This window comes from Lepus europaeus, chromosome 21, assembly GCF_033115175.1.
Source record: "Lepus europaeus isolate LE1 chromosome 21, mLepTim1.pri, whole genome shotgun sequence".
Taxonomy (NCBI): domain Eukaryota; kingdom Metazoa; phylum Chordata; class Mammalia; order Lagomorpha; family Leporidae; genus Lepus; species Lepus europaeus.
Window position 1 is genome coordinate 52,116,662 of NC_084847.1, and position 64,671 is coordinate 52,181,332.

The 64,671-nt window shown below is 55.7% G+C and overlaps 1 protein-coding gene and 1 long non-coding RNA gene across 2 annotated transcripts; one reads left to right on the top strand and one right to left on the bottom strand.

Annotated features, from left to right (window-relative positions):
- Window positions 1-11,403: 11,403 nt before the first annotated feature.
- On the bottom strand, window positions 11,404-39,535 carry YWHAG (tyrosine 3-monooxygenase/tryptophan 5-monooxygenase activation protein gamma). Its single transcript, XM_062180198.1, has 2 exons — window positions 39,297-39,535; window positions 11,404-14,690 (listed from the first exon to the last, which is right to left on the bottom strand). The coding sequence occupies exons 1-2, from the start codon at window positions 39,381-39,383 to the stop codon at window positions 14,034-14,036; spliced, it is 744 nt and encodes a 247-aa protein (XP_062036182.1). The 5' UTR covers window positions 39,384-39,535; the 3' UTR covers window positions 11,404-14,033.
- An 11,606-nt stretch (window positions 39,536-51,141) lies between these two features.
- LOC133750357 (uncharacterized) lies at window positions 51,142-54,231 on the top strand. The gene is made up of 2 exons (XR_009864703.1): window positions 51,142-51,629; window positions 52,988-54,231. It is a non-coding gene; the product is annotated as an uncharacterized LOC133750357 (long non-coding RNA).
- The last annotated feature ends 10,440 nt before the right edge of the window (window positions 54,232-64,671 follow it).

The window sequence follows — 64,671 nt, forward strand, 5'->3', positions numbered from 1 at the left end:
CCAGGCTGGGCCGCCCTGCGCTCACAGCTCAGCCTGGAGGATGTGGGGTCTTGGTTGAGAGCGTCTAGCACTGAGCGAGGCCTTGCTTGGTCTCCAGGGGCACTTCCGGCACTCCCCAGCCCGGCCTGGGTCTGTCCCTAAAGCCCTCTGATGTGCTTCCGGTCCGGGGACGGAGACGTTGACCTTGACCCATGACTCCATGAGTGGCAGCACCTCTCAGCCTAACAGCATCCACGGGGCAAAGCTCCATGCTCCTGGCTGATGGCAACGGCTGCCAAGTTCAGTCCCTGGAGCGGTGGCCCTCACTGGCTCTGGCTCCCCAAGGGTCTGGGGGTGCCCAACCCACCTGTCCCTTCCCCCATTGGCACCTCCTGTGGGCCCAGCACCCAGCCGGTCAGAGCAAGTCCCTCCTGGTGAGGGGGCGTGGAACGGCAGTGACAGAGGACCAGGGCCGGGAGACAGACAGGAGTGTGTGACCTCTGTGCTGGGTGGCTTCCCTTTGGGGGTTAGAAGCTCTTAGCAGAGGGTCCAGGCCAGATCCCTGCTTTAGAAAAACTCCCGGAACAGTGGCTGGGAGTGGGTGAGCAGAGAACTGGGGCTCCTGTGCTACCTGCCATGAGGAGGGGGGTTGCCAGGGCGGGTGCCAGTCTGCATGTAGGGCGGCGGGGGACAGGGGACGGAGTCTGCTCCCTCTGTCAAGTCACCGAGCCTTTGCCCATGGCGGGGCCGGGGGGCAGGGGAGGGGAGAGGCTGCTGACGTCACAACCTGCGAGCCAGGACAGACTGGGGAGCGGATGACTTCCAGGTCTCCTCGTCTCTCCTGCTATGGGACGGGCAGCTACAGTCCTCATTGGGGGAGCTCCAGAGGCCCCCGCCCCATGCTGGGCCCACAGGCACTACCGTAGGGTTGAAAAGTCCCAGACCCTCTAGTCTCTCGGCAGCCACCCTGGCAGAGCCGAGGGCAGGGCAGGCGCCAGGCTCGCGGGGAAGGGGGGAGCCTGTCTATGGCTTTCTCATAGACATCCCCCCATACCGTCCCACCCAGCCCACGCCCACAGGCACACACTGGCCCCCCACGGGCTGAGGTCAGGACCACCGCCCACCGCCCAAAGGGGCAGGAGGAAGCTGCAGGGTTGAGGGCAGTGGGGAGGCTGAGCTGGTCTTAGCCAGTGTGGCTCTGGCCCCAGGCAATTGGGGCTAGGCCCCGCCCTGTTGCTGCCTTCCCAGGGAAGTGGACCCCAGGAAGGTGGGGGACCTTTCTCTGGAAGCTCTTCTGAAGGGCACATCCGATTGGGGGGGGGGGCAGCAGCACAGGCAGCTTCCAGAGCCCTGCGCCGGTCATGTCCAGAGCGAACCAGAACAAGGCGCCCCCTCCGTGTCAAGGCCCAGGCCTTGGATCCCTTGGGAAGGTTCCATGCCCAGAATCCAGGTGACCCGATCTCAGCAAACCACGGCCCTGACAGGGACTGCACCTGCCCAGGGTCACTCAGCAGGTGAAGATGGATCAGGGCACCATGCGGCCCTGCAGCCCGGGATTGGAGTGAGTCTGACGTGTGTCAGCCTTGAGCAACACAGGGTCCCACGGCGGGGGAGACCCACGCGTGAGCAGTCACTCCGCCCCCAGCGCTGTGCTCTGAATGGCAGGCGCTGGTTTGTGCGTCCCCGCTTCTACCCAGCCGGCTGGACCCCACTGTGCCTCCCAAGGAGCAGCCGTATTCCCGTGGGCTTCTCGGAAGAGACACTCTCTCATCTGCCAGTCGGTGCAGAGAGAGCTGGCAGCATGAAAAATGTCAGGACTCCCAGGCTTGGCTCATGAGAGCCAGCTCTGGATCCTGGGCGGAAGGGCTGCCCGGCTTCAGGTCTGGGAACGCCTGCTTCCCTGGCCAGCATGGTACTCAGCCAGGCCTCGCAGCTCCCAGGCAGAGACAAAGACCCTGACTGAGGACCCTGGGGGAAGCAGACGCCAGTGCAAAACGCCCTGCCCCAAATAGATTTCTTTGGCGTATTCGGAATCGGTTTCTTGGAGAAACGGCAGATTTTTGCACACAGGAGCGGCTCTGAAAAGCTGTTCTTTTTTAAAAGGAGAAACCTCCATCCATCTGCGTGAGCAAACAGCAGGTGCGGGCCAGGCTTTCCTAGGCAATATCTTCCCACAGGAAACAGAGCTTGGGGATCTGACACCTGGCCCCAACAGAGGACGGGACAAGTGACTGTCACTGGGTGACTTCATCTACCTCACAAGACAGATCCTGTAGGTCCTGTTCCCTGGGCACCTCCTCTCCCCAGCCAGCCTTAGTCTTTGCCACCTCCCTTCCTCCGGCTCAAGCCCCTGTGCTGTGCTTAGCTATAGACAAGCTAACCTGTCCTGTCGGTCTTTGTTTTTTTAAGATTTTATTTATTTGAGAGGCAGTCACAGAGAGAGACACAGGGAGAGGTCTTCCATCTGCTGGTTCACTTCCCAGATGGCCACAACGGCCAGAGCTGGGCCGATCTGGAGCCAGGAGCCTCTTCCGGGTCTCCCACATGGGTGCAGGGGCCCAAGCATTTGGGCCATCTTCCTGTAGCTTTCCCAGGCACATAGCAAAGAGCTGGATCGGAAGAGGGGCAGCTGGGACTCGAAGCGGCACCCATATGGGATGTGGGTGCGGCAGGCAGAGGGTTAGCCCAGTACGCCACAGCACCGGCCCCTCTGGCCCATCTTTGAGTCCCATAGTGTGTGTGTGTGTGTGTGTGTGTAATTCGTGTGCTTATGCACGGAATACTTTATTTTTTTTTTCTGCCCAACTGTCCATTGTTAGTTTATTTCCTAGACTAAAATGACTGGCCCTTCGCAAGGAAAACAAGTGAACTTAAACCTTCTCTGCCAAGCGCCCATACCGGCCCCTCCTTGCCTTCCTTCCCATCCGGGACACCAGCCAACCTGGGACGCCTCCTGACCTGGGCCCCCGCCCTGCCAGCCCGAGGTAGCGGTGAGGGCAACACCAACATGCAGGAAGTCTGCCTCCCTGCCCCTCCCCACCCCCCTCAGGGCTGCACAAGGCACAGCCCACCAGGAAGGCACGGAGCAGGTTCAGGAAGCAGCCTTGGGGCAGGGCTTGGGGTCTGTCCAGTTTCCATCCTGAGGGGCCTGGTCGGCCTCCACCGGTCATCAGACCCAGCTGCAGGCTGGGTATCTGGGGGGCAGGGGGAGAATCCGGAAAGCTGGGCTTACCCAGGGCTCAGAACAACGGGAGGAAGTCCCAAGTCCCGGGGGGGCTGCTGGGAACAGGAGCGGGGCCCTGGGCAGGCGGCCCTCAGCCTGGCCCCTGACCCCCCAAGGCACTCGGGAACCCGTTTCTCCCTGCACAAGGAGAGTTCCCGCAGGTCCTCTTAGGGACGGCGGCAGTCTGGGGGACACGGGACAGCTGCGTCATTCCATCACTGGTCACTGGATCGGGGGGGTCCCTGAACCCTGGCCAAGCCCCCTCCACTCTCCCAGCACCCCCTCCTCACTCCCTATGGGCCTCAGACCCCTGGGGCCCCAGAGCAGGGTGGTCCTCCGGAAGCAGGTGGCCAAGTCCAGCAGGAGGCCTGGCTCCACCTGCACCAGGCACGGAGTGGTGCCCAGGCAAGCGCTAACACTGCCCCCTGCAGGATGTCATAGGACATTGCTTCTGCCCCGCCCTCCCAGGCTCAGACGGGACAGCGAGTGAGCGCCCCCGGGTGCTGTACCCAGGCCTCCAGGGAACCCCGATGCTGCCCGCCCCTTCTGGTATCTCTGCCCAAGCATGAGGTCCTGCCAAGCCACGAGTAGAAATGGGGACAAGAGACTCAGTCTTAGGGAAAACATTGAGAACCCCCTCCCCAACTCTGCACCTGCTTTGCCTCGGCCCAGTACTATGCCTGGGACCGTGCAGTCTCCAGGGCTCTCAAGCCGGCACGAGGACCCCAGCCCACTCCTTGGGTGCCAACTGGCGACCCTGCCACTGACCTGCCCTATGGCATCTGCTCACTGTCAATCACGTAGCTTATTAAAGTGTCCAGCAGCCCTCGGCCACAGGGAGGCAGTAGAGGGCTGTGGCTCTGCTTGTGGACACCCACGTGGAGCTGCCTGGGTTTCCAATCCCCACCAAGGTACTTTGTAGCTGGGTGACCTAGGGTGAAGCCAGTTCTGTGAATCACCATGGGACCAGTCTTCAGAACTGGGCCTGGCACCGCCGCTTGGCGCCAATCAGCGGTAGGCATTTGTGTAGAGCGGGCTGGGCCATTTCCATTTCACAGATGCAAAGCCACCACCTGCAGTGCCAGCATCCCACATGGGCACCGGTTCGAGTCCCGGCCGCTCCACTTCTGATCCAGCTCTCTGCTGTGGCCTGGGAAAGCAGTAGAAGATGGCGCAAGTCCTTGGGCCCCTGCACCCACGTGGGAGACCAGGAAGAAGCTCCTGGCTTCGGATCAGCACAGCTCTGGCCGTTGTGGCCATTTGGGGAGTGACCAGCGGATGGAAGACCTCTCTCTCTGCTTCCTTCTCTCTGTGTAACTCTTTCAAATAAATAAATCTTTAATAATAATAATAAAGTTAGGCCCAGGAGCCTGGAGGAAGGGGCATCCCAGCAGGGGGCCCCGGAGGCACAGGGAGACACCTGGGGCAGTCACCTGGGGCACGCTGGACAGGCAGGCTGGGGTCTGGCTGTGGAGGGCCTTGAATGCCAGACAGGCCCCAGGTCCCTTAGGGCCCAGGGGTCCCCCGCCTTGGGAGCCTCAACAGTGGCGCGGGTGGGGGCGCAAAGGGCACGGAGCCCCGGTTCCCGCCTCTGCGGCGTGGGAGTAACGCAGAAAACGGGCTCTGGCCATGGTTTGGAGGGGGCGGCGGCGGCCAAAGGGCCTCAGCCCTCCCGGGACCAGGCGTCCACAGGCCGTCCGGAGCGGACCACGGAGAAAGAGGAGACTGCGCGGGAAAACAGCTCCGCCGAGAGGAGAACGAATCCGGCGCCGGGGCAGCGTCCCAAGCCCTAGCAACAGGCCAGCCATTGGCTGCGAGGGGACAGACTGGCCTGTGATTGGTTCTCGCCGTGCGCGGCGGGGCGGGGCTGTGGAGAGCGGCGGCGGCCGCGCCCGGCTCACATCCGGGCCTCAGGACGGACCCCGGCTGCCCCGGGGCTGGGTCTCGGACGCCGGGGCCGAGAGGGGTGCCCACGCGCGTCAGAGCCCGCGGGACAGGGAATGAAGGCTGCAAACCCGTTTGCCCGGGGCCCAGGCGTTTGGGGCAGGGAGGGTAACGCGGAGACGAGCCCGTCCGCGGAGCTCCGAGATGGGCTGGGGTCTGCGCCCGGCCGTGTGACGTAGAAGGCTTGAGGGAAACCCAGTCCGCAGGCACACGGGGTCTGGGAGCGGGGAGGCGGCGGCGCCCGCCAGGGGACAGCAGGGGGCCTTACCGCTGGCGCCTGAGGGCCGGGGGCCGGAGCAGTGGTCGCAGCCCCGAGCCCAGATCCAGCACCTTGCACACCCGGGAGGGAGCACGTGGTGACAGGGTGGTGGGGTGGGCGGAGCGGTGGTCGCAGCCCCGCACCCAGCACCAGGACCTTGCACACCCGGGAGGAAGCACGTGGTGACGGGGGGTGGGGTGGGCGGAGCGGTGGTCGCAGCCCCGCGCCCAGCACCAGGAGCTTGCACACCTGGGAGGGAGCACGTGGTGACAGGGTGGGCGGAGCGGTGGTCACAGCCCCGCGCCCAGATCCAGAACCTTGCACACCCGGGAGGATGCGCGTGGTGACGGGGGGGGGGGGGGGGGTCGCAGGTGTGACCTCGGGTGCTGAAGCCGGGAGGGATGGGCTTGGGCTGTCGCCCACCTGCCCCTGCCCCTGCCCCTGCCCCCTCCCCAGCCCCTCCGAGCCATAAGGTCCCCAGGCAGGAGTGCTTAGAAGCAGCAGTTTGGACAAAACCTGAAGGGGAGTCTCAAATGGGCACACCGACTCTTTCGGACTTCCATGCAGGCGAGGTCTTCTTCCAAAACCCAGAACGTGGTTCTTGTGAAAGACGGGGAGCCCTGTCCCCCAGGAGGAGCAAGGAACTTAAGCCGCTCAGTTACACCCTGGCTGCGGGCGCGTGGGCGTTAGAGCCAAGAAACCTGCATATGGGATTTAGGGATCTATTGTTGCCTGGGGTTATATGGACTTTTGACGACGTCCTTATTTTGAGCAGAAATGAGATGGAACAGGGACCAGCGCTGTGGGCCCAGCAGGTCAAGGAGCTGCCTGCAGTGCCGACATCCCACATGGACGCCAGTTCAAGTCCCGGCTGCTCCACTTCCGACCCAGCTCCCTGCTAATGCGCCTGGGAAAGCAGCAGAGGACAGCCCCCGTGCTTGGGCCCCTGCCACCCACAGGGGAGACCTGGATGAAGCTCCTGGCTCTGGCCTGGCTCAGTCCTGGCCTTTGCAGCCATTTGGGAGTGAACCAGCAGCAGATGGAAGACCTCTCTCTCCCTCTGGCTGTAACTTGGACTTTCAAATAAATCTTAAGGGGAAAAAACAGGGTGACAGCACAGTGCGGATACCACCTTGTTACCCTTTCAATGGGGTTCAGTATCCTAATTCGAGAGGAACTTGGCCGGTGCCGTGGCTCAACAGGCTAATCCTCCACCTTGCGGCGCCGGCACACCAGGTTCTAGTCCCGGTCAGGGCACTGGATTCTGTCCCGGTTGCCCCTCTCCCAGGCCAGCTCTCTGCTGTGGCCCGGGAGTGCAGTGGAGGATATCCCAAGTCCTTGGGCCCTGCACCCCATGGGAGACCAGGAGAAGCACCTGGTTCCTGCCTTGGGATCAGCGCAGTGCGCCGGCCACAGTGGCCATTGGAGGGTGAACCAACGGCAAAGGAAGACCTTTCTCTGTCTCTCTCTCTCTCACTGTCCACTCTGCCTGTCCAAAAAAAATAATAAAAAAATATAGTGCCCTGTACTGATATACCATTAAAAAAAAAAAAAAAAAAAGAACTTGTTGGAGCTACTGACTTCATGTATGTGTGTTTAAAACCTCAAAACAAACTTCTGTGACTTCGTGAGCAGGAGCAGGGGTCAGACTTCCAAAAAGGGAGGAGGAATGGGTGGCCGGGTGACAGGCAGGATGGGCAATTAATTAACCAGGCCCCAGCAGCCCTGCAGCAAAGGTAAACACTTGAAGTTTGTTGGCCACATACTGCCCTAAAGTCCCACCACACTAAAGCTTTTTTTTTTTCTTTGTAAATTCTCTAGAAAGGGCTCAACTACTCTGCTTCCAATCCAGCTTCCTGCTAATGCCCACTCTGGGAGGCGGCAGATGACGACGGGGGGTCCCCGGCCACCTGCGTAGAAGGCCCAGATGGAGTTCCCGACTCCTGGCTTTGGCTTGGCTGGCCCGGGCTGTTGGGAGACCTTTGGGAAATGAGCCAGCAGATGGAAGGTTTCTCTGTTTCCCTGCCTTTCAAATAAAAATGGGTAAACATCAAAACACACACACACGTAACCAAAAAATCATGTTCCTCAAATCCCTGCTGACGCCCCTCTCCTACTATGGAGAGCTCAGGGCTGCTTCAGGGCCCTGTTTAACTGGGCCTCCCCCAGCCACCCCCTCACCTGGTTCCTCACTGACAGTGGCTCCTGAGAGGCGGGGCTCACGGCTCTTCAGATGGAACCAATTTATCCACGCCCTCACTGGAAGTGGGCACCAGCAGGCTTAAGAGCTGCGCCACCAATTTCTGGAACATTCCGCCAGGGCTGGTGCCCACAGAATGTCAGCTCGCAGAACCAGAGGACGGGGGTTACCCAGCTGGTCTTCAGGCCGCCCCTCCAAGCCTCGCTTCGGGAACCGAGCTGCCATCGTCAGCCACTCCGGTCACACCCTGTGTTGAGTCCACTTGCAGCTTCAGCTGACCAGGGCGGAGGCCAGGGCATGTGGTCATCACACAGAAATAGCACGGGGGACTACGCTCCCTCTGCACAGCAACCTAGCTGCGGCTACCAGCCCCCGGCCTGAGCGCACCTCTACTCCACCCCCACAGCTCTTGGAAGGGAGGACTCCGCTCCACGGATGCCCCCAGCTCTCAAAACCACTCCCCTCCCTGTTCGTCTGCCTGGAATTTCACTGCTTTCTGCTATCAGTTATTTTTGAACTTTTTATTTATTATTTGAAAGGCAGAGCAAGAGAGAGATCTTCCACCTACTGGCTCACTCTTCAAATGGCCACAACAGCCAGGGTTGGGCCAGGCCAAAGCCAGGAGCCCAGAACTGCCTCTGGGGTTCCCTCACAGGTACTCCACCCATCCCCTGCTGCCTCCCAAGGCTGTACATTAGCTTGAGGCTGGAATCCAAAACAGAGCTGGGACTCCCACATGGGATACATCCCAGACAGCGTTTAACACTGTGCCCCATGTCCAACCCCTGATTCCTAGCTCCTAAGTTGTTGCTGTTAAAGGCTGGCATAGCAGGTGAAGCTACTGCCTGCAGTGCCGGCATCCCATATGGGTGCCGGTTCAAGTCCCAGCTGCTCCACTTCCGACCCAGCTCTCTGCTGTGGCCTGGGAAAGCAGTAGAAGATGGTCCAAGTCCTTGGGCCCCTGCACCCGTGTGGGAGACCCAGAAGCAGCTCCTGGCTTCGGATCGGCACAGCTCCGGCTGTTGCGGCCATCTGGAGAGTGAACCAGTGGATGGAAGACCTCTCTCTCTACCTCTCCTCACTTTCAAATAAATAAATTAAAAAAAAAAGTTGGCCCCTTGCTAGGCTTGGTCCCGGTTTGAGTGAACAGAAGTTGATCAAGGAGAGGCAAGCAGAGGATCAGGATTCCGGTAAAGGGGAAGTGCACACTGCCGTGCAGGCGCAGGCACGCGGGAGAGAAGAGCTACAATCACTGCAGTGGTTCAGGGCTCGCCTTCTGCAGGGCGGGGCTTAACAGCTATTCAAAGTGAGGACCCCCCACCTCCTTGCCCTTCTATGGAAATCTCAGAAGGGTCATGGTGTCAGGTGCACGAGGGTAATCTCATTCTAAGAGCCTAAAAGGTCATCATCCCAGCGCACAGCCAGCAGCTGTACGATCTGTTGGCAGGCACTGGTTCTTAAAGGGGCCAACCTTCGGCCACAGCAGCCGCCCGCCCCGGCCCCTGCCCCTCCACTTACACACGAGCTCTTCTCGAGTCGTGCTAAGGGGTCCCAAGACCTGTTGGGGCGGACACTAGCGACAGTGCCCAGTCCTGAGGCACCCGATCTGCTTCTCTGACTGTAGGAGCTCCCGCGCTCAGGCTCAGCCACAGCTGTGGGCAGCACTCCCTGCCCTCGAGGGCAGACAGTGGGTTACGGGAGAGACACCTGGTTCTACACCACTCTGCTGCCTCAATGTCCTGAGTGACCAATCAGCTAACACCGGCGCGTGCGTCCACCCGTCCACACGGTGCCATCATTCCTGAAACGTGTCTTAAAACTTCTCAGAAAAGCGAAATGGTATCTCCCTCCCCCGTGCGAGCCGGTGCCCTGCCCCGGCCGCTGGAGCGGGCACAGGCTCACAGGAGGGTGGGCCCTCACCCTGGCACTGCTCCTGCACTCTCGCTCTGTGCTTAGGCACCCAGAATGCCGCCCCCGCCCAAGTGCCAGGGCTGCGATTCCCACCGGGAGCACGGTCTGGCCGTCAGCAGGCTGCTCAGAGCTCGGCCCACACCACTAAAGGTTGCCGGCCATGAGAAGGAAGCCAAGAGTTCACTTCTGAGTAGTTTTAAGTGCAAAGAACCACGGCATCTAAGACTTAGTGACACCTGCCACCACACTGGGCACATACGGAACAGGAACCTGACCCAGCTTTCATGTGAAGCTATAACCCTCTACCCAGGCCTAGAAACTGACTAACTAGGGGCCAGCATTGTGGCATGGTGAGCTAAGCTGCTGCCTGCAACACCAATACCCCACATCAGAGTGCTAGTTCAAGTCTTTAAAAAAAAAAAAAAATTTATATATATATATATGCATGCGTGTGTGTGTGTGTGTGTGTGTATATATATATATATTAAAAGTGAGCGCTATAGAGACAAGACAGGCAGAGATGTTCCATCCGATGGCTCATTCCCCAGATGCCCATAAAGGCCATGCCAGGCCAGGTCACAGAAGGAGCTTCACCCAGGTCTCTCCTGTGTGGGTAGCAGGACTGCACACACTTTGGCCATCCTCCATGTTTTCCCCAGCTCATCGGCAGAGAGCTGGACTGGAAGGGGAGCAGCCAGGACACACATATGGTGCCCACATGGGATGCAGGCGCTGCCAGCAGTGGCTTTACCCACTACGCCACAGTGCTGGCCCAAGCACCTGGGCCCCTGCCACCTATATGGGAGACTCAGCTGGATCTCCAAGCTCCTGGCTTTGGCCTGCACCAGCCCCAGCCATTGCAGTCATTTGGGGAGTGAACCAGCGGGTGGGAGGCCTCTATCCATACCTCGCTATTTTTTTTTTTTTTTTGACAGGCAGAGTGGACAGTGAGAGAGAGAGAGACAGACAGGTCTTCCTTTGCCATTGGTTTATCCTTAAATGCCGCCGCGGCCAGCGCGCTGCGGCCGGCACACCACGCTGATCCGAAGGCAGGAGCCAGGTGCTTCTCCTGGTCTCCCATGGGGTGTAGGGCCCAAGCACTTGGGCCATCCTCCACTGCACTCCCGGGCCACAGCAGAGAGCTGGCCTGGAAGAGGGGCAACCGGGACAGAATCCGGCGCCCTGACTGGGACTAGAACCCGGGGTGCCCGCGCCGCTAGGCGGCGGAGGATTAGCCTGTTGAGCCACGGCGCCAGCCCTATCACTTCTTTTTTTTTTTTTTTTTTTTAATTTTTTGACAGAGTGGACAGTGAGAGAGAGACAGAGAGAAAGGTCTTCCTTTGCCGATGGTTCACCCTCCAATGGCCACCGCGGCTGGCGCGCTACGGCCGGTGCACCGCGCTGATCCGAAGCCAGGAGCCAGGTGCTTCCTCCTGGTCTCCCATGGGGTGCAGGGCCCAAGCACTTGAGCCATCCTCCACTGCACTCCCTGGCCACAGCAGAGAGCTGGCCTGGAAGAGGGGCAGCCGGGACAGAACTGGCACCTCGACCAGGACTAGAACCCGGTGTGCCGGCGCCGCAAGGCGGAGGATTAGCCTAGTGAGCCGCGGCGCCGGCCACTCCGTTTTTAAAAAACAACTTGCCCAGGGATCAAGAGGAGCCATGCCTCCACTGTTCCCCAGAGCCGTCTTCTCCTGGGAGGGGCCTCAGAGACAGTGGAGCCCGAGGGACGCGGATTTTCCCAGGTCACCACGCCCAGGTCTGACTGCTCCCCCACCCAAGCTCACTCCCTGCGTGAGGGGCGGAGGGAGACGACCCTTGCCCCATCGAACCTTTGAAAGCAAAGGAGGAATTAAACCCGTCAAGGAAAACTGCGCGGCACGGGCGTCAGATCTGTAAGTTTATTTGCTCAATGTACGACAGCTACATAATGACTCACATTCATGATATTCCATCACTGAGGAAAACCGCTAAGAATGGTCCGTGTGGGAAATAATTCCTTAGAGAAACACGGAGTTGGAAAAATCATCACTGATTAGACCTTAAAAATAGTTCACTGCATAACAGGACAAAAAGCACAAAGGCTCATCCAGAGAACGTCCGCGCCGTTCTCCTACACTGCGATAATTAGAACTTCACCATGACGAACACCAGACACTGAGTTAAGCTAACACTGGTGTTTCTTTTGTCCCCCCCACCCCCCTTAAAAACAAAATATATAACTGCATGTCACTATAGCAACATCCAAAACAGATCAAGTGGTTACGGTCACTATTGGGTAGAGCAAACTTTACCCCCAAAAAAGGAAAAATTAAATTAAAAAAAAAAAAAAAACTTTAAAAAAATTTTGAAGACTTAATTTTCTTTTTGTCATAGGAATACATAACACCTACAGTATAAGTTAATAAATTTCAAGCTACTGTATAGAAATACAACACTAGCATGCACAATATTGTATCAAGAGAGTAATGGAGGAGTGATCATTTCACTGGAGAGACAGTATCATAGGCAAGTGCATTTCTTTAAAAATAAAGAAAAGGAAAGAAACCGTTCAAGCTGCTTACACATCCAGTCTCCCAGCCCCTCTTCGCTTCCAGCCCTCGGTGTGGTTTTGTCTCGCGTGAGTCTACAGAGCAGCCAGAGCCAAAGCTGAAACTTAAAGGCAGGACAGGTTCTGTAATTCCAGGACATCCTTCCCCATGCTGCAGGAGCCCCGCCTACGCCCCCTCCCCAGTCTGCGCGGAGGAGGGGCCGCGGGGGCGGTGCGCGCCATGCGGGAGTGTAGTGTTGGAGGGGTGTGCGCTAGCCTGTGAACAAGCGCCTCGCGGGGAGCTCAGCTCTGCTCCCCACGCAGGCACCCGCCAGCCTTCCCTCAGTCACCCTCAGCCCTCTCCTTGCCTAAGTCAGAGAACACGGCAGGTGTGGTGTCGCGTCACCTCTCTCGGGTTTGGAAACAAACACCACACACATGCGACAGCCGTGTTCACAGGCAGCTACCCAGGACCAGGGTGAGGGGCCTGACGCTAACAACCCAACTTCCGGAGAGAGCAATGATTTCCTTCACTTCCGCCACGTGCGCTGACCGCGCTAAGAGGGAATCGCCAAACTTCCCTGCGTTCATTAAAAAGAGAAAAAAACTGGTTAAAACTGGAGTTGCATGGCAGAGTGTTTCAACAAGTGTGTGGGGAAAACGGAATTAAAGAGATAACGCATTTCCCACGGACTGTCTGCAGAACCCCCTATGCGTGGACTTCACAATCCTCGGCTCCAAGCTCATCTTTCCGTGCCACCTCCTGCGCGAGGCTCGCAGCGCTGCGTCTACCCCCGGTCCACTGCTTCCCTTCCTGCAACCATCACCTGGGGACGGAGTTTTTCGGGGAGAGGGAGGGGAAACTGACGTAGGCAAGGCTCCCGAAACTTCCAAGAACACTTAGCTGACCAGAGCTCCCGCCAGTGACCTCTCACCCACTGCACCACCAGCTTGCTGGAAAGCGGTGCCGGGCACTGCGGGAGACTTGGCGCGGGGTGAGCCTGTGGTGCTGTCCCGAGACAGAGGTGGCAAGAGCTGCGAGAGCAGGACCTTCTCTGAAAATCCCAACACGAGAAATGACATACAGACCTGAATTTTCTCTATTTTTGTGGCGTTTAGCGCTCCTATTAAAATGATTAATAATTTTTTGGGGGGTGGATCTAAGTTCAGAGGAAAGGACAAAAAAAAAAAAAAAAAAGAAGAAAAAAGAAAAAAACCCACAGCCACCTGCCGAGCACCTGTTGCCAAATCTAACGTAGCTTTGATTCTCCTCAGGCCAAGTCTTTGGGCCTAGGAGACAGATAAACAGCAAAACCCACCTGGGTGAGGCTGAACAAGGATGTAAAGCCAAAGTAACCAGCAAAGAACACGCAATCAATGGCTTGATGTTGCACATGGCTGCAATGCAGAATACTGTAAACGGAAATTTAGTGTTAATACTGCCAACCAAGCAGACCTGCGAAACCTAAACCATCAGGATGCACACACCGCAGGTTCTGGGTCTGTGCGATGGGGGTTCAGACTGTCCCGTGTCTGGTAGGTAGAGCACACCCTGAAAAAACACAGCTCCGAGAGATGAGATGGAAAGTACCGGAAACTCAAGACAAGAGCGTATGTACAGAAAAGTCCTCACTGGAACCACAGAACTTGCTGCATGAGGGCCACTCCCCTCGTGTTTTCTTCTCACCTGCAAACCCTATCACCTAGCAATAAGTTAAAGTAAAGACGACGGCTCCACTCACATTCACCTACAGAGCGGTCCATGTGCCCGTGCGAGGCTGCTATTCCGATACCACACAGCTAGGCTGACTTTCCACTCGTGGTATTTTGGCAAAAATGTCAAAGAGGCGATCAAAGACAGGACAGGTCGTGGGTTTCTCCCTGGGAAGGTCAGCCCTCCCGTTCCCTCCCCCACCCGACCCCCGACTCATGGGAAAAAAATAAAGACTGCAGTAGTAGCGTCGGCGTGCGCTGCCAGTCCCCGGGCCTAGTTGTTGCCTTCCCCGCCGTCGTCGTCCTGCTGGTCGCTTGTCCAGAGCGTGAGGTTGTCACGGAGCAGCTGCATGATGAGGGTGGAGTCCTTGTAGGAGTCCTCGTTCAGCGTGTCGAGCTCGGCGATGGCGTCGTCGAAGGCCGTCTTGGCCAGGTGGCAGGCCTGCTCCGGGGCGTTCTGGATCTCGTAGTAGAACACGGAGTAGTTGAGGGCCAGGCCCAGCCGGATCGGGTGCGTGGGCTGCATGTGCTCCTTGCTGATCTCGTGGGCTTCGCTGTAGGCCTTCTCGGAGGACTCCACCACGCTGGCCCGCTTCTCGCCGGTGGCCACCTCGGCCAGGTAGCGGTAGTAGTCCCCCTTCATCTTCAGGTAGAACACTTTGCTCTCGTACTGGGTCTCACTGCAGTTCTTGATCAGGTAGTTGTCCAGCAGGCCCAGCACGTCCTGGCACACGGCCTCCAGCTCCTTCTCGATCTTCTCCCGGTAGGCGCGCACCATCTCGATCTTCTTCTCGTTCCCGTCAGCAGACGTCTTCTGCTCGATGCTGCTGATGACCCGCCAGGAGGAGCGGCGCGCCCCCACCACGTTCTTGTACGCCACTGACAGGAGGTTCCGCTCTTCGTTGGACAGCGGCTCATTCAGCTCCGTCACCTGTGGGGAGGAAAGAGAGCGCCGTTACGGCACAGGGCCTCTCAGCCTGGCTCACCTCATCTCTGCCACTCAGATACCACAGCTCTAACGCCCGACTGGTGATCAACCCAGAGAGAGAGAGAGAGAGAGGGAGAGAGAGAGAGACTCATGCCCCGTGGGTGTCGGCATGGACGGAGGTGGACGAGCAACCAGAAAGCTGAAGCTCAGCTTCCCCCAGCAAAGGGCCCAGGCGTGTCTGCCACGTGCTGCTCCACGCAAGAGCCGTCAAGTTGGGCTCTCAGAGGACAAGTCAAATTTCCCCCCTAAGTGCAAAAGGCCAACAGCTCCTCATCTAACAAAACACACACCAGTGCTACAGATTTAAAGTACACGTGGCTTACACACCTCAGCAATGGTTTGTTTTGTTTTGTGGTCTTTTTTTTTTAATGAAAGCAGAACGTTTGCTCCCTCCGCCTGCCCTGTCCACTACAATCCCATCCATTCTGGGTTAACATGCACTGACTCAACCCCAACCTGACTTCCGAGAAACAGGGAGGCTTTTCTGCCGCAGTGCTAAGACCACATGCACTACAAACCTCATTTCGAAAAGGGGGCCGGCACTGTGTGTACTAGGGTGAACCTCCACCTACAATACTGGCATCCCATATGTTGGGATAGAGTGGAAACAGTGGAAGATGGCCCAAGTGTTCGGGCCCCTGCACCTGCGTGGGAGACCTGCAAGAAGCCATCGCGGCTATTTCAGGAGTGAACCAGCAGATGGAAGACCTCTCTCTCTGCCTCTCCCTCTTTCTGTAATTCTGCCTCTCAAATAAGTGAGTCTTTAAAAAAAAAAGAAGGGGTTGGTGCTGTGGCATGGTGGGTAAAACTGCCGCCTGCAGTGCCGGCATCCCATAGGAGTGCCAGTTCGATTCCTGGCTGTTCCACTTCCAATCCAGCTCTCTGCTAAGGTGCCTGGGAAGGCAGCCAAAGATGGCCCAACTCCTTGGGCCCCTGCACCCACGTGGGAGACCCAGAAGAAGCTCCAGGCTCCCGACTTCAGATCGACCCAGCTCCGGCCATTGCAGCCATCTGAGGAGTGAACCAACAGATGGAAGATCTCTCTGTATCTCTGCCTTTCAAATAAATAAAGCTTCCCCCAAAAAAGAAACTACCTCAGAAAGGAAATCACAATTGGAGTATGGGGTTGGTAGCAGCTGTTGGGGTAGCGTCTGCCTGAATACAATCAGAAACGCAAAGTAGTGAGGTGGGCGAAGCACTTCTGAGCTGAGCGGGGATTCTTCCCACACCAGCATTTCCTACCAAACTGTCGGCAGCATCGCAGTTCCTGCGCCTGATTCCTACGATATCCAAGCGCACACATTCTAGTGCGTGCCTGACAACCACATGACAGTTCTACAGGAAGGAGAGAGCTCCTGTTTGACTCCTGTCCTGGGGTCACCTACTACAATCTGTCTGGTTTCTATTTTGTCTATGCCAACAGCTAAGTCACAACATCAGCAATTCCAGACGGCTCTGTCCGAGTCTTACAGAAAACCAGATATTCCCCAAGCCTCGTCGTCATCTCAACACGTGTGCTCCAGGGTCACCAAGGCGACAAACGGCTCTGCCTGCCCGGCCAGGCTAGCAGGCAGCCGTCTATGAATTCATTCCTTCCCCACTCTTAGTAAAATGGAGTTACACGTGCTGCTTGCTCCCTTGAGCCCGCACTGTTCCCTACGTGGATCAAGCCACAGCATCTCCCGCACACCAGGGGCCTTCAAATTATTCATGTAATGAGTATTACAGCGGGAGGAAAGCATGGGCGTGGATAGCAGAATCTCTGCACCACAATCAACTTCAAGATTTTTAAATTTGCATTTTATTTGAAAGAGGGAGACACAGAGAGAAAGTGACAAAGAGAGATATTCCATTTGCTGGTTCACTCCCCAAATGTTCCCAACAGCTGGGGCTGGCCCAAGCCTAAGCCAGAAGCCTAGAACTCAATCTGTCATGTGGGTGGCAGGGACCCAAGCACTGGAACCTTCACTTAGGGAGCTGGAGTGGAAGCGCAGGAGTCGACAAGGGACTGCACCGGATGCCTACCCCATGAATGCCATTTACCCATGAACTGGAGGGAGTGTCTCCGCAAACAGGAAACAGAACCCAAAGGACACACCGAACTGTTCTGGGGGACTGAGAGACCAAACAAGTTTCCCCACGTTTGAACCGAGTACAATTTCTATTCCGCTTGTATAAAGGGGATGGGGGCACCAACTCAAATGTTATCTAGCTACTCAGAGATAATTAAGGAAAAACACAAACCAGATCAGTTTCTTTCAAGCAACTCATTCTTTGCCTTTGCTTTGCCAAATTACCAATTCTCACAGTACCCAGAAGATGGTATACACTCAAATATTTTCTAAACTACGCATACACTTTCAGGTTAACCTGTATCACCTTACAGATTCTGCTAGGACACAGAGAATACCGAATGGACCTTCTACCGGACGCGGTCTGAGTGCAACAGACTGCAGAGTGGGCGGGCACAGGGGTCAGGGCAGCAGGACACCAGGAAGGAGCTGCTTCCTGCTCCTGACCCTGCTGAGTCAGGAGGCAGCCTCCACCTCGTGCCCAGCTCCTCCGCAGCCCCCACGCCTCACCCCGCCAGTTCTGCCGGGTGCTGAGTGACCGTGGACAAGCTGTTTCACTTCTCTGGGTCTTCAGCTTATCTGTAAAGCAGGGATCTCCCCCTTTCACAAGGCACAGACAGGGTGGATCCGCAGAGCTGTAGCAACGAGAACACCGTGAACCCTCTTCCTTCCCTCCGCGTCTCCTGCTAGCGTCTCCCAGCCTGCTGCTCTCCTCCACGTCACCCTCTCGTGCCGTGCCGGGCGCTCAAGCTTCCCAGCTTCCGCACTTCGCACCGTCTGGCCTGGAAACAGCAGCCCAGATGGGTTCTGAAGGCGGCCGGGGCCTCTGGAGGCCCCACAGGCGGCACAGGCCACGATCTGGCCTCCATTCTGTGCAGCCTCGCAGGCGGAGGCGATCCAGTTACTGTCCGCAGCGCAGGGAGAGCTCGGCGGAAGGCACGGGGATCGAGTCCTAGCCTTTCCCCTCGATCACGCTGTCCTGATTTCAAGAACCAGGGACTATTTAAAGCCGGAGTGACCTCACCAGAACCCGACACCGTTAGGCCTCCTGCTGCTGCGAGTGCAGTGTGGCCACAGAGGCCCAGGGCAGCAATGGGCACGTCCGTCCAGTGTGCCTGCTTGCGCTGACAAACTGAACACAGGGCGGTTATGAAAGGCCACTATCACCTTTAGATACAGTAACTCAACCGCATCTGGAACAGACCCAGACAGTCTCTGCCAGGGAGGAACTAAGTTAGAGGGGAGAGCCATCAGCGCCACAGAGCCTGCTTAAAGGGCCAGCATTTGGCACTGTGGCACAGTGGGTTAAACTGCTGCTTGCAGGCATCCCACACTGGAGCGCAGGTTCAAGTCCTGGTTGCTCCACCTCTGATCCAGTTTCTTGCTAATGCACCTGGGAAGGCCGTAGAAGATGCCCCGGTACTCGGGTCCACATGGGAGACCCAGGTGGAATTTTTGGTTGCTGGCTTCAGCCTGGCCCAGACCTAGCAGTCGGTGTGGCCATTTGGGGAGTGAACTAATGGAAGGAAGATCTCTCTCCACCTCACAACCTCTCCATCTGTCACTCTGCCTTTCAAATAAATAAAACATTTAAAAGACTGCTTAAAAAAACGGTTTGCCTGAAACCCGTGACTCAGGAGTTTTGTATGAGAACTAATCTAATTTTTAATGTTGAGATCTCAACCATAATAGTTTTCCTTTAAATTTTTATTTATTTGAAAACCTGAGAGAAAAAGACAGAGATGTCCCCTCTGCTGGTTCACCACTCAACTGCCTGCAGTAGCCAGCGCTGGGCCAAGACAAAACCAGGAACAGGGAACTCCATCTCGGTCTCCCCATGGGTGACAGGGACCCAGGCACTTGAGCCATCAGTGCTGCCGTCTGGTGCACATGAGTAGGAGGCCTGAGCTGGGAGCAGGGGCAGGAGTTCAACCCGGCACTCTGATATGGGATGTGGGTGTCCCAAGTAGTATCTTAACAACTACACTAAACACCTGCCCCATCCCATCAACATACTAGTTTAATTTTTTTAAAAGATGTATATTATTACTTGAATGGCAGAGTTACATAAAGTGAAAGATCCTCCATCTGCTGGTTCACCCCCCAGATGGTTGCAACAGCCACAGCTGGGCCAGACAGAAGCCCGGAGCTTCCTCTGGGTCTCCTATGTGGGTGGCAGAGGTCCAAGCACTTGGGCCATTCTCCAGTGCCTTCTCAGGCACATCAGGGTCAGTTGGAAAGAACTAGAGCAGCCAAAGGGGCCGGTGCTGTGGCACAGTGGGCTGAGCCTCTACCTGCAGTGCTGGCATCCCACATGGCCACTGGTTCATGTCCCAGCTGCTCCTTTTACCAACCAACTCTGCTACGGCCTGGGAAAGCAGTAGGAGACAGCCCAAGTGCTTGGGCCCCTGCACCCACATGTGAAACCTGGAAGAATCTCCTGGCTGCTTGCTTCAGATCAGCCCAGCTCTGGCCATTGGGGCAATTTGGGGAATGAATCAACAGATGCAAGACCTTTCTCTCAGTCTCTCCCTCTGTCTGTAACTCTACCTTTCAAGTTAATTAATTAATTTTTAAAAAACTGTCTTTACCAAATGCTGTTTAAAAAATAAAGATGTGGCCGGCGCCGTGACTTAACAGGCTAATCCTCCGCCTTGCGGCGCCGGCATACCGGGTTCTAGTCCCAGTTGGGGCACCGGATTCTGTCCCGGTTGCCCCTCTTCCAGGCCAGCTCTCTGCTGTGGCCCTGGAGGGCAGTGGAGGATGGCCCAGGTCCTTGGGCCCTGCACCCGCATGGGAGACCAGGTGAAGCACCTGGCTTCTGGCTTCGGATCAGCGCAATGCACCGGCCGCAGCGGCCATTGGAGGGTGAACCAACGGCAAAAAGGAAGATCTCTCTCTCTCTGCCTCACTATCCACTCTGCCTGTCAAAAAAAAATTAATTAATTAAAAAATAAAGATGTAGAACAGCTGGGACTGGAACCAGTGCCCATGAGATATACCAGTGTCACAGGAGGCAGCCTTGCTCGCTACCACAATGCCGGCCCCAACCATACTAGCTTTTAAAAAGGTCAAAAGATTTTTTTTTTTTTTTTAAAGGACAAAATAGGGGCTGGCATTGTGGTGTAATGGGTCAAGCCACCATCTACAATGCTAGCATTCCATATGAGTGCTGGTTCAGGTCCAGACTGCTCCACTTCTGATCCTACTCTCTGCTATGGCCTGGGAAAGCAGTGGAGGGATGGCCCAAGTGCTTGGGCCCCTGCACCCACGTGGGAGACTCAGATGAAGCTCCTGACTCAGGCCTGGCCCAGCCCCAGACATTTCAGCCATTTGGGGAGTGAATCAGCAGATGTAAGATCTCTCTCTCTCTGTCTCTCCAACTCTGCCTTTCAAATAAATAAAACAGAGCTTTTAAAAAACAAACAGGGGCCGCCACTGTGGCATAGTGGGTTAAGCCAATGCCTGCAGTGCTGGCATCCCATATGGGCGACGGTTCGAGACCCACTGCTCCACTTCCAATCCAGCTCTCTGCTGTGGCCTGGGAAAAGCAGTAAGAAGATGGCCCAAGTCCTTGGGCCCCTGCACCTGCATGGGAGACCTGGAAGAAGCTCCTGGCTTCCAGCTTCAGATCAGCACAGCTCCGGCCACTGCAGCCAATTGGGAAGTGAACCAGCAGATGGAAGACCTCCCTCTCTCTCTCTCTCTCTCCTCTTTCTCTCTCTCTGCCTCTCCTTTATGTAATTCTGACTTTCAAATGAATAAATAAATCTTTAAAAAACAAACAAAAAGGACAAAATAGTCAATATGAGAAGGCATGATGGGTGTATCATTTGAAAAGGGAGGAGGAGGCATCTTTCAAACCAGTTACTGAGCTGTTTCTAGGAATGCAATACTTTGAAATGGGGTCCTAAAAGCGGCTGTGATGGCTGCTGAAAGCGCCGAAGTGTAAGTCTGTATTCTTCTGCCCCAAAACTGAAGTTCCTCCTTTCTCAACCCTGCTAGCTCAGGATGAAAAAACCAGTGACTCACACATGAGAAAAGACAGACAGCTATGCGCAGCAAGGTCTGAAAATCCATGTTATTCTCACCAAAGTCTAAAGAATTCCCCAAATCCCAGCTGCTAAGGGATCTGACATTAATTAGTGTCAACTGTTCTCCCCTGAGAGTAGACAGGAGACGATCTTTTCTACCTAAGATTAGCAACTCTCGAGGTTCTTGGAAAGCTGTATTCTGACCTAGTCTTAGAATATCAGGTCATTCAAAGTTTCCTCAATTTATCAAGAACCATACATCACAATGAATGCAGCTTTCAATTTCCTAAATAAGACAAATATAATTGCTAGTTTTTCAAGATAACAGTTAATCTGCCTTTATTTTAAACATATTTCTATCTTGTAAAAGTTACAAAATAACAATTATAGTAATGAACATATATGACACATTGATTTAAAGAACTGAACATTTCTACACTAAAAAAACTTGAGTTCATATCCCAAAAACTAAAATCTAGAACAGGCAAAACACAGAGGATTTGGGGGGCAGTGCAACAACTCTGCAGAAACCGCTAACAGTGGGATGCCTTTGGCCTACGCCATGGTTAAAGACGCCGCGTGGAACACCTGCACTCCGCACCACAGTGCCTGGCTTCCGTTCCGGCCCTACTCTCCACTCCAGCTTCCTGCCAGTGCAGACCCTGGGAGGCAGCAGCTGAAGGCCCAAGTACTCGGATCCCCACCACCCATCCGGGAGACCTGGACTGAGTTCCTGGCTCCCAGCCCCTGCCTGATCCAGCCTTGGTTGTTGAGGCAATCTGGGGAGGGAATCAGTACATGGAAAAGCTTTGTCTCCCTGCTTTCCAAATAAAATGCAAATAAATTTAAAAAATAATAATTCTAAGAGATGGTAATTAGGACGTCCACACTGCTGTCCCCCTGCCGGGATTCAAGTCCCAGCACCAGTGTAGACCCTGTGGACAGCAGCGAGAGCTCCAGCAGCTCCCGGCCCCACGTTCAGGGGGTGAGCCAGCAGCTGGTAGCCTGCACTCCTCTCACAGCACCTGGATTTACTGGGTCTGACTTCCACACTTTGACTGCACAGTTAGTCCTTAACGAGAGGGGGCCTGTCCTGAAGACTCAGCTCCCACTAAGCATCGATTTCCTCAGGCACCTGGCCCGATCCCTCTGCATGCAGTCACTGTATCCTACAACTCAGAACTCCACTCCTAGGTATACCTGGTCCGCAGTGCTGGCATCCCATATGGGCGCTGGTTCAAGTCCCAGCTGCTCCACTTCCGATCCAGCTCTCTGCTGTGGCCTGGGAAAGCAGTAGAGGATGGCCCAAGTCCTTGGACCCCTGCCCTGCTTGGGAAACCCGGAAGAAGCATCCAGCTCCTGGCTTAGAACTGGCGTAGCTGCAGTCATCTGGGGAGTGAACTAGCAGATGGAAGACCTCTCTCTCTCTCTCTCTCTCTGCCTCTCAAATAAATAATAAAAAGAATGAAGTTTCCCTTTCAGGATTGATAAAAAATGTTCTAAATTGCTTCGCTATATTACAGTTTATAGAATACTTTCACACATACCAGCAATTAAAGATTTCCTCACCTGCTTGATGAATTCCTATCGTAACACAGAGAAATCTCACCATAACAGAGCACACACCTCTACCACCTACATTCAATCCCACCCTTGTGACTGAACACAAATTCCTGTCGTCTGGGGCACATGGTATTTCTCCACATCCCCTCCCAAAAAGAACAAGAGGCCGGCGCCGTGGCTCAACAGGCTAATCCTCCGCCTTGCGGCGCTGGCACACCGGGTTCTAGTCACGGTCGGGGCACCGATCCTGTCCCGGTTGCCCCTCTTCCAGGCCAGCTCTCTGCTGTGGCCAGGGAGTGCAGTGGAGGATGGCCCAAGTGTTTGGGCTCTGCACCCCATGGGAGACCAGGAGAAGCACCTGGCTCCTGCCATCGGAACAGCGCGGTGCGCCAGCCGCAGCGCGCTACCGCGGCGGCCATTAGAGGGTGAACCAACAGCAAAGGAAGACCTTTCTCTCTGTCTCTCTCTCTCTCTCACTGTCCACTCTGCCTGTCAAAAAAAAAAAAAAAAAAAAAAAAAAAAAAGAACAAGAGGCTTTATCTATTGCCAGGGATAGCAACACCACGACGAAAAAGGGTCAGAGTTTCGCGTCCCCGGCCTCGGATGTTTTCACTGTGGAGCACTCAACCCCACCAGCTTGGGGGCAACTCTGCCCGGCGACCCACACACGCACTCCGCTCCTGCAACCCCGCACACCCCGGAGCACGGCCGAGTGCAGCTCCAGACACTTCCAGCTCCTGACTCCTTCCCACGAGGGCTGCATTTACACCCCCACACGAGTGCCATTCACAACCGCAGCACTTCACCCACTGCGGGCGGCCACGGCCAGCTGCTCAGATAGCTGAAGCCGCCCCTACCCCAGGCTGCCGACTCCTCCCCAGCAGGCCCCAGTCTGCCTCGCGGTCCTGTGATCCACAACACAGGACTCACGAAACAAATGTGCCAGTATTTCTAATTACGAGCTTTATTACAGATCTGACTTCTTTGGGGGAAAGGGGAGACTTTCCCACCAGCTAAACCAGCTGGTTTCTTTGAAAGCTACTCTGTTAACTACTGTGTAGGGCGCCTGTTTTCTAAAAACAGCTTTGCTGAGACAAAGCCTATTGGGTGGAGTGAGGGCTCAGTGCCCAGGCCAGGAGTAACCTGGTGCACGTGTCCCCACCGTGGAGGCAAACCACCTCGGAGCCCCGCAATGCTTGGATCCTTCCACACGTGTGCTTTCCACCACATCACCCTCTTTCTCCTCCACCTGCACTTCTCATGGGACCACACTGCTCACAGTCCCCCCAGGGCCGGGCATCGTGGCACAGCAGCATCCCACACTGGAATGTGGGTTCACGTCCTGACTACAATGACCTTCAGATTTCACTTCCTGCTAGTGCAACTAGGAGGCAGCAGATGATGGCAGGTTCTTGGGTTCCTGCCACCCCCACGGGAGAGCGGATGGAGTTCCTGGGTCTTGGCTTTGGCCAGGATTTTTATTTATTTCAAAGTCAGGCTTATACAGGGGCCGGCGTGGTGGATTAAGCCACTGCCTGTAATGCCAGCATCCCACATGGGTGCCAGGTCGATTTCTGGCTACTCCACTGCTAACGGCTTGAAGATGATCCAAGTGCTTGGGCCCCTACACCCACATGAGAGACCAGGATGAAGCTCCTGGCTTTGGCCTGGTGCAGCCCCAATGCAGTCACAGCCATTTGAGGAATGAACCAGCAGATGCAAAATCTCTGTTTCTCCCTTTCTCTAACTTCTGCCTTTCCAATAAACAATTCTAAAAAAAGAGAGGGAGGGAGAGAGAGAGAGAAAGAAAAGGAGGGAGGGAAAGAGAGGGGAGAGACAGATAGATGTATCTTCCATCCGCTGGTTCACCTGATGGCCACACAGCCAGGGCCAGGCCGAAGCCAAGAATTGCGGCTGAGTCTCCGCGTGGGTGCAGGGGCCCAAGCCCTGGGCCATCCTTCCCTGCTTTTCCTGCGCCATTAGCACAGTTGGGATGGGAAGTGGAGCAGCCGGCACTCGATCCGGCACCCATTCAGACGCCGGCGTCCCAGACGGGGGCATCATCACCTGCTACACCACAACACTGGCCCCTCAAATAAATTTTAAAATCTTAAAAATGAAAAAAACAAAACAAAACAAACCCCTGTTCCTTCCCTCTCCACATGACCCACCATTCTGTTTCCTGTTTCTCCCTTCCCACTCTCCACTCTTCACATTAACACACGGCCCAAGCTCAGCTGTCATGAACCACACCGCTCACTCCCATCCTGTCTCCTTCAAAACCGAGAGCCCAGGAAGACACCTGCGCTCGCCACCCTTCCCCGTCGACCTCCACTGTAACCACTGAGTCATCAACTATCCCACTGAAGTCTTTTGGGTTCACTTAATTATTTCAAAGTCACAGCTAGAGACAGAGATCTTTCATCTGCTGGTTCACTCCTTAAATGGCCACAATGGCCAGCAATGGGCCAGGCTGAAGCCAGGGGCCTCATCTGGTCTCCAACACGACTGAAAGGCCCCTCTTCCACTTTCCCAGGCCATTAGCAGGGAGGCGCCAGCTCCTCATCTTCAATCTTAATTCACAGAGGATCCTGACCACTGGCCTGACCCTGGCGGCACTCTTCAGACCACTGTCCACGAGCAGTCCCTCCTTCACTCCCGTCACTGCATCCATGCCGACCCCTGCTCACCAACGCCATCCTCAGGGGTCCTGACAGTCACACCCGGCTTCAACACCACGGACCTGCAGGCGGCTCCCACTCAAGGTCAGAGCCAGCAGGGCGGGGGCTACCCTGTCCCCAGGCCTGGAGACCAGCCTGCTCTGCTTGCTAGCAGGCCTCTCCCCTGTGCTTGCTCACTGAAGGGTATACAGGAAGCACTTGCCAATGCCTTTCCCACAGTACTCAGCAGCCAGGTTAACTGGCCTCCAGGTAAATCTCTCGTCAAACTGGCTGTGACCAGAACTGCATGCGTCTGTCCACCGTGTGCCCTCCTCCTCACTAACTCCAGACATCCAGTTCTCTCGCAACGCTGCTGCACCGCACTGGCCCGGACGCTCATCCTGTAAGCCGGGACCCCCAGGACCCTCCACTCAGCAGCCCCTCCCTCTGCCTCACTATCCTCTCAATTTCTTTCTCTTTTTTTAAGTTAAAGATTTATTTATTTGAAAGGCAGAGTTAGAGTTAGAGAGTTAGAGAGAGAAGAGAGAGAGAGAGAGATCCACTAATGACCACAATAGCCAGGCCTGGGCCAGGCCAAAGCCAGGAGCTTCATCTGAGTCTCTCGCGTGGGTACGGGGCCAAAGGACTTGAGTCATCTGCTGCTGCTTCCCCAGGTGCGTTAGCACGGAGCTGGATGGGAAGTGGAGCAGCTGGGACTTGAACTGGCGCCCATATGGGATGCCAGTGTTGCAGGCGGCGGCTTTACCCACTGTGCCACAGCACCAGCCCCCTTCTGACTCAATTTCCCCATTGCTGACTGTACTCTCCCCAGGTGTCTAAAATGACTCTCCACAGCGTAAGAAATCCACACTCCACAAGGCCTTGCATGAATAAGTTCCTAAACCTCTTCATATTTACTGCTCATCCCTCACACACACACCACTGCAGCTCCCTGAGTGCAACTCACAGGGGAAGCAAACCAGGCCTAAGACATCGCTCCCTGAACGGAACCTGCTCCCTGGACCTGGGCATTTGCCTCCAGCCATTCCCAAGGCCCTCTCCCAGACCCACGCCCGGACACTGCGCAGGCATCCGTTTCTCTAGGCAATGCCCCCACGCCCGCTGGGAATCCAGCCTCCTCCTGACTGCACTGCACCCCGAGGGCACCCACTGTTTCCTGTGGAACGCAGATCCCCACGGGCGCTCAGAAACACACCCCTCACCACACCTCCCTCTGTGATGGCGGCTTTCTTCCACCTGCCTGGAATGCTGACAAAACACTCAAATGTCTACAAAAACATTCAAAGTCAGCATCTCTACCTCCTTTGATCTTTACCGAATCCTCCCAAGACACGCCCCAATCTCCAGTCTCTGAATCCCACCAGAAACCATGTTATTATAAAAAACGGGAGAGAAAGCACACTGGTTCACTCCTCAGATGCCCACGTGTGGCCAGGGGCGTGGCCAGGCCAAAGCCAGGAGCCCAGGAATCCACATGCGTCTTCCACGTGGGTGGACCTGCCTGAGCCATCACCGGCTGCCTCCCTGACCGCGCACTAGAAGCAGCAGGCATGAGAACAGGGCCGGGACCCGGACCCGAGTTCCAGTACTGCAGGCAGCCAACCCAACCAGCGTCTTAGCCACTGCGCCACAGGCTGGCCATTGTTTTTTTCCTGGTCGTTTTATGTATTTCAAAGGCAGAGTGACAGACAGAGATGGGGAGGGAGACAGAGAGAGCTTCCGCCCACCACTCCACTCTCCAGACCCGTAAATGTCCATAACAGCTGAGGCCGGACCAGGCTGGAGCAAGGAGTCAGGAACGCCATCTGGGTCTCCCAAGAGTGACAGGGATCCCAGCACTTGAGCTGTCCCCGCTGCCTCCCAGGGTGCACTTCAGCAGGAAGCAGAGGCAGGTCTCAACCCCAGGCAGCCCTGCACGGGATGCAGGAAACCCAGGCAGGGCTTAACCTGCTAGGCCACAATGCCCCGTATTTTTGATTACAAAAAGGGCCTTTTTCCTAGGCTTGTTTCTTCCAGGTGAGGTATTCCCTCTCCTGCTCCTACTGAGAGCACCTGGGAGACTCAGTAACACTATGACCTTACTCCCCAGGCCAAAAATCCCACATCCGCCTTCACTGAATTTAAAAACACTGCAATCATTAGGTCAAAGGACGTTTTCTAAAAGAAACCGGATTACACTTGTAATGAGTAACGTATCTTAGGGCTGCTCTGAAGGAAATGTGTTCTAGGGTATTTGTTTATTATTTTTTTATGAAAGATTTATTTATTTGAAAGTCAGAGTTACACAGAGAAAGAAAAAGAAGCAAAGAGAGAGAGATCTTTCATCTGCTGGTTCACTCCTCAATTTGTTCTAGAGTATTTAAACCTAGACTGTGTACCTCTGTTTCAAGGTCAAATAATTGGAAAAAAAAATTATTAAATATACAGTAGTTTGAAGGGCTTTCCAAGCCTTTGCACACACTGGAACATACAGTAAAATTTATTAATACAGATTAACTAATTAATGAGACAACAGCTAAAAGATCAAAAGTACTCCTTTAATTTTTTTTATTTTTTGATAGGCAGAATTAGTGAGAGAGATAGACCGAGAGAAAGGTCTTCCTCCCGCTGGTTCACCCCCAAATGGCTGCTACGGCTGGCACACTGCGCCGATCCGAAGCCAGGAGCCAGGTGCTTCCTCCTGGTCTCTCATGTGGGTGCAGGGCCCAAGGACTTGGGCCATCCTCCACTGCCCTCCTGGGCCACAGCAGAGAGCTGGACTGGAAAAGGAGCAACCGGGACAGAACCTGTGCCCCGACCAGGACTAGAACCCAGAGTGCCAGCGCCGCAGGCGGAGGATTAGCCTAGTGAGCCGCAGCGCCAGCCCAGTACTCCTTTTTAAGACTTTCTATTTATATGACAAACAGAGTGACAGGGCCGGCACTGTGACATAGCAGGTAAAGCCGCCGCCTGCAGTGCCGGTGTCCTGTATGGGCGCCAGTTCAAGACCCAACTGCTCCACTTCCCATCCAGCTCTCTGCTATGGCCTGGGAAAGCAGTAGAAGATGGCCCAAGTCCTTGGGCCCCTGCACCCGCGTGGGCAATCTGGAAGAAGCTCCTGGCTTCTTGCTTCTGATCAGCTCAGCTCCAACCACTGCGGTCAACTGGGGAGTGAACCAGCGGATGGAAGACCTCTCTCTCTGCTTCTGCCTCTCTGTAACTTTCTACCTTTCAAATAAATAAATCTTAAAAAATAAAAACAAAGACAGTAGTCACAAAATAAGAACCAGTTACAATTCCTGTTTTTCAAAATCTGTGTCATGGTTCGAAAAAAGCAATGCCAATAGAAAGATATTTTAAGTCTTAAAAACTCAACCTGCTACTAAAGCTCCGATCAAGTCTTCCACGTTGTTTTTCCTTCCTCAAGTTCCAAAAACCTCCAGTGTTCTTCAGCACAACCATCAAATGAAAAACAAATAAATGAGCGGCATACCCACCTGGGCTGCCATGGGCAACCAGGTAAGTCGCTCCACTCCATGCTAGTGGACATGGATTCCAACGGGGCCAGACTGCGGGCGTACCTTATTTACCCACGGACAGAACAAGGTCCTGCTTTCTAGCACTCTAAAGGCAGAAATGACTTTAAAGAAACAAACAAAAGCTTGGCAGACAGCAATGCTGAACAAAAGCAGAACTAGTTTCCTCACCCAGTCTCCACGAACTAGGTATTAGCTCTGCTGTCACACTGGGCAGCACTGAACGCCGCCCCCCAGCCCACGGCTGCCGGGCCACCTGCCCCCTGCTCCCGCCTCCCCTTCACGGGAGCACTCCTGAAACCAAGGAGGAAGTTACATCGGCTGCTCTCTGCACTATGCTCGGGCGTTGTCAGGTGGCAATGGAAACCAGTTCTGCTGGTGAATTCAGCATTTCCGACAAGCGAGGGGTGGCTCTGGGCAGATAAAACCCCATCTCCGGAGCAGCAGACGCGGTGGCACGATGTGGCCGCCACTGAGGAAGCCCCCACCTCAGCCCGGGACACAGCTTCCTGCTGCTGCATTCTGCAGGCAGATGGCAGCTCAAGGGCTCGGACCCCCGCCACCCACGGAGACCCAGATGGAGTTCCAGGCTCCTGGCTTTAGTCTGGCCCAGCCCTGCATGTGGTGGGCATTTGGGGAGTGAACCAGGGGATGGACGATCTCTGCTCCTCTCTCTGCCTTTCAAATTGATGGAAACAAACTGAATTTTAAAAAAAGCCATCTCCCAAGAAAGTAAATCACCCTGAAGGACCCAAGTGGATCGGCCACCATGGCAAAAAATGGGGGAGCAGGCTACAACGGGGTTTCATACCATTTGCTCATGCTTATTGTTTATGTGTGAAGCACAATCATACCAAGCTCAAGAAAGCAGCAGTGCCAGGCTTCACCCTCAGGGCCACCCGCCCCTTCTGAACCCCGAAGCATACGCGTGCAACAACCCATTTAAGCAACCGAACATTTCAAAACTGCAAGAGGGGCCGCCGCTGTGCGCAGCGGGCTAAGCCACAGCTTGCAACGGTCCAGGTTCCAGCTGCTTTGTTTCCGATCCTGTTTCCTGTTAACGTGCCTGGGAAGGCAACGGAAGATGGCCCACGTAGTTGGGCCCCTGCCACTCATGTGGGAGAGACCAGGATGGAGTTCCTGGCTGCCGGCTTTGGCGCTGCCCAGCCCAGCCTGTTGTGGCCATTTAGGGAGTGAACTTGCAGATGGAAGATCTCTCCCTCCCTTATCATTCTGCCTATCAAATAATAATTTTTTTAATTTTTATTAATTGAAAGAGCTACAAAGAGAGAGAGAGAGAGAGAGTTAGTTCTTCCATCTGCTGCTTCACTCCCCAAATGGCTGCAATGGCAGGAGCTGAGCCAATTTGAGCTGAGCAGATCTGAAGCCAGGGGCCCAGGCTTCTTCCGGGTCTCCCATGTGGGTGCAGGGGCCCAAAGACTTGGCCATCCTCTGCCCTTTTCCCAGGCCCATTAAGAGGGAGCTGCATCGGAAGTGCAGCAGCCAGGTGCTCAAATGGGATGATGGCACTACAGGCCAGGGCTTTAACCTGATTGCACCACCCCCAACAGATAAATCTTTAAAAAAAAAAAAATTAAGATACAAATTCCAGTAACTGGGGATGGTTTCAAGAACCTTAAAGATCATTCTTAGATGCTTTTTCAAAGCCTGTGTGGCTTTTTTTCAAATGTAGATTGATTGATTCCAAAGGCAGAGCTACAGAGAGGTCTTCCATCCACTGGTTCACTGCCCAGATGGCCCAACAGTCCAGGCAGGGCCAGGAGGAAGCCAAGAGCTTCATCTAGGCCTCCCACGTGGGTGGGAGAACTTGGGCCGTCTCCCACAGCTTTCCTAAACACATTCGCAAGGAGCTGGATCAGAAGTGGAGCAGTCACGACTAGAACCAGCACCCATATGGGATGCCAGCGCTACAGGATGCCCACAGCACCAGCCCATTTTTCCAGAAACTCTACTTTTGGGTCCGAGTCTTAACATATAAATTGTGTTTGAAACGTTAGCCACAGAGATATTCACAATGATTTTATTTATCAAGTTGGAAGCAGGTGAAATAAAAGCTAAACAAATTATGACCAAGCCACACTTTTTTTTTTTTTTTTTTTTTTTTTGGACAGAGTTAGAGACAGAGAGAGAGAAAGAGAGAAAAGTCTTCCTTTTCCATTGGTTCACTCCCCAAATGGCAGCTACGGCCGGCACGGCGCTGATCCAAAGCCAGGAGCCAGGTGCTTCATCCTGGTCTCCCATGCGAGTACTGGGGCCCAAGGACCTGGGCCATCCTCCACTGCCTTCCCAGGCTACAGCAGAGAGCTGGACCGGAAGAGGAGCAACCGGGACAGAATCTGGCGCCCCAACCAGGACTAGAATCCGAGGTGCCAGCGCCGCAGGCAGAGGATTAGCCTAGTGAGCCGTGGTGCCCGCCAGACACGATTTATTCAGCCACTGAAAATGCCAAGTACTGACGGCAGAAAACCTGACTGAGGGGCCGTCAGGAAGAGAGGCGAGATACAACAGCCTACACCCCGAGTCCAACCTGCACAGAGACCAGACACACACAGCCGTGTGGCGTCATCACGCCGAGTCCACCCTGCAGAGACAAGGCACACACAGCCGTGTGGCATCATCACACAGACTCCACCCTGCACAGAGACCACACACACAGCCGTGTGGCGTCATCACGCGGAGTCGTCGGAGCATTTTCTGCCGCTGATTTCCAGCATCCAAAAGGCCACATTGGTAGCTTCCCTGCTCAGTCCCACCGATGACAACCTTCCAAAAACCACGTCCCGTGAGAAAAGCACAGCATCCCCAAATCCAAGATACTCCAGAGAACTCCCTCCCCTCCTCACTTGTCCCCACTGGCTCTCCTGGCCCCAGAACGCCCTTTTCCACTGCTCTTGGCCTTTCCTGCTCACTCTCCTTGCCCCTGTGGATTGGGTCATCTTTTCGACCCAGCAGGAAAAAAAAACTGTGTGGTCTCTAGGACACAGACGCAGGTGTTCTGCAGAGCGGGGCCTGCCCACCACTGCCTGCCCAGGCTAGGCAGGGCCTCAGCTGCGAAGGCACTCACTACTCCAGCCAACGGCTGCGGGAGGAGCCCTGCACGGCAGCTCCCGTGTGCTTTCAGCCCTCCAGGCACCGTCCCCTACAGCCAGGCTACCTACAGCCAGGCGCCGTCCCTTACAGCCAGGCCACGGTCCCCTACAGCCAGGCTACGGTCCCCTACAGACAGGCCGCTGTCCCCTACAGCCAGGCGCCGTCCCCTACAGCCAGGCCACGGTCCCCTACAGCCAGGCGCCGTCCCCTACAGCCAGGCCACGGTCTCCTACAGCCAGGCCGCTATCCCCTACAGCCAGGCGCTGTCCCCTACAGCCAGGCCACGGTCCCCTACAGCCAGGCCACGGTCCCCTACAGCCAGGCGCTGTCCCCTACAGCCAGGCCACGGTCCCCTACAGCCAGGCCACCAACAGCAGCAACAGAAACAGGCAGGCTTCTGGCACGGGGTTAGCGCACCACATCCCGTATCAGTGCCTGAATTCGAGCCCCCTTTCCACTCCCGATGCCAAGTTCCTCCTAATGTGCACCCTGGGAGGCAGCAGCTGATGGCTCAAGTGACTGGGGGCCCCGGACAGAGTCCTGGTCTCCTGGCTCCGGCCTAGTCCAGCCTCAGCTGTCACAGGCATTTGGGAAGTCAACCAGTGGACAGGGGATTTCTATCTCTTTCTGTCTTCCAAATAAAAGTAAGAACTTTTAAAATGACCCACAGCGTCTCGGAACAGGCTTGCCTTTGACAAGCCAGCCCGGCACCGCAGCTGCCACTCCCCAGTGCGGGCGAGGGTGAAGCGACTTCAGCTCCCACCCCCGCGTGTCCAGCTGGCCTCTGCTGTCACTGTCACAGTCCCGGCTCGGACAGCCCATTTTAAGAGGGGAGAGCCATGTGCCTGGGTCCTCCTCACCGAGTTTGGCTTTTAGATCTTTCCATGGACTGAGAGGCTAAGACTAGTGATGACACCAACGGTTTACCGGGGAACTCTGCCTTGTTAAAAATCTACACGCTTTTTCCTCCTTATCCGTGCCCAACCCAACTATGAGGCACAGAGTGACACACAGCCCAGGTGAAGGAAAACCCGCCCCGGGGGGCACATAGGGACACACCCTGATGGGCAAAGCCCGCCACCAGTGCGCCTTAGAGCATCAACCATTCGAGCAAAAAGATTTTACAAGTTATTAATTCTTATGTTTCCTGCAAAATCATGGAGTCAGACCACTTATTTAACTATTTATCTTAAAATTAAAACTTTCAAGGCCGGCACTGTGCCACAGTGGGTTAAAGTCCTGGCCTGCAGCGCCGGCATCCCATATGTACCCCAATTTGGGTCTCAGCTGCTCCACTTCCGACCCAGCTCCCTGCTGATGTGCCTGGGAAAGCAGTGGAAGATGACCCAAGAGCTTGGGTCCCTGCACCCATGTGGGAGACCCAGAAGAAGCCCCTGGATCCTGATCGGCTCAGCACCAACCACTGCGGCCATCTGGGGAGTGAACCAGCAGATGGAAGACCTCTCTCTCTCTCTGTAACTCTTTCAAATAAGTCTTTTTTAAAAAAAACACTAGAGCTTTCTTTTGGGGGTTTTCGTGGGTCAGTTTTCATGTAATTTAGTGTTCTGCCACTCAAATTTTTTTAAGTTAGCTCAGTGAAATCAGAATTTCAAAGATTCCTATAAACACCAATTTTAAGAAAGGATGGTATGGTCTGGTAATCAATCAAAACGATAGTTGACACCTGAGAAAGAAAAAAAATGGAATTTGGAGACACTAGCAGAAAATTTACTAAGAGAAGAAAGGCCATAGGGCAGTTGGTTTTGGTAGTCTTTATAACCTACGTAACAAATAAATATGGACAGGCCCACTAAGAAACAGCTCAGAAGTGGCAGCGGGGTGGGGGCTGGGGTGGACTGTGTGTGGACAACAGCTAAAGGGCCACCTGCAGCACCAGCACCACGTGGGTGCCAGCGGAGTCCAGGCTGCTCCACTTCAGACCCAGCTCCCTGCTCACGTCTGGGAAGGCAGAGGAGGAAGGCTCAGGGCAAGACTGTGGTGCAGTCACAGGCTCCTGGCTTCGGCCTGGTCCAGGCCCAGCAGATGGAGGCTCGCTCTCCCTCCCTAACTCTGCCTTTCAAATAAATAACCTTTAAAGGGAGCGTGGGAGGGGGTGGCAGCAGAGGCAGGCATTTGGTATGGTGATTAGGCTGCTGTCAGACATGCCCAGGTTGAGACAGCACACTGAAAGGCCTGGGATAGAGGCTGGTGCCGTGGCTCACTTGGTTAATCCTCCACCTGTGGCGCCGGCATTCCAAATGGGCTCCAGGTTCTGGTCCTGGCTGCTCCTCTTCCAGTCCAGCTCTCTGCTGTGGCCCGGGAAGGCAGTGGAGGATGGCCCAAGTGCTTGGGCCCTGCACCCACATGGGAGACCAGGAAGAGGCACCTGGCTCCTGATCAGCGCAGCGCCGGCCATGGTGGCCGTTTGGGGAGTGAACCAACAGAAGGAAGACCTTTCTCTCTCTCTCTGTCTATAACTCTACCTGTCAAAAAAAAAAAAGAAACACCTTTAACAAAAAAAAGAAAGGCAGGCCTGGGTTGAAGTTCTGGCTCTGCTAATGCACACCCTGGGAGGCAGCTGCTTTCCTGTCGCCCCTGCAGGAAGCTTGGACTGGGCTGCTGGCTTTGGCCGGACCCAGCCCTAGCTGTGTCAGGTATTTACTTGGGGAGCAAACCAGAGAGTGGATCTGTCTGCCTCTCAAATACATTAAAGATAAACAAGGCAGAAGACAGAAGTTTACATGCATTAGAAATGTGTTTGTCTCTTGCGCTACTAAACGTACGTGGGCCTTGCTTCTTTTCTGCTCTGACCAGCGGACTCTGTCAGACAGACGCTCAGGGCTGGGGGGAGCGGGGTGAAAGGGGGCACTCTTGCTCAGCTCCTGACAGCCTGCGGAGCGCTCTGGCATTCCCTGGGGAGGGCCACCACAGCAGGGGAGCAACCCTTCACAGTCAGCCTGGGGGCTGAGAACACCGCGGCTAATGTGTGGCTCAGATTTCAGTAAACTGCATATTTATTTGGGTGAGCCTCATATAATGCTTCTTTTTAAAAATGGAAATGTAATACAAAACCTAGCTAAAGCTAAGACTTTTTCAAATTTCTGCTGCAAAGGTTCAGACGCTAGAAAACAAAGGGATGACACGGGCTGCTGCAGGCACCTTCCTGAACTGGCCACGCCTTGAACCAGAGGTGCACCCCGGGCACGCACTAAGCACCACTCGATCCTAACTTGCAATTTCACGTTACATGACCTTTGTGTTACTGTCACGCTACGGGACTTTTCTCTCAACTAAAACAAAATTATCTTCTCTACTCTTTTCAATAATTTAGCATTCGGCTTAATAAATAAGTAAGGGTTCCTCAAGTAGTAGAGGTGAAATCCTACCCACGGTCTGCAGTGAACCCGTGTGGATGCGCACTCACTCGGCAACGACTTTAGCTCAAAAAATAGATGAGATTTAAAAAAATAATAATTAGCAAGAAACACTGAGCATCCATTTCAGTTAACTGTACAGAACAGCAATGTACAGAAAGCAAGCGGCTGGTGTGCCCCTTCCCATCCACAGAGGGAACAAGGCTGGCTGAGCTCCACCCCTCCAGGGCTGGGGGTGCTGCAACCCTACTGGTGACGATGGCTACTCATCGAGCCTCTTGGAGGCTGCTGGCAGGAAAAATGGAGTATTTAAGATAATACGAATTTGGGGCCGGCGCCGTGGCTCAACAGGCTAATCCTCCACCTTGCGGCGCCAGCACACCGGGTTCTAGTCCCGATCGGGGCTCCGGATTCTGTCCTGGTTGCCCCTCTTCCAGGCCAGCTCTCTGCTATGGCCCGGGAAGGCAGTGGAGGATGGCCCAAGTACTTGGGCCCTGCACCTTATGGGAGACCAGGAGAAGCATCTGGCTCCTGCCATCGGATCAGCGCGGTGCGCTGGCCGCAGTGCACCGGCCGCGGCGGCCATTGGAGGGTGAACCAACGGCAAAGGAAGACCTTTCTCTCTCTCACTGTCCACTCCGCCTGTCTTAAAAAAAAAAAAAAAAAAAAGATAATACGAATTTGATTCTACTAGGCAGACTTAAACTCTGTAATTATGACAGCCTCATAGCCCCTGCACACACCCCCATTCAGGTTAAAACTGTTGAACTCAGGAATTTAAGAAAATTACTAGTCCAGAAGCTCTTCCCAGTGGTGCAAGGACGCGAAGCCTACTTAGAATATTAACTTCAAAGAGGCCATCAAAAGCCAAAGGACAAGACAATACAGCGGTCCCCTCTCATCGTGTGTGCAAGGAGGGTGTTAATACTCCAAGACCCCAGTGGGTGCCGGACACCACACACACTGGTGTCCTCCATATAGACACCCCTGATGAAGTGTTACTTAAAGATATTAGGCCCATTAAGAGAGCAACAACAACAGAACAGAATAATTACAACGGACTGTAGTGAAAATCAATTAAAACTTATACATTGTGTACTGCTGGGATTTTCCACTTCATATTTCCAGGCGCTGGGGACCGCGGGGTAACCCAACCCACGGAAAGTGAAACCGGGGCTGAACTCCTGTACCGTCTACCGTGTGGCACACAGGGAGGCCTAGGTGCCTGCCTTCGTTTGTCCTGGAGACCCACTCTCCACTTTTCAAAACACTGGTGCATTATTTCGATCCTGGTCACCCGCGTGTGAGCTCTTTTCAAAAGGCCGGACCCCACACACGTTTGCGGCACCGCGTGTTCCAAGCCAAAATTTTAGAAAGTGAAATTTTAAGAGAAAGTTCGTGGCAAATGGAATGAAAAGGAGTTCATTTTAGTCCCAAAAATCGTATATATGAAGGGTCTTCAAAGAGCTCATGGAAAATGCACATCGTGAAAAAGCCACACGCAAACCTCTCATTTTCTCACCAGAATACATTGATCTCTTCTTTCCATTTTCCATGAACATTTGGAACCTGTGCAACTCACTCTGCTAGTTCACTAATGCAGATACATTGCAGGCCCTCTATCACCATGCTGATTATTTCAGCCTCAGGAAAGAGCTCACTTTGGTGGTAACACTGAGTTTTCCTTCACACTGCCCAGATGACTCTTAGAAACACGGGCAGGGGCGGTTCAGAAGCAGCTCCCACGTCCCTTACGTAATCCTCACAACCCATTCAGGCAGGTATTGCCCCATTTCACAGATGGGGAAAGGAAGTCAGAGGTAAACCTACTTGCTAAGTCAACATAAATAGCTTTCCAAAAAACATCCATGTTGGGGCCAGCACTGTGGTGCACTGGGTTAAGCCTGCAGGCATCCCCCTGGGCGCCGGTTCAAGTCCCAGTTGCTCCACTTCCAATCCAGCTCCCTTGCTAATGGCCTGGGAAAGCAGTGCTTGGGCCCCTGCATTCTCATGGGAGACCAGGAAGAAGCTCCTGGCTCTGGCTGTTGCAGCCGTTTGGGAGAGTGAACCAGCGGATGGAAGACCTTTCTCTGCCTCTCAAATAAATAAATCTTAAAAAAAAAAAACAAAAAAACCCTGATTTTACAATTGGTTCTCTCCTCCCTGCTCTGTCGAGGAGCAGGAAGCACAGAGCAGCTTCCCAAACCCTGAAGTCAAATGTTTCCTGAAAGGTCTCCATTCCCTGCGGCTTCCTGAGAATAACCCAGTGGGAAGCCGCAGTGTCTTAGGGTTTTCATTAAAACCTGCCAATTATTTGCAATAAACCCAAGTATACATTCCACCCCTGCACTGTGATCCTGTATTATTTTAAGAATTCTTTCATTCCGCTGTTGTCCCAATTTTTAAAATGTGCGAGATCAAAAAGATGAAAGCATCCCATGGATTCTGAGACAACTGGAAAGGGGAAGACAAATGAGGCACACCCAGGGGTCCCGGGTTTGCGTGTCTAAGGGAAAAGGAAATTCGTGTTTTCTGGACCAGTTCTTATCTGGGGGAAGATAAAGTGCTCAGCTCCACCTGGCTCCTCGGCCACCTTCTGCACTCCTTGGACAGACGCCAAGTGCACACTCCTCCCAGCCCCGAGGTGCACTGCGGCCTCTGTGTCATTGTGCGTGACATCACTGGGTTGCTATGGGTATAGGTGCGAGGTCACTCGCCTTCCTGTGAAACTAGAAACATGGAAAAATTAAAGCCTAAATAAACTGGAGATGTTCCCAATATTGTTGAGTAGATACCAGAAGTGCAACTTGCATCATTTGAGCATTACAACGTTAAGAACTACCAACCCCGTGGATGTATTAAAACAGCACCATTTCCGACATCAGAACAATGACCTTCCTCAATAGGATAAAAAAAATTTTTGTTAATATATGTAGCTGGAGCTGGGATAAAAGACCAGCACTGTCACCTTGAGCAGCGGTAGCTACTCGGGAATGGACGGAACCCACACTGCTCTGAAGGTACAGCCTTAAACCGCAGCCGGAGAGGCGTCCTAAACCTGTTACATAAGGCAGGAAGTGAAATACTAAGGCGGTGGGAGCCCAAACCATCTGTTTTCCTGCGTCTCCTTCAGCAATATCCACGACCCCCCCCCCCACTCCCCTAAATTCACACTGCGGGTTAGGGTGAGCTGCAGCTCCCGACAAAATGGTGCAGCCGGCGCAGGGACCCGCATCCCGCACAAAACGCCGGGGCTGAGCGAGCGCTCCCTCTCCTCCAGGGCGAGGGGCAGGAACCTCCGATGGATCTCACAGAGCGAATTCCTGAAGAAGGGCTCTCTCCCCTCCCTGCCTCCACCCAGTCTAGGCTCTCTGCAATATGACAAACGCAGAACCTTCTGGAAGGGCTGGATCCTGCCTCCCACCACCGCTTTGTTTGCAATACCAGATCAGACAGACCTGTGTGCCTATCTAGCTACATAGTCTCTATATTTTTTTCAACTTGTAGGAATTTCAACAGACGCGTGCCTGTATTCAAAGAAGAAACAGCATATGTCACAAATCGAACCGGGGAGCTAAAAGCTCAACGTTTATTTTCAGGGCGATACCTACCCTTTCCAATGCAATAACACAAGGGAAAAAAATGGAGATGACATATTGAGAACAATCAATGGAAACGTCAGCGAGACAAACGCCCCCCCCCCCAAAAAAAAAAAAAAAAAAAACAGGGCAGGGGATGCGCTCTGGGGCATGGAGACACAGCCTTTTGTTAGGAAAAACGTGAGCCAGGAGGTTTCGATTTTGCACCGCGGAGCCCAGGTTTTCCGGAGCACCTTCCTCCCCCCCCCCCCAACCTCCACACCCCGGGGAGGGTCCAAGGGCTGGGGAGGGGGTGGCCACCCAGGAGACCCGCCGAGCGGACGGGGAAGGCGCCGCCCAGACACCAGGGAGAGAAAGAGGAACGGCGTGCATGCGGCCCCCCGCCCCCACGCCCGGCGGGGAGGAGGGGAAGTGGGGCACAAAGGATGCGCAGGGCCCCCCCCCCGCACACCCGGAGACCCCGCCCAGCCCCCGCGGGGACACAGACCCCCGGCGGCCGCCCCCGCCCCTGCAGCCGCGCGCCGGGCCTTGCCCGCCGATGACCGCGTCCCCCCCTCCCGGAGGGCCGGGGGAGCGTGGGGGAGGGGAGGCGACACTCACGTTCTTCATGGCCGCGGCCATGTCGTCGTAGCGCTCCGCCTGCTCGGCCAGCCGGGCTTTCTGCACCAGTTGCTCGCGGTCCACCATCTTCGCGGGCTGGGTCGGGCCGGAGGGGGACACCGGGGCGGCCTGAAGGGGCTCGGAGGGCGGCTGCGGCGCGGCTGGGGCCCGTGTGCCGGAACGACCGACCCACGAGGCGGCGAGGCTGAGGCGGCGGCGGCGGCGGCTGAGGCGGCGGCGCGGAGGAGGCGGCACGAGCTGCGACCGCGGGACCGGGCGCGAGGCGGCTGCGGCTGCTGTGCGTGCCGCGGGCGGACAACCCCCTGCGGCCCCGCCCACGCCGCGTGACGCAAGCGGCCCCGCCCACTCGCCCGCGCGCGCGCCCGCCCAGGCCCCGCCCGGGCTTTCGCGCCGCTCGAGCTTCGGCCCCCCACCCCCCGCTCGGCCCGCTGCGGTCTTGCGGGTGTCCTCTGCTTCCCCGTCGCCCCCCGCCACGCTCCCCCTCCCTCTTTTTTTTTATTTATTTATTTTTACTGCACCCGGATTCCTTCGCCTAAGCCTCTCCAGACTCCCCTCCCCCCTTCAGACCCCCTCCCCGGCCGACCGGGCCTGGGGCGCGCGTGGGCTCCTGGGAGTTGTAGTGCACACCGCCGGCCACCAGCGCATTGAGGAACCCGAAGACAAAAGGGCGGCCGAGACTACATCTCCCAGTGTGCATAGCGCACAGGGGCGTGGGAGGATGGGGCTCCTAACCCGGCGGACACGGGAGACCTCTGGCGGGGACGAGGGCGGCAACGGTCGGAGCGAGTGCTGATTCACGGCCCCGCCCCGTGTCCTCTGGGCAGTTACCCGGGGAGGGGCAGGGCCCCAGGCAGAGTAGCCGGCCCTGGCGGGGAGCGGGGCCCGGGAGAGGGAGTGAGGGGGCGCGGACCCGGTAGCTCCAGTGTGGCGACATGGCGCTCCCCCGCGCGAACGGAGGGACTCTCTGTCCCCGAGCGGGACCCCAGGTCCGCAGTCCCCCTGGAGGCTGCCGGACCTGTCCGGGGGACACGTGGGGAGCGGAACAGCGGCTGGGCGCCCTGGTTCACGTCCCCGGGGACGCGTCGGAGCCCGTTCCTCCGCTCCGGGTGGAGCTGCTGGATTTTTCATCTCCGTGACACTGCGGCTGGGGCGGGCCACCCTCTCCCCCCACCCAGCGCCTGCACCCTGACACAGGCTTATTCCTGGCTGTCCACAGCGCGCGCCCACCCTCGCCTGCCTGCTTTGCAGCAGCCGTTCGACAGTTCGCTATTGAGCGCCTGCTATGCTCCCAGCCGTGAACGAAGCAGCAAAAAAAAAAAAAAAAAAATCCCTGCCCCACAACACAAGCGAGATAAAAATCAATAATGTGGGTTAGAAAGCAAAAAAAAAAAGGGAGTCCAAGGGAGGGCTCTGAACCTGAGTTTCTTTGAGGGGAATATTCCAGACTCTGCTAGATGTCGGAGGAACCTGTCCTGGCAGAATTTAGGAGGTAAGTGCTGTAAATATATAGATAGATAGATAGATTTTTTTTTTTTAATGATTCTTTCTGGCTGGATAGGAGGAGCTTCTGAAAACCTGCTGACATCCCCACCCAGCCATGACAGGGTGACAGGGCTTCAGCACAGGCTGCAGGGCCGGGAGTCCCTCCCTACGTTGTAACAGGCAAGGAGTCTGCCGTGCCTGGTGTCCCCGGTGATCCTTAACGGGGGCTGCTGATGGGGTCAGGCACATAAGGGGCACCGAATGGCAGCCTAAGGAGTTTTAACTTTTTATTCTGCCATACATAGGAAGCCCGTGAGAGATTTTTAACCATGCCAAAAAAAAATTAAAAAAAAAAAAAAGGATCAGTTTTGCGTTTTGTCGTCGTCTTTAACTTCTCACGGCTTGGTACTTAGAGTCTGGCTCGGAGCGGTGCATAGCACATGTGAAATAAAGACGTGATGCCGGCAGGCAGGCATGCATGCATGTACTCTGGACCAACGTGTGGGAGATGGGCTGAGTGGGGAGAGGATCTAGAAATAGTTCTGTGTCTCCCCTCCTCCAACATGGGATCTGGCCTGGCCTCTCTTACCACATCGCCCAGCAGAATGCAACCCTGCTGGTGAATAAGCCCTCCCACTTCCTTCTGTCTCCCGCAGGACTGTTCGCCAAGGCATTCCTCTTCCTTTCTCTTCCTCCTTGCAGGCCAGAGCTGACCCAGCTGCATGGGAACCAGCCCTCTCCGGCCACTCCAGTGGTCCACATGTGGATCAAATGTGTCAATGAGTCGAGCCCCAGATGCTGAAACCTGGGAACTTCCTGCCACATGGCAGCTTTTTCTCTGACCTCTCCACCCCAGTTCCTCCCCCCACCAGTCTAATGCACTTGGAAACACACACGCACACCTCGGGCCAAATCTATTTGAGAAAAATAAAGCAGATGCAAAGAAAAAGATGCTCCAAAGCATCTGCAGTGTCCACATGGCGGAAGCTTCCCTCCACTAGTGAAGGGGAGAGCCGGGCCGGCTCTGCCTTCGCTCCCCTTTGGAGTTTAGGGGGCCCTCCCCCAGGCCCCCTAAGCCCCCGAGGGCTGCTTTAGAGGCCAGAGCCGGGTGTCCTCCTTCCCTGGAACAAACCTGGAGCGGGGAGGTGCAGAAGGAGCCTCCTACCTTCTGCCTGGCCCCCAGCTCTGGGTGCAAGGCCCATCCTCTCTCTGGGTCTCAAATGTCCCCAACTTTAAGATGCAACATTCGCCCAAACGAGCTCTGAGTGCCATACGCAAGTGCGATGAGTCATAGTTCTAGATTCAGCCGGTGCTTCTGTAAGGAAAGCCGTTGGCACGCCGCAGCTGTGCAGACCAGGGGCCCGTGGGACTGAAAGATGGCGGAAGCCCGAGGGGTCCACAGACTCCGAATCGTCCCTGGTTGTTAGACCAGGAAGCTGGCACAGACAGAGGCCCTACTGGGTGACAGCGCCTGAATTCGAACCCAGGCAGACCTTCTGCACTTCCAGCTGCAGGTTGCACCTGCTCAGCCAGGAAGGGCAGGGCCTTGCCCTGGGGTGACCCCCCCCATGACACCAGGGCACCCTCTGTCCCCTTTCTCCGGTGCTGGAGGACATGACCTTTTAAACGCATCCTCTCTGGCCGAGCTGGCAGACAGGCAGGCCAGCCAGGGACATTAGTGTCCTGCTGTGTCTGTGCAGTCAGCCATAAATCACCGCGGCTCCATCCCCTGGCTCCCGGCTTCCTCCTGTGGCTGGAGAGCTCCCTGACTAGCGTAGCGGCAGCGGCGGCAGCATCTTCTGTAGCCGACCGACAGCGCTCCCAGCCCTGACCTCGGGGGACACGTCCCCATCCATGTCCTGCCAGGCTGGCCTGCGATAAGAGCAGAGAACACAGTGGACTCAGAAGCAGAAGATGACCAGGACATCCCTATGGCCTGCTTTTCCTCCTGCACATCCCGGGCCAGGCAGCGGAGGAAGCACGTGCTGGAGGCAGGACCTAGGAGGAGTAGAAGCCCGGACCTTGCCGTTGACCTTGCTGAGTGACCTTGGCCAAGTCATTCCACTGCTCGGCGCTTCAGATTGTGCACTTATAAAATAAGGGAACTGGTTGGGGCCGGAGCTGTGGCGTAGTGGGTAAAGCCACCACCGCCTGCAGTGCCAGCATCCCATATGGGCGCCGGTAGTGGTCCCAGCTGCTCCTCTTCCGATCCAGCTCTCTGCTATGGCCTGGGAAAGCAGTGGAAGATGGCCCAAGTCCTTGGGCCCCTGAACCCTTGTGGGAGACCCAGAGGAAGCTCCTGGCTCCTGGCTCCTGGCTCCTGGCTTCAGATCAGCGCAGCTCCGGCCGTTGTGGCTAATTGGGGAGTGAACCAGCGGATGGAGGACACTCCCCCCCTTTGTCTCTCTCTCTCTCTGCCTCTCCTGCTCTCTGTGTAACGCTGACTTTCAAATAAATAAGCAAATCTTTAAAAATATAAAATAAAGGAATTGGATGCTTTCAATAAACTGCCCTGGCTCCATGCTTCTCCACCCTCCCCAGTGGAAGATCTTTCTAGATGCGCATCTCATCCCCTTCCCTCCTCTTGGCCCCACCATGCGCTCCTGATGCCTATGGACCATGGTCTTCCTTGCTTCCTTGCTCTGGAGTTCGGAGCCTGTGCTGGGGGGGGCCCTGTCGCCCTCTGCAGCTTGCATCTCACACCTGGTAACTCAGCTCGACTTTCTCAGCCACGTGGTGCCCTCTCTCCTCTCCTTCTGCTGGGACCGCCTGCTCCCATCCCTGGTAGGCCCCTGCCCCCTCATCTTGCGGACTGTGTCTGAGCTTGCTCATGCTGGACATTCCAGCCTGGGGTCTAGAGCCCTGCACTGCACTCGTGGGTGTGGGCAGCTGCCTTCCCTGGCCTTACTCAAATGCACCCCTCCAAGACAGATCCATCCGAGCCACCTCCAGTCTCCAGGCTGCTCATGTAGCAGGTGCTCAGGGAGGTTTGAGCCAATGAAAAAGACTCCCTGCTTCAAGCAGGAAATTCATGGGGCCAGTGTGTGGCACAGGAGGTTAAGCGGCTGTCTGTGATGCTGACACTCCGTCAAGAGTGCTGGTTCTAGTCCCAGCTGCTCCACTTCTGATCCAGCTCCCTGGGAAGGCAGCAGAGGATGGCCCAAGTGCTTGGGCCCCTGCCACTGATGTGGGAGACCCAGGTGGGATTCCAGGCTCCTGGCTTCAGCCTGGCCCAGACCTGGCTGTTCTGTGACCATCTGGGGAGTGGACCAATGGATAGAAGATTCATTCATATTCTCTCTCTCTCTCTCTCTCTCTCTCTCTCTCTCTCTCTCCTCTTTCCTCTCTCACTCTGCCTTTCAATATTTTTTTTTTAATAAGAAGGAAATCCAGAGAGCAGACGTCTAACCCAGCAGTTGGGATGCCCACATCTCACATGGGCACACCTGTGATACCAGACCCAGGTTCACGGTTCACTGGTTCACTCGCGAACAGGTATTGACAAGAAGCCGATGCGCATTGCAACCCAGACAAGGTCAATTAGAGGCTTATGTTCCCACAAAGGGAGACAGCACAGCAGAGAGAGGTCCTGCTGAGTGGCTCCACGGTGGCAGGAGCTGGGCAGGGGTCTTTATTAGTCGGGGAGCTGTGGCGGTTCTCCCTCCGCACACGGCACACGGCAGCTCCATCAGCACCTGGTCTGGGGCTCTGCACATGGGCTGCTGGGCTTCTCACACGTGGCACGCTCACTACCGCCACCCCAGAAGGTCCCATCTGGGCCACAGGGGATCTTCTGCAGTTAAGGTCTGGACACCCTTTGCTCCTGGTTGCTCTGGAGCCGGAAATGATGGATACATTGTCAGGTGGGAAGGCGCTTGAGTGAGTGAGCCTGGGTCTATCCTGTCTCACCTGGGTTCGGTTCCTGGCTCTGGTTCCAGCTTCCTACTAAGGTGGATCCTGAGAGGCCACGGTGATGACTCAAGGAATCTGGCTGTGGCCACCAATGTGGGAGACTTGGATTGAGTTCCTGGATCCCGGTTTATGTCCTTGGCTAGTCCCATCTGCTGTGGGCATTCGGGAAGTGAACAAAACGCTAGCGCGCTCTCTCTTCCTGTCTCTGTGACTTGCAAATACATACATACATACATGTTTAGGAAAGAAGGGATCGGGGCTGACACCGAGGCACAGTAGGTTAATCCTCCGCCTTTCGGCACCAGCATCCCATGTGGGTGCCGGTTCTGGTCCTGGCTGCCCCTCTTCCCATTCAGCTCTCTACTATGGCCTGGGATAGCAGTAGAAGATGGACCAACTGCTTGGGCCCCTGCACCCATGTGGAAGACTAGGAAGAAGCTCCTGGCTCCTGGCTTTGGATTGGTGCAGCTCCAGTTGTTGCAGCCATCTGAGCAGTGAACCAGTGGATGGAAGACCTCTCTCTGTCTCTCCCTCTTACTGTAACTCTACCTCTCAAATAAATAAATAAATAAATAAATCTTAAAAAAAAAAAAAAGAAGAAGAAGGCCAGCGCCGTGGCTCAATAGACTAATCCTCCGCCTAGCGGCGCTGGCACACCAGGTTCTAGTCCCAGTCGGGGTGCCGGATTCTGTCCCGGTTGCCCCTCTTCCAGGCCAGCTCTCTGCTGTGGCCAGGGGGTGCAGAGGAGGATGGCCCAGGTTCTTGGGCCCTGCCCCACATGGGAGACCAGGAGAAGCACCTGGCTCCTGGCTTCGGATCAGCGTGGTGCGCCGGCCGCGGCAGCCATTGGAGGGTGAACCAATGGAAAAGGAAGACCTTTCTCTCTGTCGCTCTCTCTCACTCCACTGTGCCTGAAAAGAGAGAGAGGGAGAGAGAGAGAAAGGAAGGAAGGAAGCAAGGAAGGCAGGCAGGCCACCAGCTCTCAGGGACTCTGCACCAGGATCTTCTCCCAAAACCCTGCTCTGTGACCTTGGCCGCTGCTTTGCCAATCTGGACATTGGGTTTCCCTTCAAATCAAACAAAGAAATGGGCACCTACCCTCTGCCCTGCACTGTGAGGTGAGTGAGAGTGTTGTCTGAGCTGGGAGAGGCCTCTGAAGTGAACGCTTTGATCCTTGGAACCCCCACAGTGGGCAGTGACCCACGGGAGACCCACATGGAGTGAGCCTGCAGTTTTGTGTTCTCAAAGGACTCCAAGCCAGAGAGCCCTTCAACTTCAGCTCAATTCAAGGAAGCAATTTCGGGGTGGGCATTTGGATACAATGCTGCTTGGGACATCCATGTTCTGTATCACAGCACCTGGGCCCAATCCCTGACCCCGCTCACCATTCCAGCTTCCTGCTCATACAGCTAATGGCTCAATAGCGAGGTCCCTGCCTCTCCTGTGGGAGTCCCGCATTGAGTTCCTGGCTCCCAGCTTCGCCCTGGGCCAGCCACAGTTGTTGTAGGCGTTTGGGGGAATAGTAGATCTCTGTGTGTCTCACTCTGTCTTTCTAACTAATTAATTAATTAAAATAACTTTTTTAAAGATTATTTATTTGAAAGTCAGAGCTACACAGAGAGAGGAGAGGCAGAGAGAGAGAAACAGGTCTTCCATCCAATGGTTCACTCCCCAGATGGCCACAACGGCCGGGGCTGCGCCGATCCGAAGCCAGGAGCCAGGAGCTTCCTCCGGGTCTCCCACGCGGATGCAAGGGCCCAAGGACTTGGGCCATCTTCTACTGCTTTCCCAGGCCACAGCAGAGAGCTGGATCGGAAGTGGAGCAGCGGAGGTCATAAACCATTGCCCATATGGGATGCCAGCGCCTCAGGCTAGGGCGTCAACCCGTTGCGCCACACAACTGCCCCATAACTTTTTTTTTTTTTTAAAAGGAAGGCATTTCTCCATCCACAGTAGCTGTCCAGTGATGACGTGGGAATGAGGGGGCAGAAGCAACAGAGGAGCTGGGCCAGGCTTGCAGCTCCTGGGAGATGTTGAACAGAGCTCTTCCACCTGGGCTGGGATAGAACCCCAGGCTCAATCTAGACCCAGCAGTGCGGTCTGAGACTCTAGGTGTTTGCAAAGCTCTGTGCGTGGTTTGTTCTCTCCCTGCGGTCTGCTCTGAGGGAGCCCAAGCTGAGCTGCCTGAAAAGGAAGCAAAATGGCCACGCGGCCTTCTGGGAGCAGCTGGAAGGGCCAGGGGAGCTGGCGGTCTCTGAGGTTGGTGTTTCTGCTGCATCAGCCCGGCGCTCATGCTTGGAGAGGGCAAATCCCACTTGGTCCCGTAATAGGAACAGCGGTGCTGACGCAGCAGGCAGACGGGAGCCCAGGCTGCAGCAGGGCCAGGAGGGAGGCGCAGGCACTCAGCACCCACCCCTGCTCTGAGCCTGTGGACAGGCCGAGGAGAGAGGGGCCGTCCCCAGCGGGGCCTTCAGCAAGGAGAAATGACACAGCGGCATTGGGCCTGCATCGTGTTCGACTGGCTGCCTTCCCCGTCTGACTGCCGTTGGGGTTGGCAAACTGGAACGGCCTGCAGAGCGACCCTCGTCCAGTAAGGGAGGCCCTTATGGCTGCTGGCCACCTCCAGCCGCAAGCTGTTTGCCCACTGATCTCTCTCTCTCGTGCCGTGGGCCAGCCTTCATGTCCCCAGTCCTTTCTCCCCATTTCCACCTCCCGGTAGAATCAGAGCCCTTGCTCCTCCCCCAATAGCCTTTTATATGTGAGGCCAAAATGTACGAGCGCTTTGGTCTCCACATCGCACAGTCCCCAGGAGAGACAGCAGGTTCTGTCCACCAAATACCATCAACACCGGAAGCCGGGGATCACATTGCTCACACGTGAACTTTGGGGGACACGCTCAGACCTTGGCAGGGAGCCACGTGGCACAGCAAGGTCCAGGAACCTGCCCGGGTCACGAGGCGAGTAAGTGAAGGGGCTGGATGGCAAACCGGTGCGTGCGTCTGCACCCAGGAGCTCCCCCTCAGCGGGAATTTCTGTTTTGTTGGCTACTTTTCAGAACCACAGAAAGCACACCTACCTGCACATCTCGTCTCAAAATCTATCTATCTATCTATCTATCTATCTTTAATTTGAAAGGTGGAGACACAGAGAGAGAGGGAGAGACAGAATGAGAGAGAGACCTTCCATCTGCCGATTCACTCCTCAGATGCCCACATCAGCCAGGCCTGGGTTCAGGCTGAAGCCAGGAGCCTGGAGCTCCCAGTGGAGCCTCCCACATGGCTGGCAGGGGCCCAGGTACTCAGGCCATCGTCTGCTGCCTTCCCAGGTACATTCACAAGAAGCTGGGTCAGAAGCAAAGTAGCTGGGACTCTGATTCGGGATGCAGGCATCACCTGGGTTTATTTTATTGCTGGTTCACTCCCCAAATGGCTGCAACGGCCAGAGCTGGTCCGGGCTGAAGCCAGGAGCCAGGAGCTTCTTCCAGGTCTCCCGTGTGGGTGCAGGGGTCCAAGCACTTGGGCCATCTTCTGCTGCTTTCCCAGGTACATCAGCAGGGAGCTGGATGGGAAGTGGAGCAGCTGGGACTTGAACTGGTGCTGATATGGGATGCTGGCCCTGTAGGTGGCGGCTTTACCCGCTAGCCTACAGTGCCAGCTCCTGGAGTTTGTGTCTAACCCCATCTGTGGAAGGATGCACACAGAGAAAGGTGGGCAGGGTGGGAGAGGACAGAGGGCCCACTCATGGCGCAAGAAGAGGCGCGGTCTGGATGCGGGGTGGGGTGGGAGGGTGAGTTAGTGTCAAGGTTCTGCTGGAAACCGAGGGAGAGCAGTTTGCAGGTGCACTGTGGCCAGTGCAGCCATCCTAGGCTCAGAGCCAGCACAGCAAACAGAGCGCTGGACACCTGGTTCCCCCAGTGGCTCGGTGAACAATCTGAAACCAATGACACCTTTTCTCTACATCTCTGTCCCTCCTGCGCAAAATGAGAAATCAGTGATCCACCTACTCAAAACTAGCCCCTCGGGTGAATTCTGAAATCTTTGTTTTAATTAGTTTATTTGAAAAGCAAGAGTTAGAGAGAGGGAGAGACTGAGACAGGTCTTCTATCTACTGGTTCACTCCCCAAATGGCCACAATGGCCCAAATGGCCAGGAGTTCATTCCGGGTCTCCCATGTGGGTGCAGAGACCCAAGGACTTGGGCCGTCTTCCGCTGCTTTCCCAGGCCATAGCAGGGAGCTGGATCGGAAGTGGAGCAGCCGGGACTCGACATGGTGCCTATGTAGGATATGGCCCTGCAGGTGGCAGGCGGTTTAACCCGCAACGCCACAAAGCCAGCCCCAAATTCTGAAATCTGTCTTCTTGCTGTCACCGAAGCCATCTGAACGCCAGTTATGCTGCAGGTGAGAAGCACCCAGTGATGTCCTGGGGTTTTCCTGGCTATGAGTGACAGCTGGGGAATTTCCGGGGTTCTAAGCGTGGGGGAGGGAGGATAAATAAGAAGTTCCTAAGAGGCACCAGGGGTTAGAAAGAAGGGATCTGATTTGCATTTCGGAAGAGTCACTCTGACAGCTGGGATTGAGAGTGTATTTGGGGGAGGGGGGAGGGCCAGAGCTGTGGCACAGCAGGTTAAGCCGCTTTCTGCATAGCTGGCATCCCATATGGATGCTGGTTTGAGTCCCAGCTGCTCCTCTTCCAATCCAGCTCCCTGCTAATGCTCCTGGGAAAGCAGCTGAGGATGGCCCAAGTGCTTGGGCCCCTGCACCCACGTGGGAGACCCGGAGGAAGCTCCTGGCCATTGCAGCCATTTGAGGAGTGAACCAGCAGATGGAAGATCACTGTCTCTTCTTCTCTCTCTCTGTAACTCTACCTTTCAAATAAATAAATCTTCGAGAGAGAGGAGAGAGAGAGAGAACTGAGTGGGAATCCACTGGGAGGTTCCTGTAGTGGCCCCAGGAGGAGGAGGTGGGGGTTGGGTCAGGGCAGTGGTGGTGGCCATGGGAGGAGGGAGATGTCCAGAATGACTCCCAGGAAAATGGGTGCATGGGGCGGTCCGGTCCTCTGAGATAATGAGCTCCGTTCGGGAGGTGCTGAGTGTGACAGGGTATCCAGGTGAGATGCACAGACAGGGGCTGGGAACGGAGATCCGAGGCCTCAGTGGGCAGGGGCTGTGGTTTGAGTGAGCCCCCCGGAAGTCCATGTGCTGGTGCAGCAGTGCTGGGAGCTGGGGCCCGGTGGGAGGTGTTCGGAGACCTCGTGAATGGACTCGTGCTTTCCTGGCAGGGTTGGGCTGTGTTAGGGGGGTCCGGCCCCCTGCTCTCCTCTGCGTGGGCCTGCTTTCCCTCTGCCTCCTGCCGTGAGTTGGAGGAGCACGGAGCCCTCACCACCGGAAGCTGAGCAGACACTGGTGCCCTGCTCCTGGATTTTCAGAACCAGGAGCCAAAAGAAACCTTTTTTTTTTTCCTATAAATTTTTTTTTTTAACAAAATCTATTTGCGAGGCAGAGAGACCAATAGAGATTCCATCTTGCTGGTTCACTTCCCCAGATGTCTGCAAGAGCCAGGGCTGGGCCAGGATAAAGCCAGGAGCCCGGAGCTCCGTCCAGGTGTTCTCCCCACATAGGCAGCAGGGGCCCAACGACTGCGGGTTCCAGGCATCTGCACTGGTAGGAAGCTAGAGTCAGAAGCCAGAGCTGGGACGCAAATCCAAGCACTCCATGGGATGCAGGCATCCCAACCAGTGTCCCAATCTCCAGGCCAAACCTGCCCCTCTCTTACTTATCAATTACCTGTCTTGGGTGCGCTGTTAGAGCCACAGAAGACTAAATAAGACAGAAATGGAAATTGACCACAGACGAGAAAGCAGCAAGGGCAAGCCAATGACGACGGACTCACTAGGAGACATGGAGGAGGCATGGGAGGGTGGGGGAAACCAGGGGTCCGTGTGCCCCGGGGGCCACAGAAGGACATGGCCCATGGTGCTCCACTACAGGGCCAGCCAGATGTCCCCACAAAAAGTCATGTAAGGCCAGAAGAGAAGGCCATGCATGAATTAGGGCATCTCCATTGACCTTGGCAGGTGCAATTGTTGGGGGAGGGGTCCATTAGAGCAGTCGAGGGTGGCCGTGGGTAGGGAGAAGCATGGAGACTTGCAGAAGAATTTACTGATCAGGGGAAGCAGGGAGGGGCCGGCCCCAGGCAGCAGGAGGGGTCCATCAGGGTTAGAGACTAGAGAGAGGGAGGCCAGAGGGTTAGGGGCTGCGGAGCGGGGGAGAAAGGGTGGGGGGGGTCAGCAGTGCTGAGAGGGATGGTGCTAGGACGCACTGCTGGGCCGACAGCAGGGAGGCTCCCGAGGAGCTGTTTCTCCGAGCAGTAGACGCTGAAGTCATCTGCTGAGTCACAGGAGGGGGAGGGGAGGCTGCAGAAACAGGCAGAGCCTCCTCGGGAACAGCCGGGAACAGCCGGAGCGACCGGCCCTTCCGGGACTGCCTGGGCCCGGAAGCCACGTGCTGAGGGCCCCCGTCTGCCCGGCCCTGGGGTTTTCTCCAGGGGCCCTCAGCCAGCGTGTGTGGGAGCAGAGAAGGTCAGAATCAGACTACCCAGAGCGGGCAGGGGGCTTCTGCAGCCAGGGAGCCCAGAGGTCAAAGGAGTGAGTGCAGGGACAAGTCATGCAAGGAAGTAAGCGGAGGCATCAGGGACTGGAGGCCTGGGGGACCCTGAGACAGAGGGGGAGGGGGACGATGGAGCCAGCCTGCCAGAGGTCAGTGGGATGTCACGGTCTGAGAGCTCCCCAGGACCCACAGAAGCCCCTGGGACGGGGCAGCCAGCTGAATGAGGGCTGAGGCCCAGGCGTGACAGGTGCAGCCTGAGTGGCTCCGGTGGAGGATGCTGGGTCCTGGGGATGCCGGAACCCCCCATGAAGAGGTAAGAGCTGGGGAAGGAGGGAAAGTACAGCTAAGAGGCCCCTAGGCGATAGGGGAAAGGGACGGTGCCTGGAGCTGTGGGCCCTGAGCCCTGGGGAAGGGGGCAGGCAGCACAAGCCTAAGGCTTGGACAGCCCCACTTTTCAGTCTGTCTGGGACAGAGCCCCGCCCCCCAACCCAGCACCTTGCTCTGTAACCCTGGGTAGCACATCCACCTCTGAGACATGAGGGTGATTCGGGCCTCTTAGGTTCACCCCGAGGCAGGAGTGGAACAAACTGGAGCATGAGCCTGGTGTTCCTCTCTTGGTAATTTTGTTTGTTTGATCCAGAGGTTCATGGAGGTGGCTAAAGAGAGGCACCAGGCAGAGGGAAGGCAAGCGTGATTCCTAAGGGCTGGGTGTCCTCCGGTTACTCCTGGCACAGGGCGGGGAGATCTCAGGCAGAGAAAGAAAAAAAAGAGATGAGAAAAAGAATAATGACAGAGAAGCAGTGTGGAGAGAGGGAGGGAGAGAGGGAGGGAGGGAGAGAGAGGCAAGGATCTGACACAGGGAGCGACAGGAAGACAGATTGCTCAAGACACAGACAGAGAGACCAAGTGCTGAGCAGGCTGGCCGGGCGCCCACGACTCGTCCCGGAAGCAGCTGGGCTGGACCCAATCAGTGCAGGATGGATGCCTGCTCTGTGAGGGCAGAGGCCACTGCGCCAGGCAGCTGGGCCTCCTCTTCCCTGGGCACAACCAGCAGCAGGAAGTCCCAGCCCAGGGAGCCTGCTTCCCACAGACAGCACAGACTGAAGGGTGTGCTCAGGGCTTCCCTGGAGCAAGTATGCGGGCGCAGAAGGGGCATCTCAGTCCATTTTCCGAGACTATATTGAGATACTTGGGGCTTAATTTGTAAAGGAAATAGCGTTCTTTAAACATTCATTTGAAAGGCAGAGTTACAGAGAGAAAGAGAGAAGAGGAGGAGGAAGAGGAAGGGGAGGAGGGGGGAGGAGGAGGAGAAAGAGAAGTTTTCCATCTGCTGGTTCACTTCCCAAATGTCCACAACAACCAGGGCTGAATCCAGGAGCCTGGAACTCCATCCGGGTCTCCCACATGGGTGCAAAGATCTGAGCACTTCGGCACCATCTTTTGCTGCCTTCCCAGGTGCATTAGGGGGGAGCTGGATGGGAAGGGGGCAGCCGGGGCTGCAGGGGGAGATGCTGCTGGTTTGGATGCTGGTGGTGGCAGTGGAAATGGTGGTAGAGGGTGGCTTGTCGACCTGTTGGTATCGGGGCCTCTGGTGCTTTAGGATCTATGCAGTAGACCCCCCCCCCCCGGCTTCCACTTGGTCATTCATTTATTCTCTCACTCATTCAACAGATCTGTGAGCACCACCCTGGGCCAGAAATTATGCCCAGTCTCCCAGGGAAAGGAGCTCCTGGCTGACCCAGCCAGGGGATGGGAGGGCAAAGGTGACGCCTGCAAAGGGGCAGTCGCCGACCCCACTGTGGCCTCCCAACTGCACCGTATTTGCCCATTGTCATGGGTGTTCTTCCGGGGCCCTGCTCTCACCAGGGCCTCGCTCATCTCTTTGCTGCCAGACACAGGTTTTCAGTTGTACACAGCAGGTGCAGAAGGTGATGCTCCGAGAAGGGGCTGACCAGCCCGGGTCACCACCAGCACCAGCACCAACGCCCTCCGGCGCTACGGGCAGACTTGGAACCTGGGCTCCAACCGGCTTCTCTTTCCCCAGCAACGTAGCTGCCCACATTTGGGTTTCTGCAGACTGAGAGTCCCTCTGTCACCATCAGGGGCGCCTGCTCTCTGCCTGAGTCCAGCTCCACCCTCAAGACTGCCGCATTATTATTAGCAACAGCCCACGTCTGCACAGGGCTTCGCAGGCTCCCGCTTGCCCAGGGAGGACTTGCAGGCATTGTCTCACTTGAGCCACCTGGCCACACTGGGAAGTGAAATGTACTGTGCCCATTCTGCAAGGGGGGAAACTGAAGCTCAAAACTATGAAGCATCCATTGAACCACACCAACAGAACTCTGTCCGACCAGCTGCTACTGCGCTGGGCTCCATAGACGACAACGTTACACTTCACAGGGACTCTGTCTCCCAAGAAGGGACCATCTGTAGGATACAATGTGTGTACACTCCAAGCCCTTGTAGGAGACCTCAGTGTGGAGACTTTGGAGAAAAACCATGGCGAGCCTCGGGGGCAGAAGCCAAGGTCATTCCTAGTCCAAGTTCCGGGGAGCTGGACGAGGGAGCATTTAAACTGGGTTTGAAGGCTATGGATTGGGGGCTGGCGCTGTGGCACAGTGGGCTAAGCCTCTGCCTGCAGTGTTGGCATCCCATATAGGCTCAGGTTCGTGTTCTGGCTGCTTCTCTTCCGATCCAGCTCTCTGCTGTGGCCTGGGAAAGCAATAGAAGATGGCCTAAGTCCTTGGGCCCCTGCATCCGCGTGGGAGACCCGGAGGAAGCTCCTGGCTCCTGGCTTCGGATCGGCGCAGCTCCGGCCATTGTGGCCATCTGGGGAGTGAACCATTGGATGGAAGACCTGTCTCTCTCTCTCTGCCTCTCTGTAACTCTACCTCTCAAATAAATAAATAAATAAATCTGAAGGCCATGTGTTTGGATAGGTGTGGATGGGGAGAAGAAGAACTTGGGTCTGGCCTCTCATCACATGCAATTATTCGTCTCACCTACCAGGCTTTCTGCACCTAGCAGACGTTGGAATAGATGAACAGACAAATGAGTGGCACAGAGGCAGGATGAAGCCAGGAGGCCTTGGAGATCGGGAGGGGGTGGAGGGTCACTGTCTGGGACCAAGAACTTGGACACAGCAGGGAAACATGTCATTTCCTCCTTGCTGTAATGACATCAGGGTTCAGTCCTGGGCTTGGGGACAAAGGAGTGGTAAGAGCTCTGAGCTACTGGAATGTTTTTGAAAGATTTTTAAAAATCTATTTTTATTCAAAAGGCATAGAGATCTTTTATCTACTTGAGTGTTCACCACCCTCCTCCCCCAAAATGCCTGCATTAGCCAGGGGTGGGCCAGACAGAAGGCAGGAACCAGAGATTCAGTCCAGGTTTCCCATATGGGTGAAAGGAATTCAATATTTGCCTCTCAGGGTGCACATCAGCAGGCAGGTGGATCAGAAGTGGAGCAGCCAGGACTTGAACCAGGCACTCCCACATGGGCTGTGATACGGGCATCCCAACCAGTGACTTAATCCCCGTGTCAAATGCCTGTCCCTGGTGGAGGCACCTTTAGGAGGTGGTGCCTAGAGGCTGGTGCTGTGGCATAGTGGGTCAAGCTGCCACCTGTGGCACCAGCATCCCACATGGGCGCCGTTTGAGTCCTCGCCACTCCACTTCCAATCCAGCTCCCTGCTGATGCATCTGGGAAAGCAGCAGAAGATAGTCCAAGTTTTTGGGCCCCTGCACCCATGTGGGAGACCCAGAAAAGGCTCATGGCTTCAGCCTGGTCCAGCCCTGGCTGTTGCAGCCATTTGGGGAGCGAGCCGATGGAACCCCCCCCGCCACTCTTTAACTCTGCCTTTCAAATCAATCAATCAATCATTTTTTAAGAACTTTTTTTTTTTTTTTTGGGCAGGCAGAATGGATAGTGAGAGAGAGACAGAGAGAAAGGTCTTCCTTTTTGCCGTTGGTTCACCCTCCAATGGCCGCCACGGCCGGCGCACCGTGCTGATCCGAAGGCAGGAGTCAGGTGCTTATCCTGGTCTCCCATGGGGTGCAGGGCCCAAGCATTTGGGCCATCCTCCACTGCCTTCCCGGGCCATAGCAGAGAGCTGGCCTGGAAGAGGAGCAACCGGGATAGAATCCGGCGCCCCGACCGGGACCAGAACCCGGTGTGCCGGCACCACAGGCAGAGGATTAGCCTATTGAGCCGCGGCGCTGGCCAAGAACATTTTTTGAACTTAAAAAGAGGTGGGCCTAGTGGGAAATCATTAGGTAATTGGGGGGTGTGCTCCTAAAGGTGCTACAGGTTCCTATCTTGCTATGTGCACCTGCCAGTAGGATGCCACCCACAGTCAGGCCCTCACCAGAGGCTGAACACAGGGATCTTGGACTTTCCACCTCCAAAATTGTGAGCCAAATTAACCCCTTTCCAGGGCTAGCACTGTGGCACAGTGGCTTAAGCCTCTTCCTGCCACCCATGGCAGAGACACAGAGGGAGTTCCTGGCTCCAGGCTTTGGCCTGGTCTGGCTGGTGCTGTGGTGACCATTGGGGGGGAACGGAAGTGAATGGAAGGTCCAGATCTCTCTCTGTTACTCTGCCTTCCAAATAAATCACTAAATACTTCTTTTTTAAAAAAAAGTTCATGGAAAAAAAGGTATTATGCAAAAAAATGCATGGATTTCAAAACATTTGCACTAAAAATAAACTTATCATTGCATTTTCCACGAATATTTTGAAACGCTCTTGCAACGCTGATGCAACCACTGGTCTGTCTGCCAGCTGGACAGACCTGGCTCTAGGCGAGCAGGCCCTTGGTTTGCACTGGGAATGGCCTTGTCACCCCTGCCGGCACAAGCAAAGGGCTCCTACCTCTCGTTGAGTAGCCCACTGAGCTGCACCACAAACCCACCAGGAAGCAGCAGGAGCAGAGGCTGGGCCCATCGGTGCAGAAAGGGGCTGGGCCTGGGTGGAAGACAGAGCTTCCAGGCTACACCCAGAAGAGCGACCATCTGGATGGCTCAGCCTCCCTGATCCAGAAACCGCCTCCCAGCCTGGCACACCTCTCAGAGCCCCTCACTGGCTGGCGGGCATTGGGCACTGCAGTGCGGAGGCCGGAGTCCCCACCCCGCTTCTGACTGCACCCACGGTTCAAGTAGCTGGGCCCCTGCCACCCACGTGGGCGACCTGCACCCCGTTCCCGGCTCCAATTTCAGCCTCGCCCTGCGCCAGCCAGCCGTCGTGGGCATCCTCCGTGTGACCCCCGCGCCTTTGCTGGGTGCCTCCAGGCGCAGCTGGCTGTGTTAGTCCAGTGCGCGTGGGGGTCGGCTTCCCTGAGAACTGGATTCCGGTCAGCCCTGCCCTCTGTGGAGGACAGCCAAGGGCCCAGCCCGAGCCTGTAGGAGAGGGATGGCAAACGCAGAAACGGTCGTCTACACCGCAAGCTCTAACAGAGCGCTTCTCGACCTTTCCGTCCTGCCCCAGCGCAGGCCGCAAGCCGACGCACCCTGCGGTCCGGCAGCCCGCGACCCCGCCCAGGCCACTGCGCTACCCGCGAGGGGCGCGGCCGGAGAGGAGGATTCGCAGGGCGCAGAGGGCGTCGCCTTCGCCCTCGACCCCGCCCCACCCGCCCTCTGCAGCTCTCTGTGATTGGCTGCCCCGGCTCCCAGGCTCTCCAATCAGAAGGCGGATGCGGTGCCATGGGCGGGGCCTCAGAGGAAAGGTGGGGGGGTCTCAACCCCGCAACAGGCTCCACCTCCTCCCCCGCCCCCGCCTCGCGCCGCCCTGCGCCGAGGCCGTGACTCAGCAGGAAGGAGCGACCGGGCTGGGCCGGAAGGGCCGCGCCCGGCCACGCCCAGCGCGGTGCGGGCCGGCCGGGGCGGGGGTCCCCGGGGTGGCTCCGCGGGCCGCCCGGGGCGGGGGGGCGGGGGTCCCCGGGGCTGCTCCCCGGGCCGCCTGGTCCCCTGGGCTGCTTCCCGGGCCGCCCGGGGCGGGGGTCCCGAGGGCTGCTCCGCGGCTGGTCTGTGGGGCCCAGGCGGGCGCCCGCCCGTGAGGAGATAAGGGATGGCAGGCAGTCCCCGCACGTGACCCTGAGCAGCCCCTACAGCTGGAGCTCCCCCTGCGCCCCTCGGGGGTCGTGAGGAGAAAGGAGCCGGAGCCTGGAGTGTGGCTGCCCAGGAGAAGCAGCTTCCGGCCGAAAACTGGGCGTCCCGGCTCCGCTGCCCGCCGGTGATGGCTCGGGTCGTGGGTCCCCGCCACCCGCGTGGGAGACCCAGGTGGCGTTCTGGCTCCTGGCTTCAGCCTGGCCCACTCTCGCTCTCTAACTCTTCCTTTCAAATTAAAAAAAAAAAAAAAAAGACACTTAAATATAGAATTAGCACCACATGGGGCCAGTGCTGTGGCTCAGTGGGTAAAGCCACCACCTGCCATCCCATTCGGGCATCGGTTCAAGTCCCGGCTGCTCCACTTCCTATCCAGCTCCCTGCTAGTGCCCCTGGGAAAGCAGCGGAAGACGCCCGAGTGCCTGGGTCCCTACACCCCCGTGGGAGACCCGAAGGAGGTCCCTGGCTATGGCCCAGCCCTAGCCTTTATGGCCATTTGGACAGTGAACTAACAGATGGAAAATAATCTCTCTGTAACTGCCTTTCAAACAAATAAAATCAATCTTTAAAAAGAATTACCACCTTATGACTCAGCAGCACTACTCCTGGGTATATACCCAAGATAACAGAAAACGGGGGTTTTTTTCACCCCAAGATTCATTTATTTATTTGAAAGAGTTACAGAAAGACAGGGAGAGAGATCTTCCATTTGCTGGTTCACTCCCCAGATGATCATTAATGGCCAGCTGCCCGAAACCAGGAGCCAGGAGCTTCTTCCAGGTCTGCCCCGTGGGTAGCAGGGATCCAGGCACTTGGGCCATCTGCTGCTGCTTTCCCAGGCCATTAGCAGGGAGCTGGATCAGAAGTGGAGCAGCGGGGACAGGAACCGGTGCCCATGTGGAATGCCGGCGACACATGGTGGCTTTACCCGCTACACAATGCTGGCCCCAAAAGCAGATTGTTAACCAGATACTTGTACATCCGGTTCTGTGGCAGCACAAGCCACGTAGTGAAGAGGTGGAAACAGCCTAAGAGCTGTGGTTTCAGCGTGATTTGGTTCCCAAACTCATGCAGGACATTAAACCCCAAGGTGGCCAAGAGATGGAAAACAGTCAAATTATGCTATTTAGGAGGTGGACCTGGTGGGGAGTCCGTGGGTTCTTGGGGACTACCAGCCGGAAGTCATTGTCCTGAAATGACTCAGGTTGGTTACAGAAAAACCTCAGATGTCCCAGCCAGTCTCTCTCTCTGCTTCCTGGCTTGCCCTGTTATTCTCCATCCGTGCACTCAGCCATCCGCCACCAGCCACCCTCATCAGAGCCCAGATCTAGGGGTCACCTGATCTTGGATCTGAACCTCCAAAACTGAGCGAAATAAACTTTTCCCTTTATTAATAGCCCAAGGTATTATGTTGCGATAAGGAAAAAAGTTGACTGATACCCTAAGTGTTTGCCAACCAATGAGTGAATAAACTCAATTTGGCAGATCCAGCCGATGGAATATTATTTTGTGATAAAAAGGATGAAGCACTGATGTGTGCTACCATACGGGGGCTCCGTGGAGTCACTGATGACACAGAAAGGCACCCACTCGCGGGTCCATTTCACCGAAGTGTCCTGAAGAGTTCTACAGAACGTGACTCATCAGCCGGCGCCATGGCTCACTAGGCTAATCCTCTGCCTGCGGCGCCGGCACCCCAGGGTTCTAGTCCCGGTCGGGGCACCGATCCTGTCCCAGTCGCTCCTCTTCCAGGCCAGCTCTCTGCTGTGGCCCGGGAGTGCAGTGGAGGATGGCCCAAGTGCTTGGGCCCTGCACCCCATGGGAGACCAGGAGGAAGCACCTGGCTCCTGGCTTCAGATCAGCGCAGCACGCCAGCCGTAGCAGCCATTTGGGGATGAACCAACGGAAAAGGAAGACCTTTCTCTCTCTCTCTCTCTCTCTCTCTCTCTCTCTCTGTCTAACTCTGCCTGTCAAAACAAAAAACAGGTGACTCACCAGAGGCCAGAAGGAGGGGAGAATTGGGAGTCACCACCAAGTATGAGGTTGAGTGCGTGTGTGCACGAAAGGTGATAACATTTTCTGGAGTTAGTGACGGTTGCAAAATCCTGTGAATGGATAACAGCCACTGAATTGTGTAACACCTTACAAAGGTGAATTCTGGGGGCTGGCATGGTGGTACAGTGGGTTAAACCCCTACAGTTAGGCCTCCCGGGAGTGAACAGCAGATACAAGATCTCACTCTGTCTCTCCTTCTGTCCCTCTGCCCTTCAAGTAAACAAATATATCTTAAAAAAAAAAAAAAAAAAAAAAAAAAAGAGGGGGTCGGCGCTGTGGTGCAGTGGGTTAATGTGCTGGCCTGAAAGCGCCGGCATCCCATATGGGCGCCGGTTCTAGTCCTGGCTGCCCCTCTTCCGATCCAGCTCTCTGCTATGGCCTGGGAAAGCAGTAGAAGATGGCCCGAGTCCTTGGGCCTCTGCACCTGCGTGGCAGACCTGGAAGAAACTCCTGGCTCTTGGCTTCGGATCGGTGCAGCTCCATGGGGAGTGAACCATCGGATGGAAGACCTCTCTCTCTCTCTCTCTCTCCCTCCCTCCCTCCCTCCCCCCCTCCTTTCTCTGTGAAACTCTTTCAAGTAAATAAATATTTTTAAAAATAAAAGAGGGGGTGAATTTTATGCTATGTGAATTATAGCTTAATACAACTGTTAATTAAAAAAAAAATGCAATGAGCAAAAATGGCATTTTAGCAGGGGCCTTCAAACCAGGGAGAAGAAAGGACGAGGCTGAGGGGTGAGAAGGACGAGAAGGAAGTTCCCAGTGTCAGGAGAGGCTGTCAGCGGTAAGAGACGTTATCTGCAGATGGTGATGGCAGTGGGGGTGTGGTGGGATGTGTGTGTGTGTGAATACACAAGGGCTTTTTAAAAAATGTACACAGCAGGTGGACATTTGGCCTGGCAGTTACGACACTCACACCGCGTACTGGGTGACTCTGAGCCCGAGTCCAGCTTCCTGGGAGGCCCTGGGAGGCAGTGAGCGATGGCTCAAGTCGCTGGGTCTCTTCCACCATGTGGGACACCCTGATAGATATCTGGGCTCCCCACTCCAGCTTGGTTGCAGCCCAGGCTGTTGTTGGCTTCCAGGGAGCAAATCAGTATGGGAGAGGCCTCTCTTTGTCTCCCAAGTAAAATAAATACATAAAATGTAAAAAAACAAAAACAAAAACAAAAAAAAAAAAAAAACAAGCCGGCGTCGCAGCTCACTAGGCTAATCCTCCGCCTTGCGGCGCCAGCACACCAGGTTCTAGTCCCGGTCGGGGCACCGGATTCTGTCCCGGTTGCCCCTCTTCCAGGCCAGCTCTCTGCTGTGGCCAGGGAGTGCAGTGGAGGATGGCCCAAGTGCTTGGGCCCTGCACCCCATGGGAGACCAGGAGAAGCACCTGGCTCCTGCCTTCGGATCAGCGCGGTGCGCCAGCCGCAGCGCGCCAGCCGCAGCGGCCATTGGAGGGTGAACCAAAGGCAAAGGAAGACCTTTCTCTCTGTCTCTCTCTCTCACTGTCCACTCTGCCTGTCAAAAAATAAAAAACAAACAAACAAAAACAACCTCCCAGGGCTCCCATATTGGCACAGCAGGCTAAGCCACCTCCTGCAATGCCAACACCCCCTACAGGTACCTGTTCTTGTCCTGTCAGCTCCACTTCTGATCCAGCAGCAGGTGAAGGCCCAGGTGTTTGGGCTCCTACACCCGCGTGGGAGACCCAATGGGGTTCCAGGCTCCTTTGTCCTGGCCCAGGCCTGCCCATTGTGGCCATTTGGATAGTGAACTAGTAGATGAAAAATCTTTCTCTTTCTCTCTCTGAAACTCTTTCAAATAAATAAATAACTTTAAAAAAATAAATAAAACTCCTGCCTGTGACCTAGAAAACCCAAGGGACGGCAGTCGCCAGCTTCTCCAAGTCACCTCTTTGCAAGTTCCCCTTTGCTCCAATCTCTGCTCCTTTGCCGGCCAGGCTACGTCCCCAAGGAAGGATCTGGAATGGTCCTCCTCAAACCTCCTGGCCACAAAGTTCACAGCCAGCTGTCTTGCTGTGTAGGCTGAGCTCAAGCCTCACGTCCTTAGAGGCCTCCCCTGGTCACTCTGGCCCTTGCACAAGTCACTGTTTCTTTTTTTTTTTTTTTCGGACAGGCAGAGTAGACAGTGAGAGAGAGACACAGGGAGAAAGGTCTTCCTTTTGCCGTTGGTTCACCCTCCAATGGCCGCCGCGGCCGGCGCACCGCACTGATCTGAAGTCAGGAAACAGGTGTTTCTCCTGGTCTCCCATGGGGTGCAGGGCCCAAGCACTTAGGCCATCCTCCCAGGCCATAGCAGAGAGCTGGCCTGGAAGAGGGACAACCGGGACAGAATCCGGCACCCCGACCAGGACTAGATCCCGGTGTGCCGGCGCCGCAAGGCGGAGGATTAGCCTAGTGAGCTGTGGCGCAGGCCAGAAGTCATTGTTTCTTGACAGCTAGTCATTAGCTCAGGTTGCCTCGCCTGTTTGTTCAATGTCTTGCCATTCAGCTCCTTTTTTGAAATTTTACTTACTTGCGGAGCAGAGAGACAGTGAGACAGAGAGAGCTTCTTACTGTTGGTTCACTCCCCAGACACAACAGCCGGGCCAGGTCAAAGCTGGGAGCCAGGAACCGAATCCAGGTCTCCCATGTGGGTGGCAGGGACTCAACCATTTGGGTCACCATTGCTGCCTCCCAGGGTCTGCACTGGCAGGAACTGGAGTCGGGAGTGCAGCCAGGACCTGAAACCAGGCCCTGGGAAATGGGGCATGAGAGTGCTAACCACTGCTAGGCCAAACACCCATGCCCCAGCTTCCCGGCTTAAAGGTCATCTCTATGCCACGAAAATAGCAGCTTGGCCTAGGTCTCTGCTTGCTCTGTAGCCCACAGCCCAGCACAGTGCTCGGCCAAGTACCCAGGCGCTCCAGAAATATGTGCGAGTGCCTGTCGCCGTTCATTGGGCGAGTCTTATGTGAGCACCTACTGGGTGTGGGGTCCTGTGCACAAAGGTGGACGCAACAGTCCAGCCTCAGCCCTTGAAGACCCTCCGTCTGAGGAGTTGCGGGATGAGTGTGGTTATCGAGGAGGCACAGGGTGTGACGGAGGCTCCCGGTCCACACCAGGAGTGGGTGTCAGGGGAGTCCTTCCATCCAAAGTGAAAGCTGGGGCTGGCGCTGTGGCGTAGTGGGTTAAAGCCCCAGCCTACAGCGCCGGCATCCCATACGGGTGCTGGTTTGAGTCCTGGCTGCTCCACTTCCAACCCAGCTCCCAGTGCTTGGGCCCCTGCACCCACACTGGAGATCCAGAAGAAGCTCCTAGCTCCTGGCTTCGGATTGGTACAGGAGGCGTTTGAGCTGGGAAGTGGCCCATCAGGTCTGTCAGTCTGAGCAAGCTCATGGCTCCTGCCGGATAGGGAATGGGTGAGAGACACAGGCACAGTGCCGAGGCCACGGTGTGAAACGCGGGGCTGTCCAGCAGAGTCCGGCAGGTTTCAGGAAGTAGCATCAGTAAAGATGCTTTTAAATTTTTTAAAATTTTTTTTTAAATTTAAAAAAAAATTTTTTTTTGACAGGCAGAGTGGACAGTAGAGGGAGACAGAGAGAAAGGTCTTCCTTTTTGCCGTTGGTTCACCCTCCAATGGCCGCCGCGGTAGGCGCACTGCGGCCGGCGCACCGCGCTGTTCCAATGGCAGGAGCCAGGTGCTTCTCCTGGTCTCCCATGGGGTGCAGGGCCCAAGCACTTGGGCCATCCTCCACTGCACTCCCTGGCCACAGCAGAGAGCTGGCCTGGAAGAGGGGCAACCGGGACAGGATCGGTGCCCCGACCGGGACTAGAACCCGGTGTGCCGGCGCCGCAAGGTGGAGGATTAGCCTAGTGAGCCGTGGCGCCGGCCTGAGATGCTTTTTAAAAAGTCCACTTGGCTTCATTTTAGTTGAAGAGCTTAGAGAGAGGTCGCATCTGCTGGTTTGCTCCCCAAATGCCTACACAGCAGCACGGCTGGGCCAAGCTGAAGCCAGGAGCCCCGTAGCTCAATCCCGGTCTCCCATGCGGGTGGCGGAGACCCACCGTCACCTGCTACTTCCCAGAGTGTGCATTAGCTGGGATTGGAAGTGGAGCTGGGACTCTAACCAAGGCCCTCCACTAGGGGACGCAGGCACTCCAAGTGGCACCTTAACTGCTGGGCCAGAAGTCCGCTCCTGAATGACTTTGTTTAGAAAGGGCATGATAGGCCGGCGCTGTGCCTTAACAGGCTAATCCTCTGCCTTGTGGCGCCGGCACACTGGGTTCTAGTCCCGGTTGGGGCGCCGGATTCTATCCCGGTTGCCTCCCTTCCAGGCCAGCTCTCTGCTATGGCCCGGGAAGGCAGTGGAGGATGGCCCAAGTCCTTGGGCCCTGCACCCCATGGGAGACCAGGAGAAGCACCTGGCTCCTGCCTTCGGATCAGCATGATGCACCGGCCGCAGCAGCCATTGGAGGGTGAACCAACAGCAAAAAGGAAGACCTTTCTCTCTGTCTCTCTCTCACTATCCACTCTGCCTGTCAAAAAAAAAAAAAAAAAAAAAAAAAAAAGAAAGGGCATGATAGATAGTTCAGGGAGCTGTGGTACAAAGGAGAGGCATGCTGGAACACGTGCAGGGCTGGAGTGGCCGTGACCACGGGGGAAGTGGGATCTTCACCGTGCAGGGACCACAGGACTATCCCTGTACCTCTGCCCTGATTGTCTTCAGCGTTTTCTGATGTTGTCATTCATTCCTCCAGCTCTCATCTCTCTTGGAATCAGTGGGTCTCAGAGTTTTGTCCCCTCATTCTGTGGCTGGGAGCCAGGACCCAGGTTTGGGGACTGTGGGAGGCAGAATAATGGCTCCCAGAGATGTCCACGTCCTTAATCCTTAGAACCTGAGAATATGTTTCTTTTTATGGCTAAAGGGGATTTGCAGGTGTGTTTAGATTAAGGACCTGGGGGAGTGGGCATTATGGTCTCCCCTATCAGAGTGCCTGCTCAACTCCCAGCGCCCCCGCTTGGGATCCAGCTTCCTGCTGCTGCACCCCAGGAGCCACAGACCAGCCCAGTGCTTGGGTCCTGGTGCGAAACGCAGATCTGGACTCCAGGCTGTCCCAGGCATTTGGTGGTGGTGGTGGGGGGATCTCTCTCTCTCTCTCTCTGTGTTGCTTTGTCTTTTTTAAATAGATGAAAACAGGGCGGAGC

Bases quoted from the DNA above. Each gene is read 5' to 3' on its own strand.
- YWHAG (XM_062180198.1), bottom strand. From the start codon at position 39,383: ATGGTGGACCGCGAGCAACTGGTGCAGAAAGCCCGGCTGGCCGAGCAG. The intron at 14,691-39,296 runs GTGAGTGTCGCC...TCCTCCCCACAG, and splicing joins TGGCCGCGGCCATGAAGAAC to GTGACGGAGCTGAATGAGCC.